Raw genomic sequence first — 71,077 nt, 5'->3', positions numbered from 1 at the left:
ACACAAACCAAACTCCCACATATTTTATTTGCATCATTTGAAGAAATACTAATACTTCTCATTTCATCAATGATAAACCCTAATTAATTACCCATTTTTCTACAAAATTAACCGAAAGTTTTTTATCTTTTTGCAAAATTAAATCAAACCCAATTCAATTCACAACATAATTTAGCCAAATTGCACCAAATTGCAACAATTTGGCTAAACTCCACCCAAAAAGTGTCAAAATATGAGCAATTTAGGGTAAGATAATATGATTATTGCCAAAATTAAGAAGAACCCAATTGAGAAAATTAATTGAAAATTCAGAAATAAACGTTTTTTATCAAGAAAAGTTGGCGTTTTTTGTTTGTTTATGCAGATTTTTTGGGTGGAAAATTTGAAATTAAAAAAAAAAATAAAAATAAGATAAAAATTGAATGATGGAAATGAGAAATTTTGTGCAGATCTACCAAAGTACGAGTTAATTGTTTGAAAGATGATGAAAAAGTTGACGCGCATACGCTAATGGTAAAAGGTTGATTAAAAAGATTGTTGAATTTTCTAACGAAATTTCGGAATTTTCATGGAGTTGGACGGGACTATGTATGTGCTCGTCACGTGAAAAGGACCGACCAATATCTACCGTAGTTTCTATAACACGTACAATTCGATAGACCCGGTTTCGGGCCCGTACTCAACCCATTACCTGAACTGAAAATCTGAGTTGTAATTTGAATAAAATTGACATAACAGCTAGAGCTGGCCATCGTCATGGTGACCTGGCCGCATTCATGCCTGCCCGTTATTTTATGATCCCGCTGAACTCCGCCCGGCCTTAGCCCGCCGTTAACCCCGCCTTCGGCTCGGTCTCCGAAATTCGGCCCGGCCCCCTTGGCCTTGCCATTTTAGCAAAAATAAAAAATAAAAAAATAAAACGGTAAGGCCCGTCAGCTCGGCCCGGCCTTAGCCTGCCTCTTATCCTGGCCCGGGTCAAGCATATACCAGCCCGGCCCGGCCCGGCCAAGCCCGCCCCTTCCCCCTGGCCTGGCCCGGGTTTGACCTGGCCAGCCCGGCCCGAGTACAGGTCTAATAACAGCTAGTCTTGCTTGTGATGGGCTATTCCCGTCACAAGCTTGTGAGTTGTGACCTCTCACAAAAAAAGGAGAGGAGACAAGGTGGGCACTGGGCACCCTCCATGTGCTTCTCACTCAGCTCTCAATGGGCATTTTGTAAGAGGAAACGGTATCCGTCACAAGCTTGTGACGGATATCGCCCGTCTTCAATGAAATTTTGTGTTGACATAATCCGAATGTTTATTGTTCACACTAATTATATCCATTTATAACTTGATAATAGTTAACCTGAAAATGGAAATGATCCAACCTAGCCCGATCTTGCCCGAATTCTTGAGAATCCTAAACTGACCCAAACCGATGGACCCGGTTAACCAATTTGCTGGGTATAAAATTCATAGATGTCAAGCAGTTTAACTAATAAAGTCTTGAAAGATGGTAGTTATGAATGTGTTCGAAATTCGTTAATAATATATTGCCCTCATGACTCTGTTTACATTTTAAAAAAGCATTTATAATCAGTTGCAAAAGATGAAGAGCATATAGACATTATTGGGAAGCCAAATGGTGTTATGGGTTGGGTTACGGGTTTGGTTATTGGGCTACATAAACGTTAGGTGTATTTTGGAATTAGAAAATATGGGTTTGATTAACGCTTCTTTACAACTATTTATTTATAATAATATTAATAAGAATAAAACATGGTTAACTCATAAAAGGGTCTCAATCAATACAATGACAAAATTAGACCAGTACACTCTTTCCGAAAATATGTGTCAAGTCTCTTTAAGTCAAGATCCATAAGAAAATGATTACTAAAAACATATTTAGAGTTGTAAATAAAAAATTAAATGCATTTTTTAAAGTGGAATTAAAATAAAAATGTAAGATAAATGTAGCGTATATTAATGTCATTAAAACTTGATTTATGCCTCTATTTACTCTTTTGAAATCTTAAAAGGCTGTATATATCATTTTCCAATAAAAACAAATTTTCAATAACTCAATAAAAAATCGTCTTTTAAGTAGCAGTATTAGCAATATTTTCATCTTCGCAATCTTTAGATTAAAGGAAAATGGATTGACAAGACATTATGATTGACCTCAATGTTGTACCTCACAATATGATGCTAGTGTTTAGTTGCCTATTGAACTTAAGAACAGCCGATGAAAACCAGGGTTATTGGCCTTTCAATCATGAGAATCAAGTTCTTTTATCCTATTGACCATATACACATGCACATTTGTCAATAACTTGTGCTTAAAGAGCTACCACTACCCTTAAAAGAGACCCATGTGAAGCGTCTACATTTAGCCACGCACTTAAAAACCACCATAAACATTACTGTATATGAATATCTACCCTTCTCTAATGATTTGAAAGCCAGTAGTAGTCTCTTCACTAGGGATGGCAATGGATAGGATCTGGATAGGATCTTATAAGATCCAGATCCGGTCCATATTTACAGGATCTGAAATTCTCATATCCATATCCGATCCGCAGGATCTGGACTGGATCAGGATCTATCCATATCCTTTTGATAGTAAAAGAAAAATTCCTTTTAAAATATGAAAATATTAATTTTTGGATTTTATTGCGATGCAACCTAATATTTTTCTCTATTAGATACAAATAGTGAAGCTAAAATTTTAAAATCATGAAAATAAAGTCTTATTAAATTACAATAGCACTAAAAAATATTTCTTTTAACCGAAAAATGTTAATTAGTAAAAATCATATTTGATTTATGAAAATATATTACAAAAATAAAGCATATAGTTTAATATTTTGTTTAACTTAACTTATTATTTTAGAAAATGAAATAAAAATTGATCTAAGGGTAGGATCTGGATCTCGACCATACGATCCATATCCATATCCTTATCCACTGGATCTAAGATATTGCAATCCATATCCGGTCCGTAGGATCTGGATCCCAGGATCTGGGCAGGATCTGGATTCCATTGCCATCCCTACTCTTCACTTGATTTGTCCTCCCACTGGTTTCAAACCCTTTTAAAGAAAAAAAAAATCAATTGATGAAAACACGCTTTAATATTGCACTTTTTAAAATTTAATAACTTATAAAAAAGTTTTTAAAATTTAATACCTTAATATACACTTTATTCACATTTTGATATTTTAAGTGGATTTGGGTAAAAAAAAACTGTGAAATACTATCGAGAATGAATCAACCGTGACTTGTATTTATAAGAGGGAAGGAAAGAGGTTAAAAATGTGAACGAAGTGCAACATAAATACGTCGTCATGTTTTTAAAAAATGGTTGGAATATTCCATTTTTTTTTTTGCCTAAAACCATTTAAGGTACTAAAATGTAAATGAAATGCACATTAAGATATTAAGTTTTAAAGAACTTTTTATAAGGTGTTAAGTTTTAAAAAGTGCAACATTAAAGGGTGTTTTCATCAATTAATCCAAAAAAAAACATAAAAATGCATCATATATTCCAACAAGATTACAAATCTAATGCTTAAAATAAGTAGGGTAGCCTTAAATACACCATCAAAATGTCCCGAGAACTCTCTTTATATTTCATATGACTAATTTGCCCTTTAATTTCCAGTCTCTCAAATACAGTTATTATAATAGAATTAGGGATATTTTCCCCCATTACTTATAATTGGTGTGTCCGAATAGTTTTTGTGAGTGTATTTATGTGCACCCAATGAGTATATAGAAAAGCTGGATGGAGTATTAAATATCATAAAATTATAAACACTAAAACTCGGGAGAGACGGTCTCTCACTAAGTTATTGAGAGACCAATCTTTCGTACCCTTTTAATTGTATTTCGTACCCTTTTTATTATTGATCGTGACATAGTAATTTCGTACCTATTTACATAATAAATGTACCCATTTTATTATTAATCATGATTTGTACCTATTTTATTACTTTTAGTACTACTTTTTCTTAAAATTGTACAATGGTCTCTCAATAAAGCTTATTAAGAGACCGTCTCTCAGGAGACTTACTCAATTATAAAACTAAAATACAAGTGATTTTATACATGTATTTGTGTGAAACTATCTTTGTAAATGTTTGATTTGGTTTTAAATGCAACCAATAATACGTATATATAAATTATAAATGTCGCTTATTTTAATTATAAATGCATTTATACTCCGTACATGTAATAAAGTCATAGGTAATCGTATTATAATCTATATATTTTTGAAATTTATACCCACTATATCAACACTAAAGTCTAATTATAACTTTTTTGGGTGCTAATTAAAAGATTAACCAAATCATAAATTCAGGATATCATGATAACAATTTCACAAAGGTACTTACCCTAACTTTTGTTTTTGTAACATACATACCGCGATATACTTCATCTATTTCATACACATTGTGTATTATTTTGTTCTAAATCATACTTTACACTTTAAACAAACTGTGAAATAAAATGAACAAAGAAATACGAGTAAAACACAAAATCAACACCTTATAAACAGAGAATACTCAAACCTACAACAAACCATCCACTGATCCACATATACTCGATTCCAAATCCAACCCCTACTAAACCTCATCTCCATCTACGTACCGATCACATACTTAGTTACTCACCTTACCACCAACTAGTCGAAACCTAGCAAATAAGACAATCAGGTCAATCAATTCATGTTCGAGTTTGCAATCATCCGAGTTGTGTGTTAGGTTAGATCATTTTGCATTTATGAGTTTCGTTGAAAACAATAGCCATTGGTTAATAATACGAGTAATTTGGATCCTCTCTATTACTTCTCCTCTTCATTTCTTTTAAAAGATTAAGATTATTTCTTAAAACGATCTAACGGTCATCAATAGAAGTAATGGATAATGAAATATATATATACTCCGTACTTCATAATATATAATATGAATATGATTTTATTAGACGTAATGGACAAGAAATAAAGAGAATCTTTTCTCAGAGCAGACCAAGTTAAATTAAATCTCTTAAACTTACAGATAAAGTTAATTATTCGAGTCGTGTCATTCAAGTCGGCTTAGTTCTACCAAGTCTAACTCTACTCGTACAAGTCAGGCTACTTATATGGTCAGACATCAAACACAATCTCCCATTATTTATTTCCTATAAACAACATCAACAAGTCACACATTCGTCGTACTTTTTCTCCCTTCCCAATTCCCAATCTTCCCTGAATAAAACAACATCAATTTTATCAACACACCCAAAATCCAAACATTTATTCAATAATTTAAAAAAAAAAAACAAAAAACACCCACCATTTTTCATCTCTCTATTATTGCCGGAAAATTCAATCAATTCCCCTGAATTTTACTGCAATTTTCTTGAGAGATGTCTGAAGAAAACCCAGATTTTTTGTTGTATGATTGCAATTCTTTAATGGACGAAAATTTTGTTCTTGATTGCAATTTTACTTCCCCTAATTCTGCCTTTAATTACCCTCTTCAACCCTTTAATGCCTCTGCTTTTAATCTTAGGTAATTAACTTTCTTAATTAATTTTAATTCTTTTAATCAATTTTTTTTATTATTTTTGGTTATGATTTGGGTTTTTTAATTTTGCATGAATTTTTATCTATGTGTGATTTATGTGACTAAAGATTGAATCTTTTGGATGTTCTGATAGGTATGAATCAATGTGTTACTCCCTCGGTCTCAATCATTTGTTTAACTTTTTTATTACGATATTTTATATACGGAGTATGTGATTTATGTGACTAAATTCTGAATATTTTCGATGTTTTGAGGGGATTGAATCAATCAATCAATGTGTTCTCTCCGTCCTAATCATTTGTTTAACTGTATTTTATTGGAGGCTAATGATTGAGACCGAGTGAGTAATTTTTTAATTTTTTTATATATTTTGGCGTGTGCCCTTTTTTCGATTGTTAATTTTCATTGTTAATCAATTATTCCAATTAAGATAATGCATAGAAGTGCTCCTTCCGTCCCAGTCAATTGCTTACGAACGTTCTTATAGAGGGAATTTTAGAAAAAGGTAAACAGATGATCGAGATAGAGTAACTATAGTTTTAATGTTTAGCATTAAGATAATGCATAGAAGTAAAGAATTGCTCCTTCCGTCTCAGTCAATAGTTTTCAAACGTTTATTTAGAGGGATCATAAACAAAGTTACCCTGATGACTGAAATTGGTAGGTTTGTTTTAGGAATGTTGATGCTTTATGATCATATACTTGTGAGAGAAAATCCATGTTAATACCTCAGCAGTTTTGTTATACGAAGTAGTTACAATAAGTTTAGTATGGAGTTTATCATATCCGGTTTCACCGACGTGTGCAGGATGTCAGCTAAACTGCAGCATTCTGCAAGTAGTTTTTATTTGCCACATTGATGATGTTTTAGCTGTACTGCTGTGAGCTATGAATGACACACGATCGGTTTTCTCTGTCTAGATATAATACCATGTCAAAATACGGTTAGAGAGCTTTAATCCCAAATTGATTTGAGGTCGTAGACATGAATCAACATGTACGACCGTTAATGTACTTAATGACCTGTAAAATTGAGTCTGTCACCGAATTTAGAATGCTGAAAGGCGGTGTTAACAGTTTCTTAGTTAAGTTACTTGGGTGTGAGAACGTGGCGTGCGATTGATGTAGATATGCTTGTCTTTGCAATTTTTGAAGCTTGATTCCTTTTGTTTTGCACTTCTCATGAGCTTTGATTTACCTTGTCATTGCTGCAGTGCGGAATTAGATGGAAATTACGGAGACTCTGTGGGGACCAAGGAGAATACCTCAAAGAAGAGGTATATATTCTTAATCTTATGTGTTTTTACGGAGACTATGCAGTGCGGAATTAGTCTGTTCCTAGACCGTGAGAATCGATACCCTTTTGATTATGGATCCTTGACATCAATATGCATTGTCTTGAGAAGACAGTGAGATTGAGTGGGATATCTTATGTAAAATGTTTTACAAAGCAAAATCGTATATGATTCCCGTTTGTGGGTAGACTGTTCATTTGAGAGATTTACTTGTGCTTGACTATTTTCTTTTCAAAATTATTCCACTCGAGCTTACTGTATCTGTGCATTTGGAGCATCTTAAGCGACATTTGATGCTTTTACTGTGTATTATTATTATTTGTCGCAATTTCGACTCATAACTTATTTTCACTGAAGTTGATTAGTTTTCGTATCACAGAGGGAGATCTGATTCTTGTGGTCCGTCTAGCTCTAAAGCTTGTAGAGAGAAGGCACGTAGGGACCGCCTCAACGACAAGTAAACTTTCCTTTTATACCTCAAATGTACTTGCGGGCCGATATGCATGTGTTTTGTATGTGACCACTGCTTTTTAATCATGCTTAGGTTTGTGGAGTTAGGCACTATACTGGAACCTGGTAGGGCACCTAAGACTGACAAGGCAGCCATTTTGAACGATGCTGTCCGAATGCTGACGCAGTTAAGAACCGAATCCCAGAAGTTGAAAGACTCTAACTCAAGTCTACAAGAGAAAATTAAGGAATTGAAGGTAGCTAGCTATTCTCGTTGCATCTTTCAATGGCCTTTCTTTACGGGATTATTTTACAGTATCTCTTAGGGATATACTTAATGCCGGAGGTCTTTCAACCGCTCCGTGGCAATATCACCATATTATTTTAGTGTAAAACTGTCTTACAAGAGATTTTTCGAGAGTCACAAAGGATGAATAACGCAAATTCTCATTATAGACGGGAGATATCCGTCTGTAGTTATAGACGAGCCAAATATCCGCCCACGTTAAGCATAAGACAAGCAACAAGTTGCATGGTGGGGCCCAAAAATGTCACCACTTTAAGCATATTTGACCCGTCTCTGACTAATTGGATAAATAATGTCCTAATTTTGATTTAAATTTCTTTTTTCCTTAGGCTGAGAAGAATGAGCTGCGTGACGAGAAGCAGAGGCTGAAGACCGAGAAGGACAAGCTAGAGCAGCAACTGAAAACAGCAAACACCCAACCCGGATACTTCCCACCCCACGCTCCGATCCCAGCTGCATTCGGCCCACCTCCTCAAGCACCCGGCAAGTTGGTACCATTTATGGGATACCCTGGAGTTGCGATGTGGCAGTTCATGCCTCCTGCTCAAGTCGACACATCTCAGGATCACGCGCTTCGACCACCAGTCGCTTAATCAGGCAATCTAGTCTCGTTAGTCATAATTCGGGTTCGTGATCATCATCAACTCTTTCAACTTGTCCTATCTTTTGTTGTTCTGTTATTTTAGTCAATCTGTTTTGCTGAAGTCTTACTAACAAACTTCATTTTATGGGATGTCAATTGTTGACTTTTGTGTATGCTAACCGTTGAACTTCAATGAGATGGCCCTTAGTGACTGAAAATGAAAAATTCCGAAGTTTTTAGTTAAATTTTCGAACTTTTTCCAAGTTCGCCTTATAAAATTACACTTTCGCCCCCGCTGTGTTTTTTTTCCCCGTAACGGGAAATCCCGACTCCGCCACTCCTCCTAAGAGGTTTATCTTAATAGCTTAACTTGTCTAAGGTGTCATCTGAGCGACAATTATATTTCCGAGTGGCGTTATTATCACCTGACATAATTTATGGGTAATTATCATTTGGATAGTGGGAGTAGGTTTGCTTTGTGGAAAAGTTGTTAAATTGTGTACAATTCAAACTCCAATAACATGGACAAGATAACTAAATTTACTAACACGTGAATTATGAGTAAGTAGTGCATGGTGTACAGTAGCAGAAGCTTCGTCCTATAATTTGTATTGAGGATTTTGCCCATGCCATATTGTTTATTGGTAAAATTGTGGGCGTATGATATGTTCTAATGGTGCGTGCTACGCTGTATTTTGTGGACCTTTTTAGGTTTTGTGGTCCATTCTCCACTTGGAATGTTTTAATTTTTTAAGCTTCACGTTCCTTTTTTTTGACTGAGGTCACTACAAGAAACAGGTCTTCTCGTACCAACTGAAAGTAAAGTCAGTCGGTAACAAGCATTACTGACCGATCTGTCGGTAAAAATATTTTTAGGGTTCCGCGTTGGTCGGTCAGGTAATTATCGACCGACCCCGACCTATGTTGACAAGTCAACATTTTTAGGTATTGACCGGAATGTGTTTTCCGCCCCCCCCCCCCCCCCCCCCCCCCCCCTTATCAGTCGGTAATTTTACTAATCGATTTACCTTGGTTGGAAAGTTCAAAAATTCGTTCGGTAATGTAATTTACCGACGGATTTCCTATATTACCGACCACTTTTATCGGTCGGTATGAGACTGTAGTGAGTATCGTGACAATAGGTCACGTGTTCGAATTCCCCATCCCCACCATATATTCTATTCTACTGGTCTTGCGTCTCATTTGACACAAAAACATATACGAACTTTTGAAGTGTTTTCACATATTTGAGATATGGCAATAGTGATACAAATGTAAAAGAATTTGGTAAATTTAGGTTTTAGTTGTAGGATGGGTCTAAATAAAATCACAGATCAATTATTGTGAATAATGCTTCAATCTATATAGTAATATTATGTATGGTGTGAATTCAAAGAATATGAGAAGGAAATTTCCAAAATCAAGGAGGCAAATTTTAAGTACATTACATACAGCTAAACTCTATCCTCAGTTTACCTCCTTTAGTATATGCATTCAACTTTGCATGATCCCCTGAATTTTAGTCCCAATCTCGACGTGCTCGGGCTCGAGTTCAAGACAACTGACAACCCTTCAATTGTCTTCCCCATGTCTAATTCAAGCTTCTCTCATATGACAACTTTTGATGAATTTGTCGGAGAAGTCGACGTATTTAGCCCATAATGGCCTTAGATGTGGAAATGCTATGTCAAGCCAAGGTTTTGCCCTACCATTGAAATGAACTACACCGGCATTTTCAGCTTCTTCAAAACTTGTATTTTCTTGGTATCCGAGCCCTAACATATGCCAAAATGGATCGATGATGTGAACGTGACCGTGGAATGCTATTAGTCCCGGTGGTAATGTTCCGAGCTGCCATAAACTTAGGTCGGACTTCAAGTTCTGTTTCAATAAAATAATAGGTAGCTGACTTAGAGATGCAGGTGTGCTTTGTATAAGGAACCTATTTTTATGGCTGCCAAAAAATAAAAATAAAATAATAGGTAGCTTAGCGGGTAAAATCATCGCTAGGTGGTATTACCTGTTGTAGCCAGTGGTAGTAGGTGTGGCTGACGTTGGTTTTTCTCCAAGCCTCCAAATCGAAGATATTCATCCCATAAGCCCAAGCACATTCGTCTCGGTCGAAGTTTTCAGCTATTAAAGGATGGGAAAAGTTGAGATAGTTCTTGAGTCTCTTTGACATTACAAATTTATCGCCTCCTCGGCATGTTTCTACTGCTCCGTTCACCTTTCCGTTCATGTCAATGTCCCATAAGGGCGACAAGTCGGTTTGTATCACTATATCATCGTCTAGGAACACAATCTTATTCAGGCTTGGAAACAACTGTTACAAGTCATAAAACAGAGGATTGTTTATATATGTAACCAAGCCCGAGTATTTTCTACACTCAGGTCGGGTTAGACTGGTCGTAAATCTCGAGTTTGGATCGGTTATGGATGTCCTTCCGGGAATAGCAAAGGTGAAAAAACACCGGAAGGCCCATTTTGGCTTTGTTGACAAACGTCGATGTACTTTCAACTAGGTCATTTGGGATCATTTTGAGTCGGAAATTTTTTGTACGTAAATTTTTAGATTTGGGTCACAGACTCACCGTCCAACGGAGTTCAGGTAGGATCGGGTCAACACAGGTTTTGGGTCATTTTATAGGTGGACTTTTTTTTTTTTTTTTTTTTTTTTTTTTTTTTTTTTTTTATGAGGGAACCCGCAACCGCTACCTTCGGTGCGCACTGGGTAAACCCTCGCGTGTACGTGATAGCCTACAAACCACATTTTACAGGTCGACTTTGTAGTGTCGAAATTTAATGATATAATCAAAGTATCAGACCGTATATAATTTTTTTTTTTTTTTTTTTTTGGGTACCGAGTAATGCTTAGATAAACATACCTCAGGTAAATGAATTCTAATATGATTCATGATGGAATTATACTTGGGGCTCATAGCTTGAAGTTTTGCAGCAATAACATTAGGCTTTTCAGTGTCACTAGCAACAATGGCTTGAGACCCGCCACGAAACCGAGACCTAGCCTTCTGATCCTTTTCCATAGCCTCCAAAACAGGAACCTTCCCTTTACTAATCCAATCAAACTGGTGCAAAGCCTTAACCTCAATGATAGCCGGCGCTAAAGAGTGTAAAGAAAACCAAGCTTGCATCGGAGAGTGAGTCTTCTTATCAGTGATGATATGAAGGACAATTTTCTCAGGGTGGAGAGAGTTCCGAACAAGAGAAGTAGCGACAACTGATGATGCAAGTACATTGTCTGATGCAAGGACGAAGTGGAAGAACGAGTTGTCGACAAGGTTTGGGACTAGTTCGGGTTTGGGAAGTTGGAGACGTGCAGCTGAGTTGGTCATGTGCTCGTTAGCTAGTCGTAGGGCTAGACAATGGAGTTGCTTCGGAATGCTGCTTGATGCTACATGCCTGTATAGGTATTCTTGTATCTTGGCTGTTCTTGTCCTTTGCTCTAAGTAGTTTACCTATAAATGCAATTGAACACAGGTGAATTAAGAGTCGAACTGTCAAAGTATGATATTAACCGCGATTAAATTTCAGGAACATGGTTTTGCGGTCCTGAAAACGTAAATAACAGCAGAAGTCCGACATGAAACCAGTTCACGCACGACTTATTTCACACTAACATCGTGTAAAACAGATTCACTAGATAGTCTAGTACCGAGTATAGATACACAGCAAGTCTCATTGAAGGCGGGCATATCCGTCACAAGTTGAAGACGGGTCAAGTAATACCCAAGTGGGTAGATAAGACAAAAGCAGAATGCCTAGGGAGTATAGATACAATACCATGGCTTTAAGTTTGAGAGCGAATGTTCTGGCATCGGGCATATTGTCCTTCATTTCGGCCATAAACTCTTCTAATGACAGAGGAACATCATCAGCTGGATTTCTGTCATCGACAACCATACCGGGTTCTTCAAATACTTGGTATATTACTTCTTGGATCTGAAATTATTAACTTAAAAACTTAGGCTTTAACTAGAAGGGTATGTTAGTTGCTCTTGTATATTGACAGAGGAAGTGAAAAAAAAAAAAAAAAAGCCGGAAAGAAGGATTACATTAGGAGGAGATGAATTTCCAAGAATCCGAGGTCCTATTCTTTTCCCCAAACAACCTGAATCATCAACACACAACACGGTGTCAGACTGTCAGAGTGTGGGATACGGTTATTTTCCGTGAAACTTTTTGAGTTTTAGGCTTAAAATAAAGTGTCGAAGTGTCATGTTGTGCGGGAAACTCTATGTGTTGGACATACATCAAACGACAATGTGGGAGTGCCAGGGTAATGTAGGTATATAGGAGCCAAGATTTTAAGTCAGCAGGGCCGAAAGGGTAATATTATAAGGGGGCCTCGAAAAAATCCGAAAATTTTAACTAAAAATTTCGAAATTTTCGAATCTCAGCAGGGGCGACCGCCTCTCCAAGCCCCCATCGCTCCACCACTGGGTATATATGAAATATACTCATTATTATTGTAAAACCGTCTTATACAGGTTGATGAAAACGACTACCCCGCCTTCGAAATCAGCATAAAATTCTTAAAAAATAATAAAAATAATAAAAAATAAAAACAACTAGGTATCATGTAGGAGAAGAACTTACCTATGGAAGAACATTTTTTATGACCATCAATTGTATCCACAGCAGTCAAAACAAACACAAACCGAAGCAAAAATGTGAATAGAAGAAGGGAATAAAAGATCATCCTCCATGAAAACCGTCTCGAACCGCCTTTTACTTTGATAAATTCCCTTACTCCTTTACCAGGAAAAACTGTTACATGCCTCAAACTCGGCGATATATGTAGCTGCATTGTAAATTTACTTCCAATGTCACCCTGCAGAAAATCTCAAAATTCGAGTCGAAAACCCAATGCACCTATGCAATCCAACCCCAAGGTCAATTACCCTTAGAGTTATTTGGTTATTTATGTGTCAAGTGGTATGAGTTGCATACTTGCATGGCATGTTGTATAGAAGAATGATTCAGGGGATTGTAGTTTAATGTTGCTATCATTTACCAACTTTTGCTTAAGAAGCAGGCCATTTTATTATTATAAATCAAAATGTTTGTATAATATATGGTTTATTATCTGTATCATATATGGTTTCATTGTGTATAAATGTGTAATATATGGTTCATTTTACCATGGTACTGTTTTCATCTCAATCATTTGTTTACCTTTTATATTAATCGTTAGGGGTATTTTAATCAAAGGTAAACAAATGATTGGGATCGCAGAAGTATGAAGGTAGACAAATGTTTGTATAATACTCCCTCTTATTCCGAATAAGTGTCCCATTTGGACAATGGCATGAAAATTAAGGATATAGTTAAAATAATGAAAATTATTGTATAGAGGTAAGAATATATGAGTTAAATAATGAAAAGTATTGAATATAATGGGTTATGGGTGGTTGGGTGGTAAATAAAGAAAAGAGCTAAGGGTAGGAAAGTAAAAAAACCATGTCCAAATATGGCAAATGGGACAGTTATGTGAATAGACGGAAATGACAAATGGGACAGTTATTTAGAATAGGGGGGAGTATATGGTTTATTATTATGTGTATAATATATGGTTTATTTATTCTTTCTGTCTTAATTATTTGTTTATCTTTTATATTCATTGTGAGGGTTATTTTAACCAGAGGTAAACAGATGATTGGGACGGAGGGAGTATGACGGAAGAGAGGTTGGTCCAAAGATGGAGACATGGGACTTAGAATAACCTAAGGTGTCATTTTATTTAGAAATGAAATAAATGTTGAAAGAAGAATATAAGCAAAGTTATTAGATGAGAAGGAGCTATTGTTTAGTTTTGCTTTTCTTCAACTCTACATTAGTATTACAAGAAATTTTACCGTTGAAATGCTATTATAAAATGGTTTAATAGCTCTGTTGATGGAAACAGGATTTCTAAAATGGAAAATGACAGTATATCTCTTTATTGATCGATTGCTTGAATGTTTGAAAATTGTGATTTTATAATGACAGCATCATGTGTTAATTTTTAATTTTAAAAATCTTGCTTTTGTGGGTCAAATCGGTTTTGAGTCCAGGCTGGTCGGCTTAACGAATCATTATCAAAAGAAATTTGTCCGAGTCAAATTGGGTTCAGTCCGAGCTCATTATTTGAGTCTAGGCTGATTAACGACTCAACGTCCGGATAAATCCAGGATGTAGAATCGTGTTTGAGCTATCATCTCGTTATTAAGTCTATGGTCAGTGTAATTATATATTACCTCCGAGGTAAACAGGGCTTGCACAAAATTTATTCCCGTAGTTATTAACCAACAATACTTTCGGGATATCAATAGTGTAAAAGCATTACTGCATCGAAAATTTACGGGTCAACCAAATTGAGTATGACGAATCGAGTTGTATCCAAGCATAAGTCATAACCACAATTTCATACTTAGTAAGTTGGTAGTAATAGGTACTCCGTAATTGTTTGATGAAGAGGACTTCAACAAAAAGATGCATGTCTGATTTTAGAAAGACACCAAGAATTTAGATGTCCGATTGATTACTACAGCCTCTCCAACATTGAGCATCCATCATCATTTTTAATTTAAGGTGATAAATACAACCCTAAGACTGTATTTAAGGTACCAAAAAAGGAAAGAAAAACTTAAATCAAGCATTAATGACATTAATTTACGCATAATTATGTCATAAATTCCTAATTTAATTCCATTTTGGGAAGTAATTTAATTCTTAAATACAGCCCTTAGGACTATATTTATCATTACCTTAAATTTAAAAGCAAAACATCGCTTCAATCGCCGCCTGACCTCTCCCGCCGGCGGCCTCATCGATTCTCTTCAGGTCGCCGGTAAGAGCCCTTCTCTTTTCTCGGTAAGTCGCTTTATAATTTCAGTTTTATACTTTCAATTTTAGGCTTTTTTCGGGGTTTTTTCCAATCGCCGATTTGATCTTTCTCCTGCTCTCAATCGGGATCTTTAGTTTTGGTTAGACGCTGCTCTTTCCCTTGCTCCTTGTATACTTGCTTCAGTCTTATGTGATTTCTGTTCGTTGGTTTGTTCGGTCTTCAATCTGTTCGGAATTCCATCTTGCTTCTTGTTTTCTCCCTGTTTTCTGACTGAGCTGCGATGGATTTTGAGTCTTTCCTTCTCAGACTTTGTGAGTTGTTTGTTCTGGATGAGAATGATGTGGAAGATGATGCCCTTCTTCAGTGGATTATGAATATGGGTGAACCATCAATTTGCAGTATACAGATGATGAAAGATAGAGGAAACTCGCTTTTTAAAAATGGCAATCTATCTTTAGCTGCTAGCCTATATAAGCAAGCTCTTACTTTTTTTTGCTTCCTTGGACTTCCTTCCGCTCACAGCCAGCCGGCTTCCTCTTCCCTAGCCTTATCGCTTGTGCTCAATTTAGCAGCTTGTGAGTTGAAGCTCTCCCATTATAATCAAGTATGGTGTCTTTGTAATCTGGTCTTAGACTTTGAGCCCTCCAATGTGAAAGCTTTATATCGTAGAGGCTTAGCCTTACAGAAATTGAATTTCTTTGTGGAGGCTCTCGACGACTTTGAACATGCCTTGAAGCTTGAACCGAATAATAAGGATGTTAGTCGTGAACTCAATTCTGTTGCTGACTGCCTTGCTCTGAAACCAAATGGAAAACGGGTTGCTTATCATTTTGACCCCTTGGGCACCGAGAAGAAAGGTAAAAAAACTCTTCTTAAGGATGTTAGTCGTGAACCCAATTCTGTTGCTGACTGCCTTGCTCTAAAACCCAATGGAAAACGGGTTGCTTATCATTTTGACCCTTTGGGCACTGATAGGAAAGGTAAAAAACCACTTCTTAATGTTGATGCGGATGCTAAGTTACAGAACTTTGAAGCCTCTTGCAGTAGAGTGCATATGTTAAATAATGAGATGGACTATGATAATGACACAAGTCACACAAGCCCTGCCGTGATTTTGGATTCCTGCTCCAATGCTGAAACTTACCCTCCCTTACCACGTCAGTGCGACAGTAATCCTTCCGTCACCAAATCTTCCAATTACAGTTTCTCCAACAAAAACCAAGCCCACAAACAATTGTACCTCTCTTCGAAAGACTACGAGAATTTGATGTCCTGAAGTAATCTGCAATTTTATCATCAAAAGTCCTGGGCCTATATGAAGATTCGCCCCCTCACCTCTCAATCTTCTATCTTGACGGAACTCCTCATGAAATTTTTTCATGGGAAGCGAGTTCCCCCTTTTCTCCTTTGGTCCGTGAAGCCTTTGCCGACTACGGACTTTAGGTCTTCTTTAGATTTGGGAAATTCTGATGACGAGGCAGTTTATCATCATAATGTTAAGAGACAATGTTTGTCCCTAAATGAGAGTTCAAGAAACAACGATGTGGTTTGTGAAGTTGCAACAATTGACAGCCCTCCTTCTGAGGTCGCTGATTCCTATCCTTTGCCAAGTCAGACTCATTTTGCCTTTTCAGCCTTGAAGAAGTTTTCAGGTAGCAGATGCAGCCGTTCTACCCGTTCCAGCCGTTCTACCCGTTCCAGCCGATCTAGCCGTTCCAGCCGATCTAGCCGTTCTATCCGATATGTAAAACATCCAGATGCCAGCCACCGTTTGGGTCGTGATCGATCTAAGGTTAAGGGTAAGTCCTTGTTGGTGAAACGATTTGATTTTTGCAGGTTTACAAATACAAGGACTTTGGAGCTTGCCGTACGCCATAAAAGAAAAGAAGAATGTTCATTTCACTTTGACGAACTCTACTATTCCCCGGTTAAGAAACGTCGTCTTTGTGTTGCTGAGTCAGTTTGTACTGTTAGTTATGTTTGTTCTAAAATAGCAGGTATCATGTAAATCGACTTTGGTTTTTAATATAATAGTACACCGTTGTCAAAAAAAAAAAAAAAAAAAAAAAAAAAAAAAACATCATATTTGTATTACTTCATAAGTACTAAAAGGTCATATTTTTATGACTTAATTTCATCTCAACTCTATTCAGTTCAAACTTCTGTTCTGCTTTAATTAGTTCTATTTAGCTCACTTTTTTTTATTAAATTAACTCTTACTTCAAATGCATTTAGCCACCTTAGCTCCATTTAGTTCAGTTCAGCTCAACCTCATTTAATTCAGTTCAACTTATTTCAACCGAAAAGAGTATGGCGTAAATTCCATCGCTACCTACCACCTAAGACAAAAAAATGATAATCAAGCAACTTCATGGGAGGACAAACATGGCTCCACACATCAGATTAGAATAAATATATCAAACATGTTTTGCTAATTAAATCATGGAAAATGATATATACAACCCTAAGAGCATTAACAATAGTAGTTCTTATTCTTGATATTATTACTAAAAAATTTATTTAAAGAGTTGATCTACTAAATCATAAAGTTAGTTCTTAATTTTAAGAATTGAGTTTTAAAATAAGAACTAGGTTGCTAAGCATATGGAAATGTGATGACCACTTACCATGACATAGAAAATGTTAAGCGTCTTTAAAATTTGTCTATTTTCAAGAAAAAACAAATTCCGCTATTGTGGATTAAAGTTCTTAAATATTGAAAATAGACAAATATGATAAACATGAGAAGAACTTTATATAAAATTCTTCTATTGCTATTGCTCCAGTATTTAAGGATCCAAAAAAAAAACTTAAATTAAGCATTTATGTCATCAATAGACGTGTAAATTTGTTATACATACCTACTTTAATTCCACTTAAGGAAATGCATTAAATTCTTATTTACGACCCTAAAAATTGTATTTATCATAACCCTTAAATTATTGCAAAACTGCAAATTATAGACAGTTTTACCATGGAAGACAATCTTTTAATTGGTTTAATATTTATTTATTATTATTAATAAATGAAGTATTTGAGTTATAAATATATTCAGTTCTATACTGTACTATGGTCTTACATAAATAACAATCCTATGCAAAAAATACTAAAACCTAAAATTGTTAAATAACAACGATCTCCATGATAAATTGGTATTGGCAGAAATCATGGACAAGGATCTAAGTCATCTAACCTTTGCGGAATCTTGAAGTCAGCTGATGAATACGAAATTTATTGCGAAAATTAATACCCGAAATTTGTAGGAGTATATGGAAATTTAAGTGTTAGTTAAAAGTTTGAGCCCGTACTTTTGGGCCATGTTACAAAAACCAAATATAAAAGGGTCCTGCTATACGTCGTCGACAAATTACTAAATATCGTCGACAATTAACGTAAAATTCCAAGTTTGCCCTCCATATCATGACTCCATATTGGTCTCACCAAAATGCAATTTCCGTCTCAAAACAGAAATGAAATTACCGTCTCACTAAAACACAAGTCACCGTCTCACTAAAATATTTCAAACAAAAAAAAAAAAGTCGGGTTTTGTAATTAACAACATGAACGGGAACGATTTTAACAACGATTTCAACAATGAAGATAGTAACGAGGTTAGTTTACGATTTAGTTTTGTTAAAAATTTATGTTTTATTATCGTTTGAATCCCGAATTAGGATAGATGCCATGAATGTAGACGGAATTATGATAGAATTTGTGACGGATTTATATGAAAAAGCAATTGAAAAAAAAAAAAAAAAAAAAAAAAAAGAAAGAACACGGAACTGGGCTGAGACGTGGGGGCTCTTCGTCCCAGGCCCAGTCCAGACGAAGCAGGGGCTCGTCTCATGTTGGGTTTGGACGAAGGATTCCTTCGTCTGGGCTTGGTGTTGGACGAAGGAATTCTTCGTCTGGCCCATTGTTGTTTTTTTTTTTTTTTTTTTTTTTTTTTGTTTTAGAGTTTCTCGTTACTTTTTTTTTTTTTTTTTTTTTTTTTTTTTCCGACTCGTTTTGTATAAAATAATTAATTTCCGTCTTTGTATTAAAATTTTTTATTTTTTATAGTTTCCGACAATTCAAATAATTATAATTAATTTCCGTTATTTCCGACTCGTTGTGTACAAAATAATTAAATGCCGTTTTTGTATTATAAAACAATTGAATTAATTAATTACCGTCTTTATATGAAATTTTTATCTTTAACATTTCCGACTCGTTTTGTAAAAAATAACTTATTACCGTGTTTGTATTAATTTTATATTATTTTATATTTACTTCGACTAGTCCCGTAGCAAATAATTGAATTAATAACTAACTTGTTGAAATGCGTGCGCAGGTGATTAACGATGGAGACGGTGTTGATTACTCAGATCATTTTACGACAACCAGATTTTTTGCATCTAGTACTGAAGCGTTTAATTGGGCATATGAGATCGGACTCCGACTCGGGTTTGGTATAAAAAAAGCAAGCAACAAGAAAGTTGGTCGTAACACGAATTTGAGACAACGTTATTTTGTTTGTCGGATGGGTGGAAAAGGTCCCGTAAATAAGGATGTCGATTCTTTAATGAGGGTTAACACCGCTACCGCGTGGTGCAATTGCAAATTTTCAATGAAAGTTGTTGAATTAGAAGAGAATAAGTGGCAGCTTGTGATGAGATCCGGGTTTCATAATCATGGTTTAACGTTGTATTGTGACGGCGACAGATACTTTGCAAAGCTTGATGACGAGGAGTTGGCTTTTATCGATGCCCAAGTTAGAGCTCACGTTAGGCCGGCAATTATTAGTGCGGGTTTGCATCAGCGGAATCCGGAAAAGTCAAGACCTAATCGGCGACAAATCTACAATCGTTCTCAGAAAGTAAGGGCCGAGGAAAGAGATGGGAGAAACCCTGACAACAGATGTTAGCACTTGCGGTTCAAAGATAAGTACGTTCATTATTGGGTCACGATCGGAGACCGATGAGCTAACCCACGTGTTCATGGCTCATCCAGAAGCCGTTAAGATGTTTCGATCATACTATTATGTGGTACAGATCGATTCCACGTACAAGACAAATGAATACCGTCTTCCGCTTGTTGAGATGGTTGGAGTCACACCCGTCGGGAAGAGCTTTGTCATCGCGTATGCTCTTGTGACGCATGAGTCCGAGGAGAAATATCTGTGGGTACTACGGAAACTGAAGGCCCTGCTCAATGATGCCGTTCAACCTATTGCTATTGTTACTGATTGCGAGGGAGGTTTGTTGAACGCGATCCCCATTGTTTTTCCCGATTCGTCTCACTTGCTATGTCTTTGGCATATATATTCTAACGTGGAGACGAAAGCACTTGATATCACGGATCAGGATAGTTGGGCTAAGCACGTAACTTATACCTTGTTTACTGCGGTTGTCGAGGCGGAGACCGAAGAAAAGTTTAATGTTGCGTGGGCCAAATTGGCAAGGGAATGGGCGGGAGTGGCGGCTTATATTGAGAGGCAATGGTTCCCGCACTTGGAAAATGGGCCAAGTATAGAACGAACAAGATAACTCATTTTGGGAATACTTCTACATCCCGGGTTGAGTCGGCTCATGCGAATTTGAAGAGATGGCTGAATAGCGCGAAACTGGCAGTTGATAGCATCTGGATTCGGTTTCATTCTTTGATGGAAACGCAAAATGTTGAGATCCGACACTTGTTGGAGTTATCTAGAACGAAGCGGTTGACGGGGATTCAGAGATTATTTTCCAGACTTTCCTATAAAATATCAAAGAATGCCATCATTGAATTGCGTGAAGAATTCGAAAGGGGTGCCAAGATGACGGAAGATGCCTTGACGATCGATTGCGGTTGTGTAAAGGCTACTACACTTGGTTTGTTATGTGCTTGTTCACTTCATCGCATTGCTAGAAACGGATCTCGGGTCCCTGTTGATGTGTTACATGCATTTTGGAGGAAGTTGGAGTACGATGGTTCGGAGGCAATGCCGACTTGTGACGATGATCGATTGGAGGAGTTGTTCGATGAAATTCGGAATGCAGATCCGAGTATGAGATCATCCATGTTCGATGCCCTTTACTCTCAGATACATCCGGAACAGGAGGATGTAAACGAGCCTCGGGTGAACGAGAACCCTAGAGGACGTCCGAGTAGGGGAACTCGTAGAGATCCGTCCGCCGTTGAGCATGCACGGGTTCGTGTTCGAGTAGGTACTCCGTCTTCCCAACGTACTCCGTCTAGTACCCCCCGTTCTACTCCGACGGTTCCTGTTACTCCGTCGTCTACTCCCCGTTCTACTCCGTCGGTTCGTTTTACTCCGTATAGAACCCCCCGGTCCACTCAAACGGGCCCCGGTACCATCTGATCTACGCTGAACAACATCACCGGGTGTTTGACGAGGTCCTCGCTGACGTATGATATCCCCAGCCCTCTCAATCAATGGGTCGACGTTCTTCATCATCTTGCGGAGGAAGGCAAGTCAAGTTTCTTGTCATCCTTAATTTTTTTGGCCTCGTAAAAATCGAAACATTACAAAGACGTGCGGTCTGCAAATTGACAAGAACAACTAAAACATTATAAACATTATCGAGGAACAGTAAGAAAGTTAAACAATAATTACAAGAACTGTAAGTAATATTATTACCTCAGCAGGGATATCAAAATCCTCATGTGGCGCGGGGGCATCACGGTGGTCGGGATCAATGATCAACGGGTGAGAATTCCCATTATACCAAGTCACATAATCTGGCTCCGTCTCACCCGGGAAACTAACTGGTCTCGATTTACGAGAAAGCTGAACCACGTGATCCTCCCAGCAATCCCAAAGATAATCAGTCTCCGCAACCCCAGCCCTAACCTCGTACCCTATCCCCGAAGCCGGACGATGCGCATCAATCTCATAATGGGATTGGGTATGATCTGCACATACCCAAACTGTCGTAAACACCGATCAGGCTGGTACGGCTCCGCTATGTCCATGAAACGAATACAACCGGTATACAAAGTACGAGGATGATACTGCTCCTGACGCGGCCCGTACGGATCCCACCTAATGGAAGCACAAGTAAGCCCATATAACAACCTCCGATACTCCAACAATTTCTCCGCATTTTGAGCGAAGGGACCAACGGATCTCCAAGAACACGACCGAGGCTGAGTAGGGTCAATAGCCAAAGGTGGACCGGGTCTGAACATAGGAAAATACTCATAGATCCACGATTGCAACAAAGTCAAGCAACCACCAATAGTCTTCACACAAGCACGTGAAGCCACCCCCAACCGGTACATGAAGGCAAGTACACCGCTCCCCAAGCGTAGTCGTGTACAAAGATCGCATCATACGAAAAAGAACAACGAGGACGTAACCTATCACCTGATTTGTCGACAAAAAGTGTCGACCCCAACACCACAGCCAAAAACCCCTGAGCAAAAACAACATCACAATTAGCTCTCGCCGTTTCACAAACTGCATCTACCAATATACCCCCACTCTTGTAAATAGGGACCTTCTTCTTAGAGTTTAACGGCAACCTCAACTGCTCTGATGAAATCCCAAAAAAGCCACAAACATACATAAGGGGATCCGCCAACGTCCCGTCATTATTCTCCACCTTACAACAGTTACCATCAACCCGAACGCCTAAGATCTGCGCAACATCGTGAAGGAGTATGGACATCTCCCCAAAAGGCATGTGAAAACTGTTGGTGTCGGGTTGCCATCTCTCAACAAAAGCAGAAATAAGGGGCATGTTATAATTCTCGGCCATGGAATCTAATAGGTGAGAAAGACCAGTACCGTCATAAATAGTCTTAACGGCCGGAGGGAGTTGCCAACAACTCAACAACCTCGTCTTACCAAACCGGTGGTAACCCGTCAAAACTGGTCGACCGACCTCATTAGGAGTCGACCATATGGTGTTGGCAATGTGGCCCCCAAAGCTAGGAATCACGTGGGGAAAGTCAGGACCACCAGGAACACGATGATCGATCAACCAAGAGACATCCTTACCCGACTTCTTCTTCGGAGCCACCACACTACTAGAACTACCATCCGACCTCCGCTGGAAACGCCCCTCCTCATTCCGTCTACGTGGCACCCTACGCACTCGCTCAATACCCGCCTCCTCCTCACCTATCACATCACCAGACCGAACCAGCTCCTCCTCCACCCGCTCATCGATCCACGAATCGGACTCACATCTCCAACCTCAGACTCAAACTGGAGCCCCTTTCGAGCTCGAACTTGACGGTCATTTCCTCCACCGGCCATCTATTCAAAAAATAAAACAAAGAATTTATAAATATAAGTTTAAGTAAATTAAAAATTTTAAAAAAAAACAAAATAACCCGGAACGGGGTTTATTAATAATAATTAATTAATATTTTACGTAAACTAAACGAGACACAACAAAAATATATTTACAACAACTTGATTAATTAAATTAATAAAACAAAGAATTTATAAATATAAGTTTATGTAAATTAAAAAATAAATAAATAAACAAAATATCCCCAAAAGAAGTTTATTAGTAATAATTAATTTATATTTTACGTCGACAAAACGAGACGGAAAAAATATATATTTACAACGAGACGGACGAGAATTATTATTAATAATTTATTAATTTATAACGATAACAAAACAAGACGGAAAAAAATTTATTTTTAAAAAAAAAAAAAAAGTATCGATAAATTCTAAAACAAAAAAAAAAAAAAAAAAAACGTGAAATCTGGGCCAGACGAAGGGTTTCTTCGTCCATCACCAAGCCCAGACGAAAGAAAGTTTCGTCCAAAGCCCATGACAGACGAGAGAATCCTTCGTCTGGGCCTGGTCTTGGACGAAGAACTCCCTCGTCCCGGCCCAGATTGCTGCGTTTTCCTTTTTTGTTTTTTTTTTGTCTCGATTAATTGATACGATAATTGCGTTTGATAGTAATCACATACGATAACGACTAAATCCGATTGAAATCATAGCAACTATCCTAATTCCGTCACTAATTTGGCATCTATTCTAATTCCGTCACAAATTTACAACCTTAACAAAATACTACAAAAAATTTTGAATACTAATCACATACCTTGTTGAATGTTTGAATTCGTGACGGAAATTATGCGGTCGATACGTTTTTTTGTTGAAATTTGAGTCGGGTTTTTTTTTTTCAAAATTTCGAATGCCAAAGGTAGTTATTGAATAAAAATGAAAATATAAGGGGGAGTGTGAGGGAGGGGTAAATTTGGAAGTTCATTAAAATTGTCGACGATATTTAGTAATTTGTCGACGACCTTTAGCAGCCAGGATATAAAAAGCCTAAGTGGGCCTGATGGTCAGCCCAACGTTTAGGTTATCATGAAAGGAAATGTCACTCGGGCTCGTTTAACAAACGCAATCGTTTTCGTCGTCGATCTAAATATAATTGACAATTTTAATGAACTATCAAAATCAAAATATCAGTTTTACACTTCTATCCCAAATTAATTGACGAATCTTAACTACTACTCCAGCATTTTTTTTTTTTTTTTTTTGTCAGAAAGAAAGAGGGTGTTTATAGTACCCCAAAAGTTACAAGATAAGCTATTGGATCGGGTTGCACTAGAAACCCGACTAGCAAAACTAATGCAACGAAGCCAAATTTAAAGATTACATAAACGTTTATTAAAACTAAAAATACACCAAAGCAAATTAGATTAACGAGGCCAGGCTGATGAAGAAAAGCTTGAACACGAGCAAAATAGTCCACATCAACAACTTTACTAAAAAATCCCAGAGGCCAACGGGACGGACCAGATGCACTTACGCCACAAGAGCGTAGAAAGAAAAGGGGAAGAACGAGCCGAACAAGCTTGTCTTCAGCGGAGAAGAATCTCCTACATCGTGGTGAGCGACCCAAACAGTCCAAAGACCAACAACCCAAAGAACCAAGTAAACTGAAAAGGACGACTATAAAGCTCACCCCAACCAATCTCCCAGCGAAGGACCTCGAACATGCACCAAGACGACAATAAAAGCTCCAATAAAAGGAGATTATTAGTAAATAAAAACAAGAAAGGAAATTGACTATTGATGACATTAATTAGAGGTGGAGACCACCGTATCCAGCCAACCAACACCATTGCAAGTCCTTGACTTCCCCCTGCCCAACACATCTCATAAACTCATACAGAAAAACCCATCAACCATAAACGGACTCCAACAGAGCCACCAGCACTAAGCCAACCAACCCCACCGAAACCCACTCAAAACCACACAAACAAAAAATCAAAAACACCCAGAAAGACCAACCCGAAAAGAAGGACCCGACGACCCGCAAAGAACCCAAAAAAACGTCAACAACCACACGAACTAGAGCACCCAAAACTTCAGGACTCAAAGACTCGAACCGCAACTGACTCAAAACATCAAAGACACACATGCATGCAACAAAAAAAGAGAAGAAGAACCAACACCAAAACCACCAGGCGGATCAAAACACCACAAAGACAACCGTTTCACCAAGCGACACCTCCCAGGACCACCGCCTTACATGCAACCAGACAGACACTAAAAAAGGTGAAATGGGACCGATAGGTGGGGGAAATGGGGGGATCACAATATCGGACCCAAAACACGACCACATTGAACAAAAACAACAAGATGAGCTATACTCATCAACACGACCACAGACAAACCAGGGGTGGGGGAAATGGGGGGATCACCCCTGGTATGGAAACCACGTCAACGGACGGTGACAGGACAAGGTACCGGAGGGACGGCAACGACAAGGATGGACCCAAACCCGACAAGTGAAACACTTTAAACCATCACCAAGGTCAAACACTACTCCACCCATGTTGCATGCAATGATACCGACACAGAGACAGACGGAGAGACGGAAGAAACCATAAAGGAGAGGCCCGATCCAAAACCCACGAAGAAAACGGGTCCAAACAAACCAAATCAGAAAAAGGTGGAAATCTGGGGTAAAGATTTATAAAAGGAGAGTGAGAGACAAGTCACCGGAGATAAGCCATGACGGTCTCATCTCCGGCAACAAAGCAGTCGGCTTAAGAACAGTGTCGGGATGAAAAAGGTGAAGGAGACAAATATGATTTTTGGGGTTTTCAAAGAACGAGATGTGTCGATTCGCCGGAGATAGGCAATAGGAAGAACCCATCTCCGGCGAATGGGTAGGGGAAGAAGACGAGGGAGCAAGGGGTGGAAGGTGGAGACGGCGGAGCAAGAGCTAAGGGTTTTGTTTTTTCTTTTTTAGAGAGAAGGGGGAGGAAAGTTAGAGAGAGGTTGAAACGTTTGCATTATCTACCTTTGATACTCCAGCATTTAAGAACTAGTCGAAACTAACAATTAAGATTGAATTACTAACTTAATCGAAACAACGAATTACGAATTAAATTAAACTAATCAAAACTAAAAAGTAAGATCAAATTACTAATAACTTAATCGGAATAATGAATTATTAATCGAATTATTTACAAAGAAAAGGGAAAAGATCAAACGTGGTATCACCAAATCTTCACCTAGGACTAGACGTAGTGACAGAGGCAGCATTTGAAGTAAGAGGGGGCGAAAAATTTCAGCGAGGGAATTTTTGAGGGAGAGCGTCCCTGCTAGCCTTCCCTGCTCTATCACTGATTAATCGTAGGACCTCTATGTCCAACCTCAAACTTGGATGTGAAACCACCACATCTCCACCTTAATCCAGAGTCCAGACCCATGTAAAGACTTGGTAATTCTAAATATCCATCTTTATATACACAAATTCTTGTTTTTTACGGCACATATCCGTCACTCTTGAGTGACGGATACCATTTTACCTTACAAAGTACCCACTTTTTCTCTCTCTGCAACACTATTCATATGGTCCCCTTTCTTCACTAACCCATTTTGTTACCATTTTATCTCACAAAATATCCGCCACAAATGGTAACCCGTCACAAGGGAGACCAATTGCTTTATATAATACTCCCTCCGTACCAGACCAAAGGTAACACTTACTATAAACAGACGTACCACACCAAAGGTAACATTCCTTATTTGACCCACAACATTACCAAGTTATCCTTATACCCATTTAATATTTACACAAAATGCCATTATATACCTCACCTACCAACCCACAATTAAACCCACAATTACATACCCCACCTATTTTTTCCTTCTTTACCCTTACTTTTTCCATTTTTTCTTAAATACTCCAATTTTTCCTATGTTACCTTTAGTGTGGTACGGAGGGAGTAGTAGCATAAATCCGTCTTACAAAAATCAATTATTCCTCAAACTTGACAAGAAATCCACCATTCCTCACATGCTCCCGTACCAGTCACCTCGATCGATCGGTTGTTGTTCGACTGGTTCCCACTTACACTGTCAATTTCACTATTTCAGATCCGCCGCATATTAAAAAGGAAAAATGATTAATAAAATAAAAATAATGAGTAATAAAGCAAAAAACGTACGTCCATGCCACGTGCCGCACACTTTCTCAGTTTCTTGTAATAACAAAACCTTAATGCACACAAAACCCCTCAATTCTGAATTCTCCACCAATCATAGCAATAGCAATCAAAATCAGAAAACCACCTCCCAAAACCACTTCCGGTTTTCCGACAACCATCCGCGGTGTCCAGACCAATTCAATTGCAAAATCTCTTGTATATGCTTGAAATTGCGTAAAAATGGAGTCGATAATTGCGCGAGCTTTAGAGTACACGCTTAAGTACTGGTTGAAATCATTCTCTAGAGATCAATTCAAGCTTCAAGGCCGTACTGCTCAACTCTCTAATTTAGGTTAATTTCTTGTTAATTATGTTTTTATTGAATTTGAGATTTTGATTGTAGATCTGTTGAAATTGAGCTACGGATTTGTGTAAGTTTTACAGTTTTTGATCGAAATTTCGAGATTTGTAACGTTTTTTTGTTTGTTTTTGTTGATTTTAGATATTAATGGTGATGCATTACATTCGAGTCTTGGATTGCCGCCTGCGATTAACGTTGCTACGGCGAAAGTCGGAAAATTGGAGATTTCGGTGAGTTTTTTCGTTGATTTGCGTTATTTATTGAGCAATTGGAGTTGAATTAGCTTAATTTAGGTAAAATGCTTTCGAGTATTGCGAAATTTATCGATTAAGCGGAAATGTTTCGTGTCATGAAGCTAGGATTTGAAGTTAGAGTAGGCGAGGAGCTAGACATTAATACATTATGGTCGAAAGTTGTAGAGGGACGAATAGGTAATGCTATAGAGTATAGATTAATGTTGCTACGATAAAGTCGGAAAATTGGAGACTTCGGTGAGGTTTTTTCTCCCTATGATTGAGCATTTGGAGATGAATTAGCTTAATTTAGGTAAAATGTGTAATGTTGATGTCGGAAGAGGGAAATTGTTCTCATGTATTGTGAAATTTACTGATAGGTGAAAGGCAGTGCAGTTTTCGACATAGTTAAAACTTAGAAGCATTTGCGGAGTCAGGATATAAAGTTAGAGGAGCTCAACATTATGTTCGAAAGTTTTTTTTTGAGGGACAAGTTAGCAAGCCTGTTGTTGATTAATCTAGAAAACAATGAAAAATCAAAGTTAAGGACTTGTATTAACATATGAGTATATGACGTAGAGAAATGAGGGAGACATTGTGTTTAGTCTGGAAACTAAAGCTCATTATTTGATATTGGAAACAATCTCGTTTGTGTAATTACATTGATGTAGAGCTTAGTTTGTCCTGAGGTACAACCGTACGAGGACCGGATTTTAAGTTAGAGGAGCTAGACTTTATGAGCTTAGTTTTAGTGGGACCAATTAGTATATCTATAGAGTATTTTATATTTAAAAAAATCTTAACATCAAACTAGACTCATATTAACCTATGATTTATTGAAACGAGGGAGACATTGTGTTTAGTCTTCAAAAATAAAGCTCATTATGTGATATTGGAAATAATCTCGTTTGTGTTATTACATTGACATAGAGCTTAGTTTGTCCTGAGGTAGGAGGACAGGATTTAAAGTTAGAGGAGCTAGACATTATGATCGAAAGTTGTAGTGGGACTAGTTAGTAATGCTATATAGTAGTTTATATTATAAAAAACTCTATCAAACTAGAGGTCTCATATTAACCTATGTTTTACAGAAATGAGGGAGACATTGTGTTTAATATTGAAAGCTCGTTATTTTATATTGGGAAAAAAAATATCTTGTATGTTAGTATTAAATTCACATAGCCTTTAAATTATCCTGAGGTAGGAATTGAAGATTTCAAGTTAGAGGAACTTGACATTATGATCAAAAGTTTTAGAGGGACTAATGACTGAATGAGTGATGCTATATAGATTGGTTTATAAAAAGAATCTTAAAATCATCTCTTTTGTGTTATTAATTTGACGTAGGCTTTATATTTGTCCTGTGGTAGGACCATGTAAATTTATGGTTTTGGTGTGAGCTCTTGAGGTTACGAGCTGTAAACTATTATCCAAACGATAAAACTTTAAAAGCTCACCCGTTCTCCTATCTTGAGTTTCTTATCCAAGACTTGCTCCAATAGTTATTAGTGAATTGTTGGTTGTTTGACCTCAAGAATTCAAAGTACTAGCTTTTTCGTAGTTCAATGTACCTAATTATATGAAATGACAGTAAGTTTGTCGAAAAGTTAAGTATATAGAATGTGTTCTTTTTGGTGTACTTTACTGTGTGAAGTTATTGCGGAGTACTTAATAATTTAGAGAGTGGTGTTGTGTAACTTTAATTTAACTTGATAAACCGGATGTAGCTGCCTTCTGTGAGCATGGTGCAAGTAGAGCCAATTGTAGTACAAATAGATCGACTGGATTTGGTTCTTGAAGAGAATGCCGACACTGATACTTGCCCGAGTTCAAGCAGGTATTGTTGTGGTGTTGCCATTTTTGCTATTGTGTTTTCTTGGTTCGAGTCTGCATTTGCCTATCACTGAAATTATGGTGTTTCGTCTTGACTGTTATATTTTTTGAAATGTTTCCTAGTGCTCAGTCCACCAGTAGTTCAGGAAGAGGCAGCGGTTATGGATATGCTGATAAGGTAAACATAATTTTGTTACTTTGATCGTAATTTCTGTGGGTACTAGTCTCACCAAATTGATTTGCGTTCGCTAAAATCAGCAAAATGCTAGAGCATGGGCATTAGTCTAAGACTCTATGGTTGTTTCTTGCTTTTGTCCTTGACTCCTTTAAATTCTTCCAGACTTTCGGTGCTGATGTGTAACAGATGTTTTTTAGGGTAAAAGATCGTTCTTGCAAGTATCATTGTAAGTAGATGTAAGATGTTACTCCCTCTCATTCAATATATTCTTTACGTTTCATTAAAATACTCTTCACAAAAGAATAAAAACGTAAAGAACCTGTTGAATGTGAGGGAGCATAATTTTGTTTTCGTTAAAAGACATATGATCTTCAGTGATGTGGACATGTGGTCATTGCGGAAAAAAGTGATGTGGACATACGAAGTCCAATATTAATAGTCACTTTTTGGTCCTTTTTTGGGTAGCTTAGATGATCTCTATATATACTTTTTTATTGCTTCTAATTCATAGTGGTGACTTGCCAGTCCCATTGGCAGAGGCATTAATGGTTTGATAGTAATCTGTCTGTTTCATTGATTTAGATTGCAGATGGGATGACTATAGAAGTGCAAACTGTCAATCTTCTACTTGAAACTCGAGGAGCTGGTCGTCAGCAAGGTGGAGCAACATGGTAATGCCTTTTTGTTGGGTGAGATGCACAATGCTTCTCAGAAAAAGATGAATTGTGTTCATGTTCATAAAGTTATGTAATGAAATAGGACTTCGTTGCTGGAGTTAGTCTGCTTAGCATATTAATTCAACTTCTTGTCATTTAGCTGAAAGAGTCATTCACTTCCATGGCTCCTCCTCAATTTGCTATCCCGAAAAGATAGCAAAAAAATTCTCATCTATAACTCAATTTTTTTGTCTGTCGATTTTTGTGAATTTAATAAAATAACCTGCATGTAACTGTTGTGTTTGTCTTCATGTTTCTCCATTGAGTGTGCCATTTGTTTATATGATCAGGACACCTCCTATGGCGTCTATCACCATCCGTAACCTTTTACTTTACACAACAAATGAGGAATGGGAGGTACTTATGAAATCACTATTTGACCTCTCTCTGTCTCTCTGTCTTTCTGATGTTTCTTGGATGTCAGTGTTTTTATTTCTTAACAAAATGTAAATGTTTTTGTACAATGCTGTATGCCAGGTTGTCAATCTTAAAGAAGCCAGGGATTTCTCCACCAATAAGGAATTTATCTACGTATTCAAAGTAAGTCCTCTTACCTTGGTTTTGCTACTCTAGGATGTATTACATTCGGTTTCATTCTTCCATTGGCGTAATTTTCAGGCTTGATATGGTCATAGTGATTTTCTTCATCGTCATTTATGTGGGGACATAATTTTTCCTGTTATCCCTTTTTTTTCCTTTGTCCTGTTGTAGCGGTTAGTCACACATGATCATCTCACAATTGCCCTGTTTTATTTACTGGTAGAAACTTGAATGGGGATCGCTGTCTATTGATCTCCTCCCTCACCCTGACATGTTTATGGATGTCCGTGTTCAAGAGGGAGTAAACAAGAGAGATGATGATGGAGCAAAACGATCTTTTTTTGGTGGCGAACGCTTTCTTGAGGGAATATCAGGACAGGCTTATGTATGTTTTCTGTAGTATCCTTTTATGTATCTGGATTCTTAGTCTCTGAGAATCCCAAAATTTAGGCTTAGCATATTTTATATGTTCACCAGATAACCGTACAAAGGACACATCTTAATGATCCTCTGGGTCTTGAGGCAAGATTGCATATAAGTGAGGCTGTTTGTCCTGCTTTGAGTGAACCAGGTCAGAGAAAACATATTATTATGGTTTAATTACAGGGTTGTTTGCTTTATCTTGCTAATTGTTTTTTTTAATGGTCAGGACTGAGAGCCTTTCTTCGGTTCTTGACGGGACTTTATGTCTGCCTGAACAGAGGAGATGTGGACCCAAAGTCTCAACAGGTGCTGTCTGATACTCTGATGTTTAATTTTAGGTTAAACTCCAGAGAGTTCATGTTTAGTTGCTCTATAAGTTTGCCTTTTGATTTTTGAATTCACAGCGATCTACAGAAGCCGCTGGGCGGTCATTGATCTCTTTTATTGTTGATCACGTTTTCCTTTGCATTAGGGACACGGGTAAGTCCTGTTATATTTAGAATTAACTAGATTTATATTCTCACGCTTATAATTGATTAGATTATAGCTTAAAAGTGATGAAAGTATGGTCTTACATCATCTGCACAATCATGCACTACTTTCAGTCAAATTTCACTTTATAAAATTGACCTTCTGGTAAAAAAAATCTCTTTAGTTACAAAGAAAATATGTATTATTATGCTTGTCAGAAAGCATGGCTCATTGCCTCATTAATAAACAGCAAACCCAGCTTCTATTATATGACCTTATAAACAAACATGCTCTGAAGTGATTGTTCATGATGCGTACTTAGATCATCATTCTACTTTTAGATAGATTAAAATGTATGAATATTTCTATTCCCAAAGTATAACTAGCAACAGTTTCCAAGGTGGTTATTAATAATGTGTCTGTGAAGTTACATGCACGGATCAAGCTTTAAGTGGTTCCTTATACGGAGCAAGTTTTATTTTTCTTTGCTTTGCCACATGGATTCATCATTTGCGAGATTACTTGCCATTCAGTTGCACAATACTTCTAGGCTCCTAGCTTATAAAACTCATTTTCCGATTTGCAGTTGTAAATTTTGTGAAACCAAAGTACTTGACAAATATGGTGTTTATCGAATGATTCTAGTTAAATGTTGTATGAACTGTTCCTATAAGTATTTGCCAACTATTTAAACTTCTTGCAGAGTTCCGCCTTGAACTTCTGATGCAGTCACTCTGCTTTACACGGGTATGTATTTTTAGGTCTTAATTAATGCCGTATAAATTGTGTGCTTAAATGGAATCTATGAAAATATTTTTCTTTATAATAGTTTGTTTTGTGCCCACTGAAGAATGAGTCACTAGAATATTTTCCCTCTACAATAAGAGAAAAGAGGAGACCACAAATAAGACCATTAGCAACATAAGCCTCCTCATTCATGTTCCTGTTATAATTCATAAGCTTTCATACCTTCTTGCTTCTTGTTACTGCTGTATAGAATATATCTTTTGTCATTTATGAATACTTAAGCAAAATTCAAAACCCTTAAACCTAACTCAACAAAAAGAAGTAAAAGGCAGGATATGAAGTTAAGGCTTCCATTATCATGTGTCGTTGAATTGTTAGTAATTGTGTTGAGCGATGTAGGGCCTACCTGGAGAATAGAACTATAGAAGCTCTTTGGTATTTGACTGATGTCAAAGCTGATGCTGGTAGGAGGAAATAGGATAGAGTGTCACACACATACATGGTAAAGTACACGGGAAAGACAATGCATGAATCATGATTCACTGAGAAGTGTCACTGTAGCAACAGTAAAAGTTTCCTGCAAATTTGTAGCAACTAAAACTGCTTTCTGATGAGAATATTTGAAATATTCAAACCACCCTCTCTACTCTAACATGGACTGTTATAACTCATAAGGGACTGTCGCGAGAGAACTTTCTTGAAGAAAAAAAAAGGTGATGACGAGATTATAAAAGCATTTTATGACGGATTCATGTATTAGCTTGGCTTGATTGTAAATTGAAATTTATTTCCGATAGTCGTAAATCGTAATGTATTTGACAACTTCGTATGTTTTTTCGATAAAGTCTATGTACCTATTTGAAAACAAATTACATAAATTATGTGCGTCTTTGTCGCTTCAGTTTTCTTTGTCTCATTATAATTATTGTGTCAGGCAAGCATAGCTAATGCAGAGAACGCCAAAAATTTGACGCAAATTATGATTGGTGGGTTCTTTTTGAGGTAATTATTTACTTTATTGGAATCATGTTCGGATATTGCTTCTCTACATTTTTCACAAGTCACTCAATCTCCCCAAATGAACAAGTAATGGCCATATCTTCTAATTTCAGTAAATGCTTGCCATAATAGTTTATTGTAGTAATTTGCAGTATGAGAATATTTTTTGTTTCTTCTATTCTACAGATTACTTAGTTGTCCAATATCAAATAGCAAAATGGTTTTGGTACTTTTACAATTTCTGTTTGAAACTCGTACTGAATTCGTTGATCAAAATAGAGATTGATACATTTGGGTGTTAGAGTACTTTTACCTAATAATCTCCTTTTATTTTTATGACCGTTGTACTCGACGTGGACGGAGATATGATGCGCATGTAATTCTTAAACAGGGATACATTTTCACGACCTCCATGCACACTGATCCAACCATCAATGGAAACTCTAACAACAGAATTTCAGGAGATTCCTGACTTTGGTATCAGTTAGATTTAATCCATTTTTACCATTTTACTTCATATACAATAATACAAAAGCCTCTCATTTGTTAGATGGTAAATTTATTTAAGCCATTTCCGTGGTCTTGGCAGCCAAGGATTTTTGTCCTCCAATATATCCACTGGGAGATAAACATTGGCCAGCAAATATGACTGCTCCATTCATTAGCATCCATTCTCTACAAGTCACACCATCTCCGGCTCCTCCATTGTTTGCTTCACAGACAGTCATTGGCTGCCAGCCTATCATGGTGTGCTTCCTGCTAGCATATTTGTAAATATTTTGCTGATTTAATTGAGAAATCCGCTCTGAATACTGTTTCTCATTGTCCAGATTTATCTTCATGAAGATTCCTGCCTGAGAATATGTTCCTTCTTAGCTGACGGAATTGTAGGCAACGCTAGTTCTGTCTTGCCAGATTTTTCTATAAATTCTCTCTTATTCAATTTAAGAGAATTAGATCTCACAGTTCCGTTGCATAATGTAAAGTCAACCAATCATGCTTGCAGTGATAGCAATCCTTTTGGGCACTTATTTGATGGAGCTCGACTTCTAATTGAGAATTTATTTCTGTTTGAATCACCTTCGCTAAGGCTTAGTATGCTTGAGCTGGAGAAAGATCCTGCTTGTTTCTGTCTTTGGCATGGTCAACCTATTGATGCTGGTCAGAAGAAATGGTCTGCTGGAGCTTCCGCTTTAACTTTGTCTCTTGAAAAAACTCCCAAAGTAGATGGCAAACTAAATTCTTCTGATTCGACTTCGAGATCATGGAGATGTGTTGACATGAAAAAAGCGTGTATTGAGGTAGCTATGGCAACTCCAGATGGAAGTCCACTAGTTTGTATTCCTCCTCCTGATGGCGTTGTTAGAATGGGTATTGCTTTTGAGCAATGTTGCTCTAGTAGTTCAGTTGATCAGTTGTTTTTTGTCCTTGATCTCTGTTCGTATTTTGGTGAAGTTAGTGAAAAGATAGCCTTAGTTGGAAAGAGTACCAAATTGGCTATACCGAGAACTGACTCTTGGAGTGACCAGCTAATGTCTAATGTTCCCAGTGATACTGCAGTGAGTTTTTCAGTTATGGATCTTCAATTAAGATTTCTGGACGATTCGTGCAAAAGTTCACAGGGAAAAATTTTAGTTCAATTTGTTGGAGAAGATCTGTTTTCTAAAGTCAGTCACAGAACACTCGGTGGTGCGATTGCCATATCCTCTACCATCCGCTGGCAAGCTGTGGAAATCGATTGTTTGGATGCTGAAAGTAACTCTATTCATGGGAACGATACCATGCTAAATGGTTCTTTGTTGACTGCAAATCGATATCCACAGCTCAGAGCAGTTTTATGGGTACATCATAAAGGGAAGAAACGGTCGAGCGGAACGAAAATGAACGTTCCATTTCTCGATGTAAGTATTGTGCACGTCATTCCCTCTCAAACACAGGATACAGGATGTCACAGCTTAAATGTGTCGGCTTGTGTCGCTGGTGTTCGCCTAGCTGGAGGTATGAATTATGCTGAAGCCTTGTTACATCAATTTGGAATTCTTGGTCCAGATGGGGGTCCCAGTGAGGGGCTCCTGAAAGGGTTGGAAAATTTCTCTTCAGGTCCACTGTCAAAAGTTTTCAAGTCATCACCTCTAGCGGCAAACAATGTGAAAGAAAGTATGGCACATATTTTCTGCTATTATATTACGGAGTATCTATTATCTGACAAGCTTGAATCTTGGTTTGTAGTAACTTTAATTTTTTAATAATTTGTCATTTTACAGATGGAAATTGCCAGGATGAGCATGACAGTTTTATCTCACAGTTGGGAATGCCCGATGATGTGGATGTGTCAGTTGATCTCAGAAATTGGCTATTTGCTCTTGAAGGTGCACAGGAGGTGGGTGAAAACATTAGATTAGATGATCATCATGCAGACAGGGAAAATAGGTGCTGGCATACAACTTTTGAAAGTTTGAAGATTAAGGCTAAAAATACTCCGAAGGATGTGCTGCCTAATGGTCTAAAGTGCAATAATGTTCGGAAGTATCCTGTAGACTTGATAACGGTATGACTTATCTTATCTGCTTTGTTCCACTGCAGTGCGTAGTTGACATTTACTGTACTCCTGGTGATTCCTTTTACTAAGTGATCACTTGTAAGTAGTAAGTTAGGTAAGAAGAAAGTATAATACTTGTCAATTCGGGTGAAAATGATAGTTTTACTTAATTCCTCTAATTAGAGCTGCTCTACACTTAAAGGAAAGTTCATCTCTGGTTGATAGAATCGGGTGGTGATGTGAAATTTCACTGAAGAAGTAATCCACAACGTCCATCAAAGAATATACTTGTACGTTTTTTTAAATAATGACAGAGGAAGGATCAAGCATCACATTTTCACAAGATAAGTCGAAATTGAGGTGGTTGATCCATTTATTCAATTTATCATGGCGAATGCTTGTTTCTGCAACTTACGGGAATAAGTCAATAAGGGCAAGCTAAATAATTTAGATGGTTGCAACTTAATCAATAAATCACCAAATTATTGTTCTATGCAGATTGGGGTTGAAGGTTTGCAGACTTTGAAGCCTCAATTACAAACAGCCATTCACCAAACGGACTTCCCAGTCAATGGTTTATGGAAAGCAGATACAAAGGAGGAAGGTGGGATAAATTTTGAAGTTCAGATGGTTGCGTCTGAAGAACATTGTCATGATGAACCAGATAACTGGATAATCGAAAATCTGAAATTCTCTGTTGAACAACCAGTAATATCTCATACTTAGTACTTGTCAATATTTTCCCTGACATCTAAATGTTTGTTTTGTCATTGACGTCGGTGTCCAGGCTAATTTATGTTTCTGGGGTTCATTTCTCTGCAGATTGAGGCCGTTGTTACCAAAAGTGAGCTACAACATCTAGCCTTTCTTTGTAAATCTGAAGTTGATTCCATTGGGAGAGTTTCTGCTGTTGTCTTACGGCTGCTGAAGCTGGAAGGCTCTATTGGCCAATCAGCTATTGATCAGCTAAATAACCTTGGTACTTTCAACAATCTACCCTTTACAACATTTCATGCTGTGTGTGCCCCTTCCCTTAAATTATGCAGCTTTAGTAGTAGTAAAACATGTAGGTTTCTCAGATATCTTCGAGCATTGGTACATTTAGCGATTAGGAAAGAAATTTGGTTCAGCAGATAAGTTAACAAGGTTATCATGAGAAACTTTATATACTCCGTATATCACAACTATATCAAGGGAACAGAAGTTACTGCAGTGGAAATAGAAGCGCTTAAATTTCCTTGGAAACTAGAATTAAAAAATTCCTCCAGCTTTATGACAAATCTATTACCCGCTCCGTTATTGAGTGGAATAAGCCTCATTTACTTTTTCTCCGAGTAGAAAATAATTCAAATATGGCATATTCACTCAAATGGATAGATTATTTTATTCATCGTTTTGGACGAGAGAGAAATAGGAAAAAAAAAATGTTTCTTGCCTCAGTGATTCAACCTTTCCTCCCTTGCCATTGTTTATATATTATTGTTGATTGCTCAGGACTTGTAGCACTATATCTATTCCTCTTTTATTATTGTACTCATTTGACTAGAGGTCATTTTTAAGAAAATGGGTTGAAGCAGCCGTTGTATTCTTGGACAGATATTTTGTTAATATGAAGTTCAAGAGGGTGATTGGATATGAAATTGTTGAAAGTGAGGGTTGTCTGGGAAGATCACGATAATAACTAAATAATTATAGAAACACTCCGTATGACTTCTAGTTTGAAGCAAACAAACTAGCTAACAAGACCAGTAACAGTGGTCACGAGGGATTGATAAAAAAAGGGGCAGCCCGGTGCACGATGGCGTCCCCGCTAGGCGAGGGTCGGGGGAAAGGTCCAACCACAAGGGTGTAATTGGGGCAAGCCTTCCCTTGTCATTTTGGCAAGAGGCTGCTCCAAGGACTTGAACCCGTGACCTCACGGTCACAAAGCAACACCTTAACCGGTGCGCCAAGGCTCCCCTTCACACGAGGGATTGATATTTTTAGTAAATGAAAATGACGTCCACAATTAAATCCAATGAAGACCAAGATTCACAATCTTTCATCTTTGTAATATGATGGAATAAAGGATCACTCAAGTGTTATGCTCCTTGTGTTGTGAAGTAGCATAGTGGTGATGCATTTTTCAAATCAATTTTTCTTTATGGTTCATTCTCCCCGTGGATTGTGTTTTTGTTGTTGAAAGTGGCACGTGCACTAGATCATGTGAACTCGTGTGTACTTTAGATGAGTAAGATGGGAGTCACGCCATCTTTATATCTGCGTTTCTTTGCGATTGTCAGTTAGCTAAGTCGGTGAAGTCATTGGGTGGGGTACTCATGACATAGATTCAAATTCCAATAGAATCGAAATTGCTTTGTGGCTTACATTACACCCAATTAAAAAATTGCATTCTGTCAGCATCTAACAGTTTAATACTCTTTTTATGGCATGCAGGGAGCGAAGGCTTGGTTAAATTTTTTGATCGAAAGACAAGTGAGCGCACAACGAGTGCACTTGAGCACAGCGTCTCCTCAAATGGAAACAGCGAGAGTCCATGTTCGTCATTAACAACAATTGTGGCTTCACTTGACAAGGAAGTCGAGGATACCAAGTCCAAATGTGCATCCCTTATTTCCAGCCTCGGTGAGTCTGAACCTTCCTCTCAATACCTCGACCGTGTTAAAGAACTCGGTCAACAAATTGAGAGTATAGAAAGTTTATTGAAGCAGTTGAAGACTCAAGGTTAGGTTAGCTATATGCTTGGTCACACGTCTCTGCCTTACCCGGTACTTCTATGGTTTTAAATGTATATGTTGCGACTTGCGACACCTCATGCCCTCATGGTGATAGCATTATCAAGGTTCTGAAGATTAACATGACCGTATATTGAGGTGCTATCGATCTATCTAGTGAAAACAACTGAGATCTGGCAGCACGACTTCTTTCAAGACTACTTCCGAGATCAAGTATCAAACCAAGATTTACTGCCATGCATACAAGTTGATAATTCAGGGTGGATGATTCCAACAATGTCATAATTTGATGATTCTTTTTTGTACATAGTATAAATTTACTACTACTACATATAGTGTGTGTAGGCAAATTGAGCCTAAATAATCGGAATTTCATCTAATCCGAAATTTTGTAATTTGAGACTGGAAAATTTTTTGTACCTTAATCTGTAACTAGTCAAGTAGTAAATGTGAAAACTTGAAAGATGCACGATTTGGCATCAAGGCAATGCATTTTAGCCTGAAAACATGATGTTAACAGACTTTTTTTTTTTTTTTTTTTTTTTACACTTTATTTTAGGCCACAACATGTAAGATGATGATAAGGTAAATAAACTTTGGCCTTGCAAGACTAGGGACTAATTAATGAGAAAATACACGAAGAGGGAGATTGTGTTCTGGACGAGGAATCGGACTGATGATAATCTTTTCATCTGGAAGCAGTGTTTCCCATTTGAACCTGGTTACTATGTTATGCATGAAGGTGAGAATTGTGAGCCTTGCGTACTCCTTTCCGGGGCACATCCGTGGTCCGCCTCCAAATGGTACAAATGAGTAGGGCTCGGGTCCTTGACCTTCAAACCTCGTCGGGTCAAATTTTTCAGGTTCTGGGAAGCATTCTGGGCTCCGATGTGTTGAATGTGTGCTCCAATATATCTGCGATAAGTAAGTCATTCTCAAATGCATGCTCAATTGTTTTACTTCTTTTATTGACTTTTTTTTTATTTCGGATGAGGGTTATTTAAATCAAAGGAGTATTTTTTCGTTAATTATTGATGATATTCTAGCTTTGTGTTTTTTCGTTTAATTATGTTTTTTGGTCGCACACAAGTCGTGTTAACAATTGTGTTGCGCATATTTTAGCTCATTTAGGTCCGAGAATTGTTGGCAGGTCGGTTTGGGAGAAGGTCTTACCACCGGATGACAACAGTGCTGTACTCTTTGATTTATCGTTATTATTATAGTAAAGCCTACGGGTTTTCCTTTAAAAAAAAAAATCAAAGGTAAATAAATGATTGGGACGTTGGGGTATCTGGAGACCCAATTGTCATTTCCGTAATGCAAAAATACGAAAAAGGAAATTACCTTCCAACCCTTGGGAATAAGGAAGCCATTATGCATGAAATCAGTAATAGCAACCCTATAAGTGGCTTGAACAGCAGGAGCCAAACGCAAGACCTCACAAGCAACGCACCAAGAGTATTTCATCTTTTGTATATCTTCCCAATTTAGTAACTCCCCTTCTTCTTTTGCTCTTGCTATCTCCATTTGTTCTGCAACACACCATAATATCATCATTTTATTAATCAACACACCACAGAAAGGGCGTCACCAGGTGGTACTGAAAATTCAGCCCCACCCTTTTTCGTATATTATGTAGATTTCACATAGTAGAGAGAAATGTGTATGGTTCACTGTGTATATGTGTGATGATGGTACTGAAATTGAGTACCACCAGGTGCCTATATCTCGTTTGTGTGAAGTACAACCCTTATTTTGTGTATTTGACAACATGTCAACATACACGATAATATGAACATGCTATTATTTACAGCTGCCAAAAAAAAAAAAAAGATAATACGAACATGATGTACTCTTTTTTTTCCTTAATTGGTCCTTTATGAGTTTGTGTGTTCAAAATTCCCCTTAAATAACAAAATGTAAAGAATTTGTCGAGTCAGATGTTATATAGGTACGTACCTTTGTAAACAGCTTCATAGACAAGGGGACATTCAGCAAGATACTTGAAAATGAAGGTAATGATATTACTACTAGTATCCTGGCCAGCAGTTAGAAGCCCAAGGATCATACTAGCTAGATCGAAATCGTTCAAGTACGTTGGATCAATCGAAGACTCGAGAATGTGAGAAAGTATGTCTTGGGTCGGGGCCGCTTTCCCTTCGGCCATATCCATTCTCCTCTTCTTGATAATATTTCCAATTTTTTCCCTTATTTTTTTCGAGGCCTTGATGGCTCGATTAAATTTAGTTCCGGGGAGGTCGATTGGAAACGACAAAATCCCGGTGAGTAGCACATTGAAGGGGTCGAAAAGAGAGGCTACCGTGTCTGGGTCGTCTTGAGCTTCTATGTTCATAAACACGCGACATGCCACATTAAAGGTATAATGTTTAGCCACGGTATATGCCTCTATTCTATCAGAGGGTCCCCATGCACCTGCTGCTATGTGGCGGCGGGTGCAATCGTCCATTAGGGGGACGTAACGTTTTAACCACTCGGTTTTTCTAAGGAAATTAGGGATAATTTCCATTTGCCTTACTTTTTTCTTAGCAAAGTCTTCATTAATACTCAATTTTTTGTTAGAGGAAGGGAAGGCTTTGTTTATGAAGGGTGGCCACCACATTGTTACAAGTTTGTTCTCATTTGCAAATATGAGCTTGTTTGTTGTGGTCCCGGCCATGGCAACAACGTTGTTTCCAAATAATCGAGTCTTGAAAACCCCGTTAAGTTGTTCTGAGCCATAATACTTGGCAAGCCGGCTGAAAATGAAGATCTCCGGCTTGCCACCATTTCTCATCGCGGTTAGGAAGTCTAAAGACTCGCCTAACCACGGTAAACCCATTTTGCCCGGGGGAAGATTAAGTGTACCATCTTTGTGTTTTTGGTATTGGAAGTAATATAAGAGAGTCGAGATAATTATGCAAACAACAAGAACAAAGACGCTTAATAATGTATAGAGCTCCATGAATTTTAAGGTTACTCACTATACCGAAAACACTCATTCATACTATTTATTCTATCAATTGGGTTAGCAAAAACAATTGTATTTGGTAGAACTAATTATTACTATATCAATGAGATGCTCCATTTCTTGACATATTGTTAAATCCATGAGCTATGATCTCAAGGAAAGTAATACAACTTGATAATAGTGACAATAAAGCAAGGTCATGGTATCAAATTTTCTAGTGCATAAATTTGGATAGTGGGTATGTAGAGGTGTAGACAATTAGCTAAAGGTCATTCCCCCATTAATAAGCTTATCTATGGTTGATTTTAAAATATAGTATTAGGTATATTTTGCCCCTTTTCTTTTAAGTCATTTAAAATGTTATCCTTACTGGTGCAACTCATTTATTTACATTTAATTAAAATACCCATTATGCTGAATATAAAGATAAATAAATGAGTTAGGCAAAGGAAATATCTATGAAAATTTGTACTTTTGTGAAGTACACTTGTATATATTTCATAAATTTAATGATCGACGTTTGTAAATTGTGAAGCTGATAATTTTAAATAATTTTTAGGAATTTGGTGTAACATTTACTACGCCTTGTTACTATGTAGCTCCCCCGACCATCGCTCTGGCGTAAATAGGAATATAAAAGTATTATTCTTAGTTAAAGTGTGATTAAATTAGGTAATGATAAAATTACATTACCATCATGCATCAACTATAGACAATAATAACCCGTATTATATATCTTGGATTAATCATACAAAGATGGTTTGATGGAATGATGATTGAATTATTGCACTAGTTAGTGAATACAACAAATTTGCTTTGTTATCCAAAGCAAGTGTATTTGTTCAGCTATCACTATCGAATAATCGTAGATCGCACTTCCTATTAATCTATGAACCTTCAAAACTTCGTTTAGCAGCCATGATTAACAAATGGTTAGGCCTCGACCCTCGGAGTTAATAAAGGATTATCTGGATTATTACTCGATTGAAGCTCAAATGTCCAAAGAAATTAGAACTTGAGATTTTCCTTCTAAGAGTTATTTTCACATTTGCATGCAGATATCAGCTAGCTAGCAAAAATATGAGATATGATACTCATGAATTAGTTCAAATTCCGTCAACAATAAATTCGTCCTTATGGCTCAAATCAAGACTAACAAAAAAAATGATACGATTAGTAAATTAACATGAGCTAGCATAGATATTCAATATATAGATAAAAAAAAAAAAAAAAAACTGAGACACGATCAAAATGAAATAGTCAACATACTATATACTAGTTTGGATGCCCGTGCGTTGCAACGGGGTAATTAACTTAGTAAGAAAAAAATGGTTATAAGGTCTTAATATTTACATCTTATGTCTAATAATTTATTTAGATATGATCAAAAGTCAAAACATTTTATTTAAGAGACGCAAAAGATGTTGGGTTGATATCTAAGTTCCAAGGATGCCTCATATTTATAATCATAAGACCACCACATCTTATGTTAATCTTTCGATGTGGGACAATTCTAATTTTATATAATCCTACATTATTTTTCAATTTGGGACATATAACATATTAAGAAGTACACAATTTTATATATGTACAAATTATATGAAATCTATACGCTAATGATAGCATTTTTACCACGAATCAAATTATGTTATTTTCATAATTTTCTTAACGATATTTTCTTGCCAAATGAAATGTAAAAGTTTTTATATAAAAATTAGAAACATCACTTGAATATAATATAGGAAATAAATATTATAATAATAATAATTAAAAGATTCTCCACTTTATTTTTTACATCAAAAAATATTTTTCATGATACTTTCCTAAATTAATTGTTAGGATCACCCCACCTTATGAGACAATTTAACTATTTATATGTAGTATATTTACGACACCTATATTATTTTTCAATGTGGGACAAATAACACACGAAAAAGTACACCATCTTTTTTGCACCTATTTCGATATCTAACCCGATTTAATAATGAGATTATACTATACTATCTATTTATATTCGTACGTTTTTTTTTCCATTTTTTGTCATAATTAAAATATTTACAAATGATATTATTTAAATTACATTTTTTTTCGTAACACGACTTTTAAGATGTAATTGAGGGAGCAATAAAATATATAAACAAATGCAAAATATTTTCTTTTTCTGGTGCGATTTTGATTAATGGTTAAAAACTATGATGTGTTTTAGTTACTCAAATGTAATGAGGCATAATAATTACCTATATTTGAAAGTTAAAAAGATTTAATTTTACTATTTATCAAAGTAAAAAAGCTCATTATTGATTTGTTTGTGGATTCAAGATCTTTTTATGCAACACTTGATTGTAATATAATTCATAGATTTTCTATTTTAGTGTAGAGATTATCGTTATATATGACATATTAATAACCAATTTATATATATTTAGCACCCATTTTATTTTTTAATTATGATTTTGTCTTAAATAAAGTTATTATACTATCGATTGTCTTAAAATAAACATTATAATATCACTAATATAGTAATATATAATCGCTTTTTAAAATATCTATGTGATTAATATTTGTATGACATTGTTGTAATTAAAGTTTGTCGTTAATACAAACTCTTATAAGAACTCTATAGGATAATATTTAAGCGATTCAAAAGATTTTGAGTTGATACCCCTAAGTTTCAAATATGACACCTATTTATAATCATGTGATACCTCACCTCATCATAATCTTCTAATGTGGGACAATTCAACTATATATATGTAGTATATTTACCACACCTACATAATTTTTCAATGTGGGACAAACAAAATACTTAGAAATACACCATCTTTTTCGCACCTAATTCGACATCTAACCAGTTTAATAATAATAAGCAAATACTATACTATTTATTAATATTCGTATAGTATATTTTTGTAACTTCTTATCATAATTAAAATAGGTGCAAATAATATGATACTATATTCTAATGCTAGCATTTATTTACCACGAATCTAATTATAAAATATTTCAAAAAAAAAATTATGTTACTTTTTTGCTAAATGAAATGTATAAGTTTTTATATAATTGTAACTTCTTATCATAATTAAAATATGTGCAAATAATATGATACTATATTCTAATGCTAGCATTTATTTACCACGAATCTAATTATAAAATATTTCAAAAAAAAATTATGTTACTTTTTTGATAAATGAAATGTATAAGTTTTTCTATAAAAATTATATACATCACTTGGACATAATATAAAAAATATATATATCATACTATGAAGATAATGATATAAACTCTTAAGAGCTCTCCAAAACAATACTTAAGAGGCTCAAATGGTTTTTGGTTGGTATATAGGTTCCAATGATGACTCCTATTTATAATCATAGGATCACCCACCTTATGTTAATCTTTCGATGTGGGACAATTCTATAATTTATACGTATTATAATCACCATACTAACATTGTTTTTCAATGTGGGACATATAACATACTAGTTTGAATGCCCGTGCGTTGCAACGGGGTAATTAACTTATTTATAATGCAAAAAAAAAAACGTTATAAGCGTTTAATGTTTACATTATATGTCTAATGATTTGTTTACATATTATTAAAATATCTCTTTCAAAAAAAAGATTAATATGTACGTGGGTTAACTCTTATTTATAATTATATAACCACCCTACCTTATATTAATCTTTCGATGTGGGACAATTCTACTATTTATAAGTAATATATTCACAAAAATTGGATTTTTTTTTCTGATGTGGGATAATTCTAATATTTATACGTAATATATATTTATCAAACCTGCATTATTTTTCAATGTGGGACAAATAACATACTCAGAATTACACCATCTTTTTTGCACTTAGTTCGACATCCAACCAGATCTCGAATACCGAATACAGACAATTGTTACTCATTATATCTAATAGTTATATTTAAATTTAATAATATGATCAAGTACTCTCCATTAATATTTGTACGTTGTTTTTATTCAAAATAAAAAATAAAAAATTGAGATACGGAAATTTCCCGTAGTACCCCTTAGTTTTGCTAGATTTTCCATGTTACCCCTACTATTAAAAATCTGCCCATGGTACCCTTGAGGTTCCATTTTTTTGCCCATGGTACCCTCTAATGTAAATGTTGTTAAATGGACGTTAAGCTTGATGGCGTGGCAATAAAATAACAATTAAAAAATAATACCCCTTTATTGTTTTATTGGTACGGATATCTCTCTTTTAAATGCAAATTTAATTAACTATATCATTATAATATTGGAAATTTCTCATGGTAACCTTGAACTTTGATAGATTACACATGCTACCATTGACGTTTGTTTTCTATTTTTTTATCATAATTAAAATATGTGCAAATGATAAGAACATATACTCTAATGATAGAATATTTTTTTAACACAATTCTAATTATATTATTTAAACATTATATATTTACGGATTTACCACACCTACATTATTTTTCAATATGGGACATATAAATTCTATAAGTAGAAAATATAATGATATAAACTTTTAAGAGCTCTCCAAGACAATACTTAAGCGACTCAAACGATTTTGGGTTGATGCCTAAGTTCCAAGGATGCTCATAGAATCACCCACCTTATGCTATATTTTGATGTGGTAAAATTCTATTTTTTATATGTAGTATATTTATCACACCTATATTATTTTTCAATGTGGGAGATATAACATACTATGAAATACACCATCTTTAATATGTGCAAATTATATGAAATCTATATATACTCTAATGATAGCATTTCTTACCATGAATCTAATAATATTATTTTCATAATTTTTTACCGACATTATTTTGTCAAATGAAATTTAAAAGTTTTTATATGAAAATTAGAAACATCACTTGAATATAAAATAAGAAATACATAGTATATATTATAATAACTAAAAGATTTTCCAAACATTAACTTAGGTTATAAATCATTATTGTAGAAACAGTAATATAAACTCTTTTAAGAGTTATCTCTGATAATACTTAAGGGAATCAAAAGATTTTGGGTTATGACTTCTATTTATAATCATAAGATCACCATGCTTTACGATAATCTTCCGATGTGGGACAATTTTAATATTTATACATAGTATATTCACCACACTTACGTTACTTTTCAATGTAGGACAAATAACATACTAACTACTAAGTACACCATTTTTTTTGTACCTACTTTGAGATCAACCCGATTTAATAATGAGAAAATACAATACAGTATACACTCTAATGATAGCATTTTTTTGTCACAATCTAATTATATAATTTTCATACGATATTTTTTTTCAAATGAAATATAAAGTTTTTATATCAAAATAATAAACATCACTTTAATATAATATAGAAAATGTATATATATGGGACATTTCAATTATTTATACATAATATATTCACAACACCTACATTATTTTTCAATGTGAGACATATAACATACTAAAAAGTCTATATCTTTTATATCAAAAAAATTTTGGATTAATACCTAAGTTTCAAGGATGCCTCCTATTTATATTTATAGAATCACCCTACCGTATACTATTATTTCAATGTGAGATACATAATTTAATTATTTAGACGTAGTATGTTCATGATGCCTACATTATTTTTCAATGTGAAAGATATAACATACCAAGAAATACATGTCTCTTCTTAAAAAACCACTATTGTATACATATTATTTTTCTTTGAAGGTAAAAACCACTTAGTCTCGATCATTAGATATAGATCTCTACATCGTACATATAACGACTCATTAAAGCTCTATTACTGCATTCAGAAGACAGCCATTAGTAAAACCTTTAGTTTTGTATTGTGTCAGAAGACTACCATTAGTAAAACCTTTTATTTTTTGATTTTCTTGTTCAACCTTTAGTTATTTTTTGATTTTCTTGTTCATATTCTTAACTCTTTCCCGAGTAATTCCCAACGATTTCCACTTTATTTTTATATCATATCGTAGATAACGATAGAAAATCTTAAGAGTTCTTTAAAACAATATTTATGAGACTCAAAAATTTTTGGTGGATACATAAGTTCCAAATATGCATCCTATTTATAATCATAGGATCACATCACCTTATACTAATCTTTCGATGTGGGACAATTCTACTATTTATATGTAGTATATTCATCACACCAACTTATTTTCCAATGTGGGACAAAACATACTAAAAATTATACAATATTACGTATTAAGAAGTACACCATCTTTAACATGTGCAAATAATATGAAATTTATACTCTAATGATAGCATTTTTTAACACAAAGCTAATTATATTATTTTCATAATTTTTTTAACGATATTTTTTTGCCAAATGAAATGTAAAAGTTTGATATAAAAATTGGAAATATCACTTGAATATAACTAGGTTGAAAGCCCGTGCGTTGCAACGGGTTAATTAACTTGGTTATAATGAAAAAAATGTTTCAAAACTTTAATGTTTACATGATAATCATTTGTTTACATATTATTAAAATACCTTTTTCAAAGAAAATAAATGATAAATACATACACGTCTACCATTTATTGATTATGCGAGAAAAATTAATAATAAATAAAATTTTCTATTAAAGAGATAATAATAGAAACTCTAATAAGAGATCTCTAATAAGACAATACTTAAGAGACTCAAAAAAATTTTGGTTGATATTTAAGTGCCAAAGATGACTCCTATTTATAATCATAGGTTCACCCCACCTTATAGTAATTTTCCGATGTGGGAGAATTCGACTATTTATACATTATATATTAACACCACCTACATTGTTTTTCAATATGGAACAAATAACATTGTCAGAAATACACTATGTTTTTCGCATCCAGTTCGACATCCAACCCAATTAATAATGAGAAAATAATATGCTATGTTCGTACGATTTTTCTATACTTATATATATGATATGATGTTTTTTCTGAGTATATTATTTGTCCCACATTGAAAAATAATGTAGGTGTGGTGAATACTACATATAAATAGTTGAATTGACCCAGCTCAGACGATTATCAAGGTGGAGTTTCCTAAAAATTAATTTAGAAAAGCATTATAAATAATATTTTTGGATGCAAGAAATAAAGTGTAGAATCTTTTAATTATTATAATTTAATATTTATTATATTATATTATATTTAAGTGATATTTCTAATTTTTATATAAAAAATTATACATTTCATTTGATTTGTGGTAACAAATGCTATCATTAGAGTATCGATTTCATATAATTTGTTAATATAAAAAATTGTGTACTTCTTAGTATGTTATATGTTCCACATTAAAACATAATCTAGTGTGATGAATATATTACATATATAAATAATAGGATTGTCCCACATCGAAAGATTAACATAAGAGGGGGTGATCCTATGATTATAAATAGGAGTCATCCTGGAAAAGAGATTATATATAATGTATAAATATACGTGTAAATGATAATAAATCTATACTCTAATGGTAACCATTTTTTTACCACGAATCTAATTATATAATTTTCATAGTTTTTTTAAAGATACTTTTTGGTCAAATGAAATGAAAAAGCTTTTATATAAAAATTATAAACTATCACTTGAGTATAACATAGGAAATACGTGTTATAATAATTAAAACATTCTCCACATTATTTTTAATATCATATTATGGAGATAATGATATAAACTCCTAAGAACTCTCTAAGATAATATTTGAGAGACTCAAAAGATTTTGGATTGATATCTAAGTTCAAAGGATGCCTTCTATTTATAATCATAAGTCCACCCACCTTTTTTTAATCCTTCGATATGGGACAATCCTATTATTTATATGTTCAATGTGGGGCATATAACATACTTATGGGTGCCTGGTCGGCTAATATGGAATTGAATGGAATGGATTGAATCAATTCAAATGTTTGGTTGGGTGATTTTGGAGGAGTTGGATACTCAATAGATTCTAACTAAATCTCAACCCCTTGAAAACTCACACCCACCTTCTCCCCTTTAATAAATTTAGATTGAATCAAATAACTTTGAGATGAAATGAAGTTGGAATCTCATACATCTATGATATCATACTCCGTTCCATTTCATTCCTTCATCTCGAACCAAACGACTCCTAAGAAATATATCATCTTTAAAATATGCAAATAATATGAAATCCATACATACTCCAATAATAACAATTTTTTTACCATGAATCTAATTATATTATTTTCATAATTTTTTTTTACCATGTCATATGATCACCCCGTCTTATAGTAATTTCCGATGTAGGAAAATTTTACTCTTTATACATTATATATTAACAACACCTAAATTATTAATGTGGACAAATAACACACTAAGAAGTAAGAAGTACACCATCTTTTTTCGGACCTAGTTTGACATCCACCCCGATTAGTACTATACTATGTTCATATTTATTTTCTTTTTTTTATCAATTAAAATATGTGCAGATGATAAGAAATCTTTACTCTTATGATAGCATTTTTTTTATCACAAATCTAATTATATAATTTTCATAATTTTTTAACGATACTTTTGCAAATAAAATGTAAAAAATATAAAAAATGTATATTATAATAATTAAAATATCCTCCACATTATTTTTTTATATCATAATATGGAGATAATAATACAAAATTTTAACTCTTAGTAACTCTCTAAGACAATACTTGAGAGACTCAAAAGATTTTGGGTTGATATCTGAGTTCCAATGATGTCTTCTATTTATAATCATAGGATCAGCTCACCTTGTGTTAATCTTTCGATGTGGGAAATTCTAATATTTATACATTCAAGGTAGAACATATAACATATTAAGAAATACAGCATCCTAAATATGTGCAAATTATATGAAATCTATACTCTAATGATAGCATTTCTTACCACGAATCTAATTATATTATTTTCATAATTTTTTTACCGACATTATTTTGTCAAATGAAATGTAAAAATTTTTATATGAAAATTAGAAAGATCGCTTTACTATAAAATAGGAAATATATATTATTATAGTAACTAAAAGATTTACCACTTTATTTTTTACATCAAAAATATTATTTATACAACTTTCCTAAATTAATTTGTGATGATGTGGACAGTCTAGAATCGCTCGAAAAAACTCTCTTTTATATATATATATATATATAGATTTAGGAAATATACATATTATAATAATTAAAAGAATTTCCACTTTATTTTTTACATCAAAAATTATACTTTCCTAAATTGATTTTTGATGATGTGGACGCTCTCAGATCGCTCGAAAAAACTCTCTTTTATATATATATATATATATAGATTAAGAAGTACACCATCTTTAATATGTGCAAATCATATGAAATCTATACTCTAATGAAAGTATTTTTTAACGCGAATCTAATTATATTATCTTCATAATTTTTATAACGACATTTTTTTGCCAAATAAAATGTCAAAGTTTTTATATAAAAATTAGAAACTTCTCATGAATATAAAATAGGAAATATAGATATTATAATAATTAAAAGATTTTCCACTTTTTATTTTTTATGTGGAAAATATTATTTATGAAACTTTCCTAAATTAATTTCTGATGATATCGACGCTCTAGAATCGCTCGAAAAAACTCTCTTTTATAGATATATATAGATATAGATTGTAAAAGAGCGTGTGTAAGTATACTTTTGTCAAGCACTCCTACTCTGAAGTCTAACCCAACTAAATCCCAACTAAACTCGTATCGATCGGCTCAACCCAACCCGCACCGAATCCATTGGTTATTACAAGTCATAAACACCTACAAAAAACAAATTCTTTTTTTTTTATTTTTTTTTCACTAAAACTTGGGAAGACGGTCTCTCGCTAAGTTATTGAGAGACCAATATTTCGTACTCTTTTATTTGTATTTCGTACCCTTTTTATTGTTGATCGTGACATAGTAATTTCGTACCTATTTACATAATAAATGTACCCATTTTATCATTAATCCTGATTTGTACCTACTCCCTCCATTCAACTCCACTTTGCAAGTTTGCTTTATCACGTTTGCCAACGCAACGTTTACGCGATAAATATCATTAGCTGCGTATTTACAAAAATTATAAAAGTTAGATATTTTTAATGTACTCTTAAAGACGAATCAAATAAGATCGCACATAGATATATTTTCATTTATGTATCGAGAGAAAATTGAAGTTGAATGTCCGTTTGTAAATAGTACGCAAAAGAGAAAGTTGCAAAGTAGAGTTGAATGGAGGGAGTATTTTATTACTTTTAGTATCATTTTTTCTTAAAATTGTACAATAATCTCTCAATAAAGCTTATTAAGAGACTGTCTCTCAGGACAACTACTCTTTTTTTTAGCCATGAAGTTACACAACCTTATCTTAATCCACACCAACATTTTGCATTGTTCCTCTACCATCAACATACAACACTAGACAATGTCATCCTCATACATCCAAATCCTCTCCCAAACAACCATTTTTCATCCAAAACCACTCCATCCCATAACCAAAAAAACCATAAACCACATCCTAACAAAATGCACCTCAAACTCCTCCTTATCAGGACCCGACACAAATGACCCATTTCCAACCCCAGACTCAACAACCACAACCCCGGCCGAACTCTTCCCTATCGAAAAACGAAGACCGTCCGAGATAATCCGCGACCGGAAATCCCGAACCGGGCTCGTAAAACCCGACCCACCAAATTTTGAAATAGGTTGGAAAAGAACTAAGCCTTTACCCTTAGAGAAACCCACAGGGTACGTGATCATGGATTTCTTGGAGAAGCTGGAAGGGTTAATGGGACTCGAATTCGGGTCGACGGAGTTGCTGGCGAAAACAGGGGAGATAGTGGCTGAAAGAGCTAGGGAAGAGGCTGAGATTTTGTTGGATGAAGGTAAAGTTGAAGATAGAATGGTGACTGAACTTTGTAGGGTTTTGAAGTTAATGGAAATGGATTTAGCAATGGTTAAGGCTTCTGTTAAGGAAGAAACACTTAATCAAAGACTTGAACAAGCTAAGGCTAGATGTAGACAAGCTATTTTAGTTGCTAATTCTTTTTGATCATTGTGTAAAGAATTGATTACATATTTTTGGTTACACAAATTGTTGGTTAAGACGGTGTTGGAGTATAAATTCACTTGTGAGTCCCACATCGGTGAAAAAGAGAGAGATTGTCTATCTTATAAGGCCTAGGGGTGTTTCTCCCATTGCCAATTGGTTTTGGGAGATAAGAGCATTCTTGGGCTTGTGAGTTAGACTTCTCTCTTTCACCGCGGGTAAAGCCAGACCCATCTCGTGTTTATTATGGTATCAGAGCCCAAGGCAAAAAAGACCTGGGTCTCGTGTTTAAAACTGAGCCTTTATGTGCCCCGACCCGCCGTGAGGATGTCCAGTCCCTCCGGTTTCAGCATGAGAAAGTCCAGTCCCTCGGGCCGAGTGAGCACTGTGACGGCTGTGAGGATGTCCAGTCCCTCCAGACCGATCTTTAAGTGGGCTCACAAGTGAGAGGGTGTGTTGGAGTATAAATCCACTTGTGAGTCCCACATCGGTGAAAAAGAGAGAGATTGTCTATCTTATAAGGCCTAGGGGTGTTTCTCCCATCGCCAATTGGTTTTGGGAGATAAGAGCATTCTTGGGCTTGTGAGTTAGACTTCTCTTCTCCACCGCGGATATAGGCATATAGCTCTTCTTAAACTTAAAACGTTAAGTAAATTTAAAACGGTCAAATAGCATAGATGAGACAAAAGTTAATTGTTTAGGGAATAACAGAAAGCTTGCCTTCTATCTTAGTAATGTTATTTGACCGTTTTAATCTTCCGACAAATATTATTGTGTCAAGAGAGACTTGCTGGGTTGGTTAAATGTAGTAAAATATGAGTTTTTTTTTTGGCAACCAATAGGAAAGGTTCCTAATGCAATCTAAATTCCTGTTTAACAAAGCCGTGAGCTCTTCCATTGAAATTCCTACATGAAAATTGTTATATAGAGTACTTGTCTAGTGTTTGTGTATACCAATTGAAGCTCACATGAATACATGATAACTCCATCATCCCTACATCGAATCAAATTTTAGCGTGGATAAGCCGTTTAGTACTTGCTTTTTTTTAATGGTGATCATGAGCTTTATGCTTCTTTTTATGAGGATTCTCCCTAATGGATTCTCCCTCCTATTTCCGATAACTGTCCAATTGTCCATTTTCGTCTATTCACGTAACTGTCATATTGTCCGTTTTTTTTAATGTTTTTCTTCCATAATTACTATACTACCCTTGTTAGTTTTCATTATTTACAAAATTACAACCCAACCAACCCTCAACGAGAAAAAGGAACATACATCGGATGTAGTACCTCCAACGTTTTTGTTTTTTGAGCATATATGTATTTTTGTTGAGTTTATTACCTCAAACTTTATTTGTTTTTGAGCATATGTGTATTTTTTTGAGCATATTAAAGTTAGATTTTAATATTTTTCCCGTCAAAACTCAAATTTAAGTAAACTTATATGTAATGTTTTTGAGTTTTATTGTAATTTTGTAGAGTTTAATGTTGAAGTGAATAAACTCAAAAACTTCATAGTAAAACTCAAAAACTTTAAAACAAAACTCAAAAGCTTTATTATAATACTCAGAAGCTATAGAATTGGAGGTAGTACATCAGATGTATAGGTGTCGTTTGGTTACCTTTGTAAATCATGAGAATTGCAAAATCCCATGAATTACAAAAAATGGAGAGTGTTTGGTTGCCAACTTTTTGGCAAAATGTAGGCATTCAATATTCCTTGGAGTTTTGAATGCCTATATAATGGGGGAATTGAACCACCTACATCCCCTTAGGTAGTTGGCAACTCCTTGGAATTCAACTCCAACATTCGCAACCAAACGAATTTTCCTAATTCATGTGAATTTGTCTATAGGAAAATAATTCACATGAATTGGATTTTCCGGTGTTAGTTTAATTCCTGGATCAACCAAACGAGACCATAATCCACCTACTGACCCTCAACCCATCTTATTAGCACTTTTCATTATACATTTCCGTCTATTCACTCATTTTCTTAATTCTTGTGGTCAGTCAAAGGCACATTGTGAGACATAGAGAAGGGCAAGGTAATCTTATGTAACTAACAGAACCTAGGACAAAATTGCATACAAATTTAGGCAGCCAATAGCAAGAGTAATTTAATCACGAGAGCAATTAAGCATGAGTTTTTCTTTTCCCCCTCTTGATATCATTAATGGGTAAGAAGGCGGGGCCTCGGACACAGAATAAACATGCATGGGTATAAAGGGACTGTGATTATTTGATCTAGAAAAACGTAGAAGTAATGAGCTCATAACTATCGTTTCATTCAATTATTATTTCAGAATAATACGTCTTATTATCGTATTAATTAAATAACATATTTTGTATGGGCATAATCTAAATCGAGCTGGTAAAATTGACCCGGTTTAATTTTACCATATAACTCGGTTCAAATATTTATTGTTACATATTGATTATTATCCATTACAAAATGATAATAATTAACCCGAAATCGAAATAATCCAACTCAATCCGAACTCTTACAGACCAAAAATTAACCCGGCCTGATTAATTGGTTTGCATAGTCAATCTACAATCAGCTAGTCTTGCTTGTGACGGGCTAATCCCGTCACAAGCTTGTGACCTCCCACAAAAAGGGCGAGGGGATAAGGTGGGGCACCCCTATGTGCTTCCCACTCACCTCTTAATGGGTATTTTGTGAGAGAAAACGATATTCATCACAAGCTTGTGACGAATATAGCCTTCCCAAATGAGATTTTGTGATCTACAATGCACCAAGCCACCAACATGTTGTCAACTTTCTAAAAAACAAAGACAATTTTAGTTGCACCTCAATAAATTCCATATCCACCAGCTAGCAAAACCCAAAAAAATATCTCCACCGCACATAAAATATCAATATCCTACAACAACTTAACGGCGTGAGAATCTTTCCAACTCCGTTAACTATTCGGACTAGTCCAGTACTCCTCCGCACATCAAACACGGAAAGTAAAGGAGCGGCAGACGTGAGGGCTAGGTCAAGCCACGTCGTCTAACCTCCACGTGGCATCCAATTATTGGTTACAGCTACGTAAATTACTAAAATAAGTCGGTCTAATATCTCTTTAAATACTCTCCATATCTCCTCATATTTTCTCATCCTTCACATCTCAATTCTCAATTATCATCTGCTTTCAATCAAATTAAATCACAAATTAATCAATCAATTCAATCTTCTTAATCCTCGTTCAAGGTATATGATCTTATCTTAATCTTTAATTTTGTATGATTTTTGATTTGTGTTCTTAATTACGCTGTTAATCGTAAAATTGATCAGTTTTTGAAGAGTTTATGATTAGGTTTTTGTTTAATGTTCATCGATTTTAATCGTATGAGGTTAATTAGATCTGATTTAATGTGATTAATTTCATTTATTGGTGATGATTATTGATTTGTGTGTTTAATTATGTTGTTAATCGTTCTTGATCAATTTCTGAAGGATTTGTGATTAGGTTTGTGTTAGTTATGAAATTAATTAGCTCTGATGATTAGGTTTTGTTAGATGTGATTTTGATGTTCATAGTTAAGTTACAAGTTCGGATTTAATTGTCTGAAATTAATTAGATCTAATTTTGTCTCCTGCGTCAAGGATTTACAATTAATTTTCTTAATTGTCGAACTAATTATTAGTCTGAAATACGGTGTTTGTTGAATCATAATTTTATTGTTTTTGTTGATTAATTCTGGAAGAATTACGTCTGAATTATGAATTGATGTTACCGAATAGCCTAATAACGTCGTCGTTTGAATCGCAACCCTAATTACGATTAGTTTTCTGATTAGCCTTCAATTTTGACATCTTATCCGATTGAATCCTAAATAAGATTAGGTTTCTGATTAGCGTGTTTAATTTTGATGTATTGCAAAATTGTAATTGTAATACTCATCCTAATTACGATTTGGTTACTGATTAGTGTGTAATTTTGTTCAGATGCAAATCTTCGTGAAAACCCTAACTGGCAAGACAATCACTCTCGAGGTCGAGAGCTCCGACACAATCGACAATGTCAAAACCAAAATCCAAGATAAGGAAGGGATCCCCCCAGACCAGCAACGTCTTATCTTCGCTGGTAAACAGCTAGAAGACGGCCGCACCCTCGCCGACTACAACATCCAAAAGGAGTCTACTCTCCACCTTGTCCTCCGTCTCAGGGGTGGCATGCAAATCTTCGTGAAAACCCTAACTGGCAAGACCATCACCCTTGAGGTCGAGAGTTCCGACACCATTGACAACGTCAAGACCAAAATCCAGGACAAGGAGGGAATCCCCCCAGACCAGCAGAGGCTTATCTTCGCCGGAAAGCAGCTTGAAGACGGTCGTACCCTCGCTGACTACAACATTCAGAAGGAGTCCACTCTCCATCTTGTCCTCCGTCTTCGCGGTGGAATGCAGATTTTTGTCAAGACTTTGACTGGCAAGACCATCACCCTTGAGGTCGAGAGTTCTGATACCATTGACAATGTTAAGACCAAAATTCAAGATAAGGAGGGAATCCCCCCAGACCAGCAGAGGTTGATCTTCGCCGGAAAGCAGCTTGAAGACGGTCGTACCCTTGCTGATTATAACATTCAGAAGGAGTCAACCCTTCACTTGGTCCTCCGTCTTCGCGGTGGAATGCAGATCTTTGTCAAGACCTTGACCGGCAAGACCATTACCTTGGAGGTCGAGAGCTCGGACACCATTGACAACGTCAAGACTAAGATTCAAGATAAGGAGGGTATCCCACCAGACCAGCAGAGGTTGATTTTCGCCGGAAAGCAGCTTGAAGATGGGAGGACATTGGCGGATTACAATATCCAGAAGGAGTCGACACTTCACTTGGTGTTGCGTCTCCGTGGTGGTATGCAGATCTTTGTGAAGACATTGACCGGCAAGACCATCACCTTGGAGGTGGAGAGCTCTGATACCATTGATAATGTGAAGACGAAGATTCAAGACAAGGAAGGTATTCCTCCAGATCAGCAGAGGCTGATTTTTGCAGGGAAGCAATTGGAAGATGGGCGTACCTTGGCTGATTACAATATTCAAAAGGAATCTACTCTTCACCTTGTCCTTCGTCTTCGTGGCGGTCTCTAAGCTGGTGGTTGTTATGGTGATGGTGTCTTCTGGTGGAAGAAGTTGAACTGTGATTTGGAAGTAATTGTTCAGTTGATGATTTGAAATTGGTGTGTTGGTGTCTAAGTAATATTAAGTGTTTGTGTTTAGTGTCTTGTGTGTCGGACAATATAGTCCTATAAGTGTGTCGGGTTTGTGTTTGTGTGTGTTCATCAGTCGGTTCATGTTATGCCATGTTCGCGACATTATTGAATGATGAAATAAATAAAAGTTACTATGTAAATTTGCTGTCTTTTATTTTCCGTTCTTCCTTTGCTGCGAAATTGGACAATGCTTTATCCCTCGTTGTCATCCTTGAAGCGAAGGAGCTGCATTCAGCAGACAGCAGCTAGCCAAACTACCATATGTACATCAACACCATACTATCTTAACTCTTCCTCTACATTCATTGCATTGTGGTGAGTGTGGACTGTGGATCCAATTGATTTAGAACTGTTTAGAACTTGCTGGTCTAGGACAACCGCATTTACAGTATGGATCTTATTTTTTACTCCCTCCTATTCTTCTTTTTCTTCCCCTTTGGATGGGGCACAATATTTAAGGAAGTGAATAAAATATGAATTGTGAATTGGGTGGGGTTTGGTGATAGGAGAGAGAAATGAATAAAATAAGGAATTGTGAGTTGGGTGGGGTTTGGTGATAGGAGAGAGAAATGAATAATTATGAATTAAATAAGAAATTGTGAGTTGGGTGGGGTTTGGTGATAGGAGAGAGGAATGAATAAAATAAGATTAAAAGTTTCCAAAAAAGGAAAGGGGAAAAAAACCTGAATAATCCGTTTTAGGAAATAGGGAAGAAAATAGAGAATAGGAGGGAGTATTAGAATTTCGAACTGATGGTGCACAGTTTACAATTTATTCAAACACAAGAACAATCAAATTTCTAAGTCAATGCAAGGAGTCCCCGATAGATACACACCAAGTCGCCAACACTAGTAAACTTCAACCTTTCAATGAAGTTCAGATTTGAGTAGTTTATTTGACCAAAATTTCAAATAGCTTATTTGGTCAAAGAGGTACCTGAAATAAAATGCTACCTCAGGTAGCATTATCAGATACCTGAAATGACTTATTTTTCATTTTTTACCCCTTAATTCTTATAATATTAAATAATTTTCATGTCATTTTACCAAAATTAGCTATCTTTTTAGCTAATTTGCCAAACACATTTTTATATGATCAGTTACCTTATCAGGTCCCTTTTCATGTTCCAGCTACGTTTTCAGATTTCAGCTACCTTTTCAGGTAGATTTGCCAAACAGAGCTAAGTGTATCTACACCATTTGTTCATGATATATTCATTTGAGCCTTCGCTAAAAGACAATCAAATCTCCTTGATACTAGACCAAATCGAGCAAGGGATCATCTTGGAAATGGGAAGATCTAGGTTAGGCGGCCAACCTACGGGAGAAAGCAATGTGCATAGACCAGATACGTAAGGGATTGTCTAGTTCATCGTGGAAAGAAAATTGACATGAAGTTGCAATTCGTGTGAATTGCATTTGTCGTTATAGTTTGATCAAGTTGTTTGGTGACAATTACTTGAATCTTAATTGTACTCCAACTATTCCGAACGTCACGGGTTTTTATTTTTGCCGAGTTTGATACGTTAGCTTCGCAGAAACCTAGAATTCTAGTTGAGTTTATTAGCGTCAAGTAATACTCTATCACTTACTCTCGTATTAGAGGTAAACATTGACAACAAAGACATTATTAATGATTCTTTCCTAAGTGTGTGTTTGGATTAAGAGATTTGGAGAGAAAAAAAAGGGAGGGAAAGTAGGAAATTTAAAATTTCTTGTTTGGATATCAAAGAAGGGTGGAGGAAAGTGGAGGGGAGAGATCCGAAGGGATCCAATTTTACTCCTTGAAGTCTAATCAAAATCTTTCCACAATAGGCAAGACTTGGAGATAAATTATTTCCTCTCGTACTAGGGTTGGCTCCTCACAGTTCTCTCTTTAACACCAACGGTAGATAAGGACCGAACTGTCTCACGACGTTCTAAACCCAACTCACGTACCACTTGAATCGGCGAACAACCGAACCCTTGGACCTTCTTCAACCTCAGGATGTGATTAGTCGACGTCGAGGTGCCAAACGACTCCGTCGATAAGAGCTCTTGGGAGTCATCAGCCTCTTATCCCCGACGTACCTTTGATCCGTTGAGCGAGAGCAATTCCACACGGAACTCCCGGATCACTATGGTCGACTTTCTTTGTTCGACCAGTCGGTCTCACAGTCAGACAGGCTTAGGATAGTTGTTATTTTCATTGTCTTTCATTTTATTATATTCCTAAAGGTTGTAATAAAATGGCTCATAAGCTATTTTTTTTTTTTTACAGAGCGAAAAAGTCTTACATTACAGTAATATGGCTCACAAAGCCATACTCAATTACTACAATGTAAAACCGAATAAGAAACAACATAGAGTAATAGTTTCATAATAAAGAACAACTAGGGAGCGATTTCCATAGAGTATCCGAAACTCGATGATGGAGAACAATGATCTGGTCACGAGCATCTTTACCCAAATCATCAGGCCAACTAACATTTCTCCTAGGAGACTGGAGTTGAGATGTCGTGAGGCAGGAACGAGGTGTACTTACGCCACAAGAGCGTAGAAATTTAATGGGGAAAGTACGCCACGAAGGCCTACATCCAGTGGAGATGGCTCTCCTACACCACGTAGAACGATCACTACAATCAACGGACCAGAAATCAAAGACAAAGAGCAAGCTGACAAGCCGAGAAAAGAGAAGCTCCACAACCAATCCCAAGGCCAAATTCACCCAGCTATAGACATTAACGGAAGAGGAACATGACATCCTCTCATCCAATCCTACTTGGGACCAATATCGGCTGTAACCAACACTAACCCAAGAGCACTGCATCGCTACCCCGTCAAGACCATTTATTCGACAAATACAACACAGACTCCTATCAGAGGAGATTATTAGGAAAAACAAGCTAGCTAGTAAAAGAAAATGAGTAGACATAATGTTAAGGAAAGAGACCACCTCCTCCAATCCAACCATCTACACCGAAACCCATCATAAAACTGCTCATAAACTCCCACATCCAAGAAAACACAATATATATACCCAGTAAAGCGACAACAAAAGACCGAACAGAAACCCCTTGATCCAACAAAGACCAGGCAACGAGAAAAACATTTACAAGAGCCACCATTAGGATACCCCCACACGATCCGCAACAGACCGAAACGACCACGAAAACGCACATGCATGGGACGGGAGATGGACCAACACCAGGACCACACAGAACAAAGGGACAACAATCCAATAGGCGGAGGAAGGGACGAGGGAGAGGAGAACGCGGTATCGGACGAACATGCCCATAAAAAACAACAACGGACTTCAGCACGGTCCGACTGCGAAGCCTAGGGAGGTGGGGGAAATGGGGGGATCACCTCCCTAGTTGCATGCACGAAGAAACGAGATCCAAAAATATGGTCCGTCCCAAGATGCATGCACAGTGGAATGTGAATCGCGAAGACGGGCATACACAGAAATGAGTAAGAGGCCTAAAGCTAGACATGAAAGACATCCAGAACCGACTTATGGATGTGTCATTCATTTGGAGGCAAGTGCTACGATCGCACTGCAAATGCAAGTACATTTGTGTACTCTATCATCATAACCCCTTGTATCAAATAAATCTTAAACTAGATAATTGATCATTGAAATCAAGAAAAGAGTCGGAAATTCCCAAAAAAGAGAAAATAAACAACACAAAACTGGGTAAACATTGGTCAAATTTAGATATGAGAGAGTGGTCACCGGAGAAAGGCCACAAGACGGCTCAATCTCCGGTGACCGAGCAAGAATAATCAGGGGTTGGTGAGAGGAAGGGAGAGAATGATGGTTTCAAGGTTTATTAATTTGAGGGGTTTTAGAGAGAAGTGGGAGATTTTTTTTTTTTTTTTTTAGAGAGAGAGAGTTGACAGTAAAACTCAAATTGGCTCATAAGCTAGTTAAGAGAGCCATTAGAATGTAATTCTGTTCTTGGTCCATCTGTCAAAAAAATAAAAAAGCGTTGATGATCAATAATCACAAATTCACAAGAAAACTACGATACAATTTTCTCAAGAAAAACAACCATTATCGAGCTAAAATGTCTTTTTTTATACTACATAATCGCAACTCATAATACAAGAGGCAGTAGAGCCTAAACTACAAAGAAAACTGCCGAAATTGAGAAGACTAAAGTCGTGCGACCTAAGTGGTTACAAAGTGTATTGCTAATAGATTAAAAGGGGTTATGGATGATCTTGTTAGTCCTTTTTAAAGTGCTTTTGTCCCAAATAGAAGTATTGCGGATAATATTGTCGTTGCCCAAGAAATTCTCCATGTTATCAATCATCGGAGTTACGGTAAGCAGGGTATGATGGCTATGATAGACTCAACTGGAACTTTATAAGAGGGGTGCTCTCTTTCTTAAATTTGCCGGATTCTATGATCCATCTAATAATGAGTAGTATTGAATCCGTTACTTATGAAATTTTGATTAATGGTGCATCGATGGAGAAAGTTGAACCTTGTTGTGGGATTAGGCAAGGTGATCCACTATCCCCTTATATTTTCGCGCTTTGCACGGAAGTCCTATCTCAAATGATTCTTTACGCCCAGGATGACAATCTCATTAAGGGTATCAAAATTTGCAAGAACGGACCAGAAATCTCCCATTTATTGTTTGCGGATGATTCACTCTTCTTTATTCGTGGTGACTATGGGGACTTGGACTTCTTTATGAATATTATCGATGAATATTGTGTCGCCTCTGGGCAGCGCCTTAATAAAGATAAGTCTTCTATTCTTTTCAGCCTTAACTGCTCTCTTATGACGTTCAGGAAGTGTTTGACTGAGTATAAGTTTGCTCCTAAGAATGATCTTGGCAACTATCTTGGCTTACCAACGAGTATTGGGTCTTCTAAGAGGGATTTATTTAAATTCCTTATAGACAAAACTAAGCGAAGGCTATCGTCCTGGAATAACATTCTTCTCTCTTCGGCTGGTAAATTGACTCTTATTCGTTCTGTTCTTTCTTCACTTTCTATTTTCTCTCTATCGGTATTTCGAATACCGGTAAGTGTAACATCAAAACTTCAGTCTTTGATGGTGCATTTTTGGTGGAGTGGAACTAGAACTCATAAGTCCATTCATTGGTGTAGTAAAGAATTCCTTAGTAGGCCTGTGGGAGAAGGGGGTCTTGGTCTTCGCAATATTGGATGCTTTAACCAAGCCCTTCTTGCAAGATCTGCTTGGAGAATTTTGAGTGTCCCGGGAAGCCTTATTAGTAAAGTTATTGGTCCCAAGCTTGGTATTCAAGATGATTTACTTTTTCAGAATCGTTGGAAGGCCCTCCAGGCGTCGTCATGGGCTCTTAAGAGCCTTGTCTGGGGTTCCGACCTTATCTACAACAATATTGCTTGGACTATTGGCTCGTCTTCTCGTCTTAATGCTTGGAAGAGTAAATGGATATAGGGTTATAGTCTTCAAGATCTTTGCGGAGATTTTATTTATGCTCCTACTGATTTCACACTCCTGGTTGGTGACCTTCATGATAATCATAGGAGATGGGATCTCTCCTCTCTCGGTTTCGATCCGGGTGAGGGAGTTTCAAAGAAAATCCTCGGAACCTATATCCCGTGTCATCCTTCGGATGATTCCTTCTATTGGAAATTTTCTAAACATGGTGCTTTCACTGTCAAATCGGGATATTATGTTGCTGTTATGGCCTTATCTAATGGTCATACCTCGGGTGCCGATCGCTCTAGAATGTCTGCAACCATTGTTGATTTCTGCAAATTAAAGCTCTGGAAGTTGCCTATATCTAGCAAACTAAGGGTGTTTTTATGGAAATTCATGGCTAATGCCCTTCCCGTGGGTTCTGAATTTCTCAAACGAAATTTGAACTGGCGCTCCTCCTGTACTCTTTGCGATGGCTTAACTCCTAGTGTTGAAACTATCTCTCACCTCTTCAGAGATTGTAGCTTTACAAAGGCTCTATGGTTTGACTGCCCTTTAAGGCTTAGAATCACCGGGGGGTGGATATTGATGTTAGGGTGTGGGCCATTAACTGGGTTACTTATTTTTTAAATGGCCCTGATCCTAACTCCCTCCTTTATCCCTTTATCGCTACCCTCTGGAGGATTTGGTGTTGTAGGAATGATATGGTCTTCAAGAACTGTCGCCCCTGACCTATGGGTGCTCTCAATTCTATTCTTGGTGACATTCAGTGTATAACTGAGGTTACGGGCACTAAGGACGCTTGCCTCCTTCAAGCGCCTTTGTTGGACTTCTCTCCTGATTTTGAATTAGCTAAGAGGATTAGAAATTCGTTTCCCTATTGGATTGTTGGTGGACCTGTGTGCGAAAATGTTTGCACTGTCAAGTGTGACGCTGCTTGAAGGGCTGATAGAAGTTCTGGCATGGGGTGGTGCTTGTTGGATGGTAATGAGACCTTAAGGAATACTGCTCACGCACGATCGTTTGCCTCTTCTGCTCTGCATGCCGAAGGACATGCTGCTATCATGGCGCTAAAATGGGCCTTGGACAAAGAGTATCTTCATGTTAGACTGGTTACGGATTGTCTTATCTTGGTTATGCAGGTTGCTGGTGCGGAGAAGGCGATAGCGTCTATCAATTGCATTATCCAGGATATTAAGTCTATTGCATCTCGTTTTCACTGTTGCTCTCTTAGTTTCTGTCCTAGGGGAGTGAATAGGATATCTCATAATCTTGCTCAGGAAGCTCTTATGTAAGCTATGCTATTCTTTGCTGTAAAAAAAAAAGAAAAAAAAAAAAAGAAAAAAGAAAAAAAAGTCGTGCGACCTTAACATAAAAACACACGATGATGTGTTCTAAACACTCTTTATTCATCCACATCCACATGATGGAAATAAATCCACCATGCATTTATAAAATGATGTACTTAACCATCATACATCATAGCCACCATATCATACCATGCAAACTTAATTACATGGTAGACATGGAGCACTTCCTCTCCATGGTACCACACATCATAGGCATCATCATAGCTTTCTTCATCATCATAGAATGGGACCCACCACTAGCCGTGGACTCATTTCCTTCATCATCTTCATGGACTGACATTGACATTGTGTGTGCATGTCCTTTAGCACATGGTTGTGTTGTTGAATATGCATCACCATATTCATTCTACTCAGAGTAAACCATACTATAAGGATCCAAATTATCCTTGTATATTACTTTGAGGACCTCAATTATTGTTGTGTAGCTTTAAGGACCTCATCATATGGTTTGGACCAAAATGCCCTTATCTTTATTTATAATTAATAGATATAGATATTTTCTTAAAAATGAGAAATTAAACTAGGTAAAAATTCTAAAGCCATAGTCATAATATCTTTTGTGAGTTTATATATGCCATCGGTAAATACCGTTATTTTAATTTATTATTTTTTCTAGATTTTTTTGGAAATGTAGAAAATATATTTTTTACGATTTTTTGGTGATGAGGGGACCCGCAACCGCAACTTTTGATGTGCATTAAGTAAATCCCGGGTATTCATGATAGCATGCGAACCAATTTTTTTCCCTTACAAATTCAAATTTTATCAGTTAGTCTCCTTTAAGACGACACTATTCGTTTTAAGTTTAAGACGAGTCAATTACATATCACTTGTATATATAAAAAATGTATAGGAAAAAACAATATATTTGTCTTATATACACATAAGTGGTATGATACTTGACTGAATTTGTGATTTTATATAACACTTATTTTCATTTGTTTTCGTCAAAACCAAACTCATTATTAATATATATTGGCGGACATTATAATTAAAATTTAGTAGTTGTTGGTTACGTCAACCATGATGAGATAATTAAGAGAATATTTATCATTTATATTACCTCTTATTTATTAGTTTTTCCTAATTCATTTCATGCGATCTTCAAGACAAGACGGGACTTTCTCCGTAAAATTCGATTGTATATATAAATTGTTTGTTGAAAAGCTACTTAAGTGAACTTGTTTACACTAGAAACGTAATTATTTTGCTTTTTATTAATAATTTTAGTTTTTGTTTATTTATGGTTAAAGTTGTTATATTTAATTCTTAAAAACAAATTGGGAAGAAAAAATGGGAGGGAGTAATAAATATAAGGGTATTTTGGTCAAATTTATGTGGTGAGGTCCTTAAAGCCACCTAACAATAATTGAGGTCCTTAAAACAACATTTGTTAATAATTGGGGTCCATGTTGCGAATTTTACTCATCCCCATACTACTAAGAGAATAAAAATTCTCTTAGTTTTCCCTCCAAAAAGTATCTACCTAAATTAGGAAATAAGTATCATAAAATTATCTTTTCAATAAATATGTTTTAATAATTATAACTCCAATCTTTTTATTAAATTCATAATTATTATTTTTTCATTAAAATTAAATAAAATTAGTAATTATAAATTAAAAGTTGTTAAATTTTTCAATAATACAATAATTATTATTTTAGAGAATCACTTAACATCCCCTTTTTACTAAAAAAAACAACAAATCTCAAACTTTTTCCGCCTAAGTTTACCGCCTACGTCGCTAACTACTACTTACAGTACTTAGTATATTTCTCTAATTAACTACTCCCCTAATTCATTTTAATGATATTCGGATTTTGTACACAATAAAAGTAGCCATAAATATATGATCTATAATTGAAAATAGAAAAATACCAATAGTTTAATTGTTAATTTTTCTTACATTTCCATCTAGAAAAACCGTGTTATAGCACGGGAGCTACACTAGTTCTACTCACACGTATAAGATTGGCAAGGGTGATGCTCACAGAATATAGTGCAGTACAATACATTAATACTCCAACCTTGTAATTTACGAACATTTTTATTTCGGGGCCCTGAAATCCCGAAAATCGTGTATTATACATTTCGTTTTAAGCCGTTCGAAGGCTGTACCGAGTCGTGTTTCTTATTATCCCAGTTTTTCCACCTCGTCACCGGAGTCGCTTCACGAATTACCCTATTTAATTTCAGCACCAAATAACAATATTAAACCAATTTAAACGAGTTTTCAATTTGCGCCTAGGAATTGTTTATCGCAACACCGACAGCCACAAATGTCATCAGTTGCTCCTCAAAAATTTTGAGGCTACTTTTTCTGACCTCAGAAACCGTCCGTGTGACTTACAGACATTTTTATTCCGGGAGTCTAAAATCCCAAAAATCGTGTATTATACACTTCATTTTGAGCCGTTCAGGAAGCCATATCGGGTCGTTTTTTTTATCCCGGTTTTTCCACTCGTCTCTCGAGTCACTTCACGAACTACCCTATTTAATTTCAACACCAAATAACAAGTATTAAACCAATTTCAACGAGTTTTCGATTTGCGCCTAAGAATGGTTTATCGCACACCGACATCCACAAATGTCATCAGTTACTCCTCAAAATTTTTGAGGCTGCTTTTTCTGACCTGAGAAACTGCCCGTGTGATTTACAGACATTTTTTATTCCGGCACCCTGAAATCCCGAAAATCGTGTATTATACACACCTTTTTGAGTCGTTCAGGAAGCTGTATCGGGTCGTGGTTTTTTTATCCCGGATTTTCCACCTCGTTTCCGGGGTCGTTTCAGGAGTTACCTTACTCAATTTCAGACCCAATTAAAAAGTATTAAACCAATTCCAATGAGTATCCGATTTTCGCCTAATAATGGTTTATCGCACACCGACGACAGCCACAAATGTCATCAGTTGCTCCTCAAAAATTTTGAGGCTGCTTTTTCTCACCTGAGAAATCGTCTGTGTGATTTACAGACATTTTTGTTCCGGGGAATTGAAATCCCGAAAATCGTGTATTATACACTTCATTTGAGCCGTTCAGGAGGCCGTATCGGGTCGTATTTCTTTTTATACCGGTTTTTCCACCTCGTCTTCGGAGCTGCTTCACGAATTACCCTATTTATTATTATAAACACCAAATAACATGTATTAAACCAATTTTAACGAGTTTCCGATTTGCGCCTAAGAATGATTTATCGCACACCGACATTCACAAATGTCATCAGTTGCTCCTCGAAATTTTTGAGAATGCTTTTTCTGACCCGAGGAATTGACCGTGTAACTCACGGACATTTTTATTCCAGAACCCTGAAATCCCGAAAATCGTATATTATAAAGTCATTTTGAGCCGTTCAAAAGACTCTATCGGGTCGTGTTTCTTTTTATCCCGGTTTTACAACCTCGTTTCCGAGGTCGCTTCAGGAGTTATCCTATTCAATTTCAGACCTAAATAAAAAGTATTAAACCAATTTCAACAAGTTTCCGATTTTCGCCTAAAAATAGTTTATCGCAACACTGACAGCCACAAATGTCATCAGCTGCTCTGCAAATTTATTGAGGCTGCTTTGTCTGGCCTGAAAAAACGTTGTGTGATTTACGGACTTTTTGTTCCGAGACCTTGAAATACCGAAAATCGTGTATTATACACTTCATTTTGAGCCGTTCAGGAGGCCGTATCGGATCGTATTTCTTTTAATCCCGATTTTTCCAACTCATCTCCGGAGTGACTTGACGAACCACCCTATTTAATTTCAACACCAAATAACAAAGTATTAAACCAATTTCAACTATTTTCCGATTTGCGCCATAGAATGGTTTATCGCACACCGAATGTCATCAGTTGTTCCTCAAAAATTTTGATGCTGCTTTTTTGCCCGTGTGATTTAAAGGCATTATTGTTCCGAGACCCTGAATCCCGAAAGTCGTATATTATACACTCCTTTTTTAGCCGTTCAAAAAGCTGTATCGCTTCATCTTTCTTTTTATCCCGGTTTTCCACCTCGTTTCCGGAGTCGCTTCAGGAGTTACCCTATTCATTTTCAGACCCATAAATGTCATCAGTTGCTCATGCAAATTTTTGAGGCTGTTTTTTCTGACCCGAGAAACTGTCTGTGTAAATTACAGACATTTTTGTTCCGGAACCCTGATATTCCGAAAATCGTGTATTATACACTTCATTTTGAGCCATTCAGGAGGCTGTATTTGGCCGTGTTTCTTTTTATCCAGGTTTTTCAACCTCGTCTACGGAGTCTCTTCACGAACTACCCTATTTAATTTCAACACCAAATAAAAAGTATTAAACACATTTCAACGAGTATCCGATTTTGGCTTTAGAATGATTTATCGCACTTCGACAGCCACAAATGTCATCAGTTGCTCCTCAAAATTTTTGAGGCTGCTTTTTCTGACCTGAGAAACCATCCTTTTTATTTACAGACATTTTTGTTCGGGGAACCTGAAATTCCGAAAATCGTGTATTATACATTACATTTTGAGCCGTTCAGGAGATCGTATCATGTCGTATTTCTTTTTATCCCGGGTTTTCCACCTCGTCTCCGGAGTCGTTTCACGAACTACCCTATTTAGTTTCAACACCAAATAACAAGTATTAAACCAATTTCAACGAGTTTCCGATTTGCGCCTAAGAATGGTTTATCGCACACCGACAATGTCATCAGTTGCTCGTCAAAATTTTTGATTCGGCTTTTTTGACATGAGAAACTACTCGTGTGCTTTAAAGGCATTTGCTTTCCTAGACCCTGAAATCCCGAAAATCGTGTATTATATACTCCTTTTTGAGCCGTTTAGGAAGCTATATCACGTCGTGTTTCTTTTTATCCTGGTTTTCCTCCTCGCTTCCGAAGTCGCTTCAGGAGTTACTGTAACACCCCGGTTTATAAAAGAAGTCCTCGTCAAGACATTCCCTCATAAAACGGACTGTTACCATCTCGGTTTCCCGAGGTAGTAGATAACAAAGTCCAACTCACCAAAGTACTTTAAATAAAAACTTTAATGATTAAATAAGTCTTACAATTTTTAATCAACTAGAACCTAATGTAAAAATAAATACAACTCGCAGCGGAAATTAAATAAGTGATATAACTACATTTGTGATCTAGACTCCTGCAGGTCCGAAAGCTCACACGTCCAAGCTCCCCATATCCAAATAACTCAAAACTCTTATTTAAATCGCTCCCCATTTAACCGGAAATATTAAATGGTTCACCACAGGATGCCATCAATTAAAGGAGGCATCAATTTTATTTTGACACAGAAGCAAACACGTCAACCAATGGTTGAGTAGGAAAACCAATAAAACAAGAAATATGATATGCATGATACTCCGTCACCTCCTTATCCGCCTCAACTCAATCTCATATCTCATATCTCATTTCTCATTTCTCTTTTATCTCACGGACCGATTAACGGCAATCACGGACCCACTTAAGGGCAATCACGGACCCATTTAAGGGCAATCACGGACCCACTTAAGGGCAATCACGGACCCATTTAAGGGCAATCACGGAGCCCGAAGGCCAATACTGTTTATCACAACCTCACATCGTATCTCAACATCCTCACTACCGCCTCATCCTTCAACTCCAATGCATATGAAATGCTCAACAATAATTAATGCAATGCAATATGTATATAAATCGTAACGTAAATCAACAACCAGAATCCAGTCAACACAATTCAACATCGATAATAGAGTAAGTGTATTTCCCTACCTCAAAGTGCCAAAGAATCCAATTAAGCGATTAAGCGATCCAAAAATAAAGCAATGAATTTGATTATCGATCCTTCACGAATTCGTCACCTAAAACAATTATAATAATTATAATGACTA

The 71,077-nt window shown here is 36.1% G+C and overlaps 8 protein-coding genes and 1 long non-coding RNA gene across 13 annotated transcripts in view; 5 read left to right on the top strand and 4 right to left on the bottom strand.

Annotated features, from left to right (window-relative positions):
* Nucleotides 1–651, bottom strand: part of LOC141646923 (formin-like protein 3) — a 6,722-nt gene extending 6,071 nt beyond the window's left edge. For 2 of the 4 annotated variants that reach the window (XM_074454927.1, XM_074454928.1), the window contains exon 1: nt 1–594. This exon is cut by the window's left edge and continues 116 nt beyond it. In XM_074454927.1, coding sequence (XP_074311028.1) covers nt 1–37 — 37 coding nt within the window. In that variant the 5' untranslated portion in view covers nt 38–594. The other 2 variants (XM_074454925.1, XM_074454926.1) reach the window with 2 other exon arrangements.
* A 4,499-nt stretch (nt 652–5,150) lies between these two features.
* On the top strand, nt 5,151–8,413 carry LOC141646920 (transcription factor ILR3-like). The gene is made up of 5 exons (XM_074454922.1): nt 5,151–5,538; nt 6,768–6,830; nt 7,228–7,305; nt 7,393–7,555; nt 7,935–8,413. Exons 1-5 carry the CDS (start codon nt 5,393–5,395, stop codon nt 8,196–8,198), a joined length of 714 nt encoding a protein of 237 aa, XP_074311023.1. The 5' UTR covers nt 5,151–5,392; the 3' UTR covers nt 8,199–8,413.
* Nucleotides 8,414–9,529: 1,116 nt separating this feature from the next.
* Nucleotides 9,530–13,143, bottom strand: LOC141646919 (putative galacturonosyltransferase 12). Its single transcript, XM_074454921.1, has 6 exons — nt 12,806–13,143; nt 12,262–12,317; nt 11,990–12,148; nt 11,074–11,664; nt 10,209–10,511; nt 9,530–10,069 (listed from the first exon to the last, which is right to left on the bottom strand). Exons 1-6 carry the CDS (start codon nt 13,014–13,016, stop codon nt 9,785–9,787), a joined length of 1,605 nt encoding a protein of 534 aa, XP_074311022.1. The 5' UTR covers nt 13,017–13,143; the 3' UTR covers nt 9,530–9,784.
* A 6,871-nt stretch (nt 13,144–20,014) lies between these two features.
* Nucleotides 20,015–21,378, top strand: LOC141646550 (uncharacterized). The gene is made up of 2 exons (XM_074454421.1): nt 20,015–20,543; nt 20,648–21,378. Exons 1-2 carry the CDS (start codon nt 20,015–20,017, stop codon nt 21,376–21,378), a joined length of 1,260 nt encoding a protein of 419 aa, XP_074310522.1.
* A 6,055-nt stretch (nt 21,379–27,433) lies between these two features.
* Nucleotides 27,434–39,724, top strand: LOC141646917 (uncharacterized). Of its 2 annotated transcripts, none has more exons than XM_074454918.1 (20): nt 27,434–27,795; nt 27,946–28,034; nt 29,765–29,874; nt 29,994–30,048; nt 30,631–30,719; nt 31,055–31,121; nt 31,242–31,304; nt 31,528–31,689; nt 31,782–31,875; nt 31,954–32,033; nt 32,132–32,207; nt 32,902–32,945; nt 33,880–33,947; nt 34,336–34,421; nt 34,534–34,691; nt 34,775–36,101; nt 36,209–36,492; nt 36,982–37,191; nt 37,306–37,462; nt 38,920–39,724. In XM_074454918.1, exons 1-20 carry the CDS (start codon nt 27,684–27,686, stop codon nt 39,210–39,212), a joined length of 3,624 nt encoding a protein of 1,207 aa, XP_074311019.1. In that variant the 5' UTR covers nt 27,434–27,683; the 3' UTR covers nt 39,213–39,724. The 2 variants fall into 2 exon arrangements, with proteins under 2 accessions (XP_074311019.1, XP_074311020.1); XM_074454919.1 differs by having other exon boundaries at nt 27,536–27,795; nt 30,001–30,048.
* A 48-nt stretch (nt 39,725–39,772) lies between these two features.
* LOC141646918 (beta-amyrin 28-monooxygenase-like) lies at nt 39,773–42,210 on the bottom strand. The gene is made up of 3 exons (XM_074454920.1): nt 41,178–42,210; nt 40,563–40,750; nt 39,773–40,133 (listed from the first exon to the last, which is right to left on the bottom strand). The coding sequence occupies exons 1-3, from the start codon at nt 42,178–42,180 to the stop codon at nt 39,840–39,842; spliced, it is 1,485 nt and encodes a 494-aa protein (XP_074311021.1). The 5' UTR covers nt 42,181–42,210; the 3' UTR covers nt 39,773–39,839.
* A 10,313-nt stretch (nt 42,211–52,523) lies between these two features.
* LOC141646916 (protein CHLORORESPIRATORY REDUCTION 41, chloroplastic) lies at nt 52,524–53,281 on the top strand. The gene has a single exon (XM_074454917.1). The coding sequence runs from the start codon at nt 52,599–52,601 to the stop codon at nt 53,226–53,228; it is 630 nt and encodes a 209-aa protein (XP_074311018.1). The 5' UTR covers nt 52,524–52,598; the 3' UTR covers nt 53,229–53,281.
* A 2,690-nt stretch (nt 53,282–55,971) lies between these two features.
* LOC141646915 (polyubiquitin) lies at nt 55,972–58,591 on the top strand. The gene is made up of 2 exons (XM_074454916.1): nt 55,972–56,445; nt 57,184–58,591. The coding sequence occupies exon 2, from the start codon at nt 57,184–57,186 to the stop codon at nt 58,327–58,329; it is 1,146 nt and encodes a 381-aa protein (XP_074311017.1). The 5' UTR covers nt 55,972–56,445; the 3' UTR covers nt 58,330–58,591.
* Nucleotides 58,592–70,989: 12,398 nt separating this feature from the next.
* LOC141646914 (uncharacterized) overlaps nt 70,990–71,077 on the bottom strand; it is a 6,984-nt gene continuing 6,896 nt past the window's right edge. The window contains exon 3 of the long non-coding RNA XR_012545648.1: nt 70,990–71,047. This is a non-coding gene — a long non-coding RNA (uncharacterized LOC141646914). The remainder of the gene's footprint in view (nt 71,048–71,077) is intronic.

Source organism: Silene latifolia, chromosome 3 (genome assembly GCF_048544455.1).
Source record: "Silene latifolia isolate original U9 population chromosome 3, ASM4854445v1, whole genome shotgun sequence".
Taxonomy (NCBI): domain Eukaryota; kingdom Viridiplantae; phylum Streptophyta; class Magnoliopsida; order Caryophyllales; family Caryophyllaceae; genus Silene; species Silene latifolia.
Note: the sequence above shows the minus strand (reverse complement) of the source record. Positions and strands in the feature narration are given on the sequence as shown.

Coding starts and splice junctions, on each gene's coding strand:
- LOC141646916 (XM_074454917.1), top strand. CDS start 52,599: ATGTCATCCTCATACATCCAAATCCTCTCCCAAACAACCATTTTTCAT.
- LOC141646918 (XM_074454920.1), bottom strand. CDS start 42,180: ATGGAGCTCTATACATTATTAAGCGTCTTTGTTCTTGTTGTTTGCATA. Junction 40,751..41,177: donor CTATGAAGCTGTTTACAAAG/GTACGTACCTAT, acceptor GGTGTGTTGCAG/AACAAATGGAGATAGCAAGA. Junction 40,134..40,562: donor TTATTCCCAAGGGTTGGAAG/GTAATTTCCTTT, acceptor TACTTATCGCAG/ATATATTGGAGCACACATTC.
- LOC141646919 (XM_074454921.1), bottom strand. CDS start 13,016: ATGCAGCTACATATATCGCCGAGTTTGAGGCATGTAACAGTTTTTCCT. Junction 12,318..12,805: donor TAAAAAATGTTCTTCCATAG/GTAAGTTCTTCT, acceptor TTGATGATTCAG/GTTGTTTGGGGAAAAGAATA. Junction 12,149..12,261: donor GAAATTCATCTCCTCCTAAT/GTAATCCTTCTT, acceptor TAATAATTTCAG/ATCCAAGAAGTAATATACCA.
- LOC141646915 (XM_074454916.1), top strand. CDS start 57,184: ATGCAAATCTTCGTGAAAACCCTAACTGGCAAGACAATCACTCTCGAG.
- LOC141646920 (XM_074454922.1), top strand. CDS start 5,393: ATGTCTGAAGAAAACCCAGATTTTTTGTTGTATGATTGCAATTCTTTA. Junction 5,539..6,767: donor GCCTCTGCTTTTAATCTTAG/GTAATTAACTTT, acceptor TCATTGCTGCAG/TGCGGAATTAGATGGAAATT. Junction 7,306..7,392: donor AGGGACCGCCTCAACGACAA/GTAAACTTTCCT, acceptor AATCATGCTTAG/GTTTGTGGAGTTAGGCACTA.
- LOC141646917 (XM_074454918.1), top strand. CDS start 27,684: ATGGAGTCGATAATTGCGCGAGCTTTAGAGTACACGCTTAAGTACTGG. Junction 27,796..27,945: donor TGCTCAACTCTCTAATTTAG/GTTAATTTCTTG, acceptor TGTTGATTTTAG/ATATTAATGGTGATGCATTA. Junction 33,948..34,335: donor ATTGGTGGGTTCTTTTTGAG/GTAATTATTTAC, acceptor ATTCTTAAACAG/GGATACATTTTCACGACCTC.
- LOC141646550 (XM_074454421.1), top strand. CDS start 20,015: ATGGCTCATCCAGAAGCCGTTAAGATGTTTCGATCATACTATTATGTG. Junction 20,544..20,647: donor GCACTTGGAAAATGGGCCAA/GTATAGAACGAA, acceptor CGAAACTGGCAG/TTGATAGCATCTGGATTCGG.